At 39.2% G+C, this 72,089-nt stretch overlaps 4 protein-coding genes across 4 annotated transcripts in view; 2 read left to right on the top strand and 2 right to left on the bottom strand.

Annotated features, from left to right (window-relative positions):
* Window positions 12,730-25,525, top strand: LOC109234206. The gene is made up of 6 exons (XM_019400089.1): window positions 12,730-12,922; window positions 13,861-14,353; window positions 14,645-14,788; window positions 15,595-15,835; window positions 23,042-23,542; window positions 24,625-25,525. The coding sequence occupies exons 2-6, from the start codon at window positions 13,865-13,867 to the stop codon at window positions 25,050-25,052; spliced, it is 1,803 nt and encodes a 600-aa protein (XP_019255634.1). The 5' UTR covers window positions 12,730-12,922; window positions 13,861-13,864; the 3' UTR covers window positions 25,053-25,525.
* LOC109234204 lies at window positions 61,553-66,212 on the top strand. Its single transcript, XM_019400086.1, has 4 exons — window positions 61,553-61,760; window positions 62,289-63,383; window positions 64,320-64,697; window positions 65,594-66,212. Coding segments are annotated over exons 2-4 (1,419 nt in total). The 5' UTR covers window positions 61,553-61,760; window positions 62,289-62,344; the 3' UTR covers window positions 65,596-66,212.
* Window positions 66,491-71,027, bottom strand: LOC109234205 (protein Iojap, chloroplastic). The gene is made up of 5 exons (XM_019400087.1): window positions 70,663-71,027; window positions 69,484-69,610; window positions 68,035-68,173; window positions 67,819-67,907; window positions 66,491-66,917 (listed from the first exon to the last, which is right to left on the bottom strand). Exons 1-5 carry the CDS (start codon window positions 70,864-70,866, stop codon window positions 66,787-66,789), a joined length of 690 nt encoding a protein of 229 aa, XP_019255632.1. The 5' UTR covers window positions 70,867-71,027; the 3' UTR covers window positions 66,491-66,786.
* LOC109234203 (porphobilinogen deaminase, chloroplastic-like) overlaps window positions 71,472-72,089 on the bottom strand; it is a 3,289-nt gene continuing 2,671 nt past the window's right edge. Inside the window, exons 4-5 of the mRNA XM_019400085.1 lie at window positions 71,998-72,089; window positions 71,472-71,863 (exon numbers count right to left, since the gene is read on the bottom strand). The exon at window positions 71,998-72,089 is cut by the window's right edge and continues 86 nt beyond it. Of these exons, the coding sequence (XP_019255630.1) occupies window positions 71,751-71,863; window positions 71,998-72,089 (205 nt within the window). The 3' untranslated portion in view covers window positions 71,472-71,750. The remainder of the gene's footprint in view (window positions 71,864-71,997) is intronic.

Genomic DNA, 72,089 nt, shown 5'->3' with positions numbered 1-72,089 from the left:
TACGAGGAAGAAAAGATATATAAGTTGAAACGAAAGGAATAATACACTATTTCATCTCATCTATGGTACGATGGTGTCCCAAAAAAATTAGGGGAATCTTATGGGATTGTACCAAAAAAAAAAAAATTACTATTTACCAATAACTAGTCATTTTAGTGATGCTACTAACAATAGCCTAAAACAATTTACCAGTGATATACAACATTAAAAAAATATAAGCAGAAAATATTTTTTTTTCAATGGGTATTATTGCGATTCGTTGAATATACAAAATTTGACGAAGTCTGAAGCTGAATTAGACTAGTTTGGAGTCAAATTCATTACCAATGATAAACAATATTAAAAACTTAGGCAATTTTTTTTCAATGGGTATGGTTGGAATTCATTGAAAATATATAGATGAGGCGATATACAAAATTTGAGCAAGATTGGTGGTGATTTGGTATCAAAATTCGTAGTTAAAATTGAGTTTAAAAAAATCTTCTACGACACATGTATCAAACATGTATCTCACACATAGGTATACATGGATATACATGTGATACAAATTCATACGCATATGATATATATGTGATAAACAAATAACACATAGTGTGATACACATACGATCTTCTTCCATGTTCATCTTGTGTACTTCGAATTTAGGTCAAGCTTCAATTCAAACCACCTAAAATCTCTACCAAATCGTCAAAAAATTGAGATTCGCACTCCTTAAGATGTACCCAATCTATTCCAACAACATCCACTCGAAATAAATTCCAATTTCGAAAATCACAAATTTTTGAATTCAAGCTTAAGCAAGTTTCAATAGACGTCCGTGGCTTTTTCAGTTTAGTCTTTCGACCTATTTTAGTATTAAATATTAATTTTTAAATCTAGTTAAAGTGCTCGATTCTTTGAATTTCAAATTAAAGGAATTAGAATATTTCAATATTGTTGAAGTCTCAAAATGTTTGAATTATCTTTGTGTTTTAGCAAAATAGATGTGTTACAAAATGATATTTGAACTATTTTTGGTTGAAACTACTTATAGATTGACAGATTGAGTAGTTTTTCCAAAAAATAATTAAATAAAAAGCAAAAAAGATGGTTTTTTGGTTATCTATATTGTGGTGTTTGCTGCCTGACAAGCTTATAATTTTTCTTTCCTATACACTATATGAAATTTTATTATCAAAATTGTTCCAGTTTCAGAAATTACTCGTCCTAAATAAGGTTGCTTACAATTTATATATAATCTATTATTGATGCCTTAAATTAGGGGATTAAGTTACACTCGTTTCTTTATTTTCTCTCCTCTTCTCTTTCCATGTTCTATGCCGCCTCTCTCCATGTACTATCCATTATAAGTGCCTTAAATTAGAGGCTTTAGTTACACCAAATACCTTTTTTCTCTCTTCTCCTATTCTTTTTATTTAATTGCACGCATCTAGTACAAATTTTCTTAAAAGTATATGTCACGACCCCAATCCCGGTCGTGATGGCGCCCAACACACTGCTAGGCAAGCCCGACCAATTCAACAACCTTAACCCTTTTTATACAGCTCATGATTCAATTAACACAAATAATTACTAAGTCATAATACTGAAACTCTGAAATATAGTTAAAACATGCGGAAAACCCAAGTAGAAATACTACTACACAGCCCGAAGAATCCGGTGTCACAAGTCTGAGCCTCTAATACATGAGTATCAACCTACTACATATCGTTCTCTAGAAATGCGGAAATAAAGCAAATAAGATAGAAGGAAGATCAGAACTGCGAACGTCAAATGCAGCTACCTTGAAACTTCCAGATATGATGCTAGGCAGAGAAGTCCTCACACAGCCTCAGGTGTACCTGGATCTACACGCAAGGTGCAGGGAGTAATGTGAGTACTCCGACCCAGTGAGTAAAAAACATAAATAAAGGCTGAGAATAAGAAATCCTGAATAGGCACAAAGTAATTCTATAAATACAGCAACTTGAACCCAGTAGTATAAAATCAATAAAATTAGTGAAAACAATTATGGAAAATCCCACAACAGATAAATAATTAAATGACAATCAAATATGCAATGCAACACATAGACCGGTACTCTCCAGTACCCGCTGCGGCGTGCAACCCGCTCCATTTATTTATCGTCGACGGTGCTCACTGGGGCTGTGCAGACTCCGGGAGGGGCCCCTTACCGTCCAAGCGCAATAATAAGCCATATCGTGGCATCAACTAGGCCCTCGGCCTCATATCAATATCAATTTCATACCACTGCAGCGCGCAGCCCGGTCCGATACTCAGTCCAATATCACATAAGCCTCTCGGACACATTAATATAGAAATATTCAGCCCAAACTTCATTTAAAAATACTAATTAAGTTTCTAGTTTGAGAAAAGTGGCTGAGTTTGCAAAACAGTATTAAATTCTAGGACTGAGTTCAATGATATGTAGAAATGGTAAGAAACCAGTAACAACAATCCCTGAAGGATTTAATCAATTGGCACGAAGCCCAAATATAGCAATCAGCTCAATTAAAATAATAATAAGTGAATTTCAGTCAAATACGCAGTATATTCATCTACCGGGACGGACCAAGTCACAATCCTCAACGGTGCTCTACCCCACGCTCGCTACCCGGCGTGCACATTATGCTATAGGATCAATACCCAGTTGAAAATAATCGAAAAACATCAATAATCCCGATATTAACAAAACCCGAGCCCCGGGCCCACTTCTGGAAACTCAAAATTTTTTACAGAAAAGTGTTCTTCATCTTCTCCCGATTCCGTACATATAAAGAACACCAAAATCGGAGTCTGTTTGACCCCTCAAATTGACCCCTAAAAGTCTCATAATTTCAGGCCCAAAAATCCTATTTTTCATGAATTAAAGGCTGGGATTATGGTCTATAATCACCCATATACGAGTTTTAATAATCAAATCACTTACCTCTGTGATACCCACTGATTTTTTCTCTCTTAAAAATTGCCTCAGAAGCTTCTTCCCGTTCAAAAATTGGAAGAAAACACGATCTGCTCATTATAGGTATACTTTTCACGCGTTTTACTACTCCCAATGGATTTCTTGTGAAATTCTAATGAATTTATGCTTTTGAATCACTCAATTTGACCTTATAATGAAGGAGATATGTAGGTTTTAAGATTTGCAAATAGTGCAGGTTTTTAATACGCCGTCAGGGGCAATTTCGTCATTAACCTGAAAATTTGAGCAACCTTGGTAAAATGGCCATAAAATCCTCATACGATGTCCAAATTCGATGATTCTTTTTGCTACGGGTCCGTAATTACGATACGGAACTAATGCTTCATTCAAAACAGTAATCGGAGCTCATTTGTTCAATATGACATCATTTATGCTTGAAGAAACGACGTCGAAGCATAAGAAAAACGAGCACAACGCAGACCAAACCTATCAGAAACTCACCCGAGCTCCTTGGGACCGCATACAAACATACTAACACGTCACATATGATCATTCAAAGTTAGCTGCACTTTCAAAACACCAAAACTAACATCAAAACACCAAATTTACATCGGATTCAAGCCTAAGTTCTTCTAAAACTTCCGAAACACGCATTTGATAAAAAAAACCCAACCAAATCACCTCCGAATAACCTGAAATTTTGCACACACATCCCAAATCACCTAACGAAGCTACAGCAACTCTCGGAATTCAATTCCGACCCTCGGATCAAAATCTCACCTATCAACCGAAATTCGCCAAAATACTAACTTCGCCAATTCAAACCTAATTCTACACCGGACCTCCAAAATCACTTTCGATCACACTCCTAAGTCACAAATCATCCCCCAAAGCTAACCGAATTGTCGGAATCCACATCCGAGCGCTCTAACTCATAGCTCAACATCTGGTTGACTTTTCCAAAACAAGCCTTCCTTAAAGAGACTAAGTGTCTCATTTCCTTCCAAAAAATCAACGCAATTCAACTCGTTCACACAAGACACTGATAATGAAGCATAACAAAGCAGGAAATGGGGGAAACGGAGCGGTTTTCATGAGACGACGGGTCGGGTCGTCACATCCTCCCCAACTTAAACAAACGCTCGTCCTCGAGCGTACCCAGAGTTATCCTAGAAGCCAACCAATAGCTGAATGACCTTACCAAGTATATACCTGGGGTGATCCCACGTCACCCTATCTCGCATAGGTCCGATAACACAACATAGCTGAAATTTCACAATCCATCTAGTCCATAAACTATAGAACCACATTGCACTTTTCGAAATCATACACAAGATCAGAACCTCACATCTATACTCAGAATAAGCCCGAACCAGCTGTAAAAACCCATACCTGCAACCTCAGGTGCAATCATATGATATACTACATAACCCAAACACTCGAAACGATAACTTCTATTCACAGCAGTTGCCCACAACACCCGAATACCGGTAGAAAACCTCTTATCAACTAAGGTCTTATTCCAACACTTTCATATACTGCCAATGATAAATGAAACACGCAATAAACCGTAACCATTTCTCAGATCAACCATTCATGAAGCCACTTCCCTTTTGACTAATACCACAGCAGATTCCGAGCCGAACCTCGATATTATCCTTCCAACAGGCTGAAATCAAATCCGTTCGTATTCATTAGTGACCCCAACGATCACCTCGAATCCAACACACCACTCTGGTGATATGACACCTCAATACAGGCCTAAGCCACAACTTGCATAATACGCGCACCAATAAGAAACGGTCTGAACATACTCAAATCATGAAAAATGACTCAAACGAAAGAGTTGTACCTCAAGCTCATCAGTACCATCACAACACAAGGCTGAGACCCCGTCTCACATCATAGAAATAGAACACCTGAATCTACCCCGAAAGGTCATATCTCCACGTGGCCTCGCTACAATGCGCGATCCTATCCAAACACTGTTACACATGAAACACCTCAAGTCACTATGCTCAAAATCGACAGCCACGCACAATTTGATGTCTGGAACCAAAGCAATTCATTACACCCACGGTGAAACAAATAACATACGCCACGCAACCCGATAGGTCATAACCAATTCTCCATTTACCGAGCAACACCCAATTACTCTTCCCGCTCGACTTTCACTATGAATCCCCAATAGAACCGCACCACATGTGCCCATAACCAACAAATCATAACGTCTCACAACATCGAAAAGCAACTCATAGCTCTCCTCAGATCACTAACAAGCTCAATAACGATCGAATCAACCTATCCCTCAACAATACAATTCGGGGCCAACCAAGCCAACCCAAGCTGAACACGTATCCACATCGGCCTACCAACGAACTCATTACCAAGAAAGCCTGAAGCTGCTCCTTCCACTAGTATAACTCCTACTGGAGCCGTACGATATGGTGCCCGGCACCAAATCAATATCGAAATCCACAACCTCGCCCGACGACATGCTCGGCCACAAGAAACGCATTCGAAAAGTCCCTTAACACCGGAACAGAACCAATGGTAGAAACCTCTGCACTGACATCCATCACGAAGGCCCAATTAAGAAAAGCAATCCTTCCCAGTCGTCCGCTGGGTCTTTGAAATATAAACCACTCTGCAAGAACATAATCCAATGCACCTCGCCACTCAACCCGTGGCATTTCCGGCATAGCCCGTAGCGTAATAGTTCAGAATCACCTAACACTAAGACAACCAGTCTGAATTTCAACATCACATCCAAAATCTAACATACCAGCAAATAAAGATCCACTCGAGCCTCCAAATCCCGATTGCCGCTAAACGGTGCCGAATACACACGATCCACAACCACGACATAGCATGTACATGAGAACTCCCAGTCTCCAACTCCATATAGCACACGAATCATCATACCTGATCCCAATTTTGCCGTCCGAACGCATGCCACACCTTAAATACCCCCATCACTCCACGATAGATACTTTAAAATTTCCTGTGCCACCAAGCAAACCCGAATACCACCAGTTGATCCAACAAGAAAATGCCGCAATACTACCGAAGTATCATCAGTTTAATCACATTACCCTTTTTTTGAGACACATACTCTCGTCAAATCGCTTCCAATTAGCAGCACCATTTCCTTGATTATCTGAGGCTACCCGTTGCCTAAGAGTTTTATGAACTTCTTTTCAGAACTGAACTGAAACCTCGTACACGCAAATTTCGATCCTCCACAACATACCGCATATACCATACCATCCAAGGATAGTAGGAAAACTTTTATCTCCCTTCCGATCCACAGACATCTACGCACTCAACTAGTCAAGAACTTCCATTGATCCCATCTAGAAGAAAAATCATTACACATTCCATGTCTCTCATATTCGTGGAAAATGCACCTCTTCAACCACGGTAGAAATCGACAAGAACTCTCTCAATTCCGTTTGCATAAATTAAACTGCCAGGACGGAATCCTTCTAACTCGACCAAGCTAAGCAAGCCATCAAAACCCAAGAGCATTGTTGCAAAATACTTGTAAGGGCTCATTACCTCGAACACATACGAAGAATTAATCATATCCTTACCATACCGATTCGGTCTACTATCAAGCTATTCCATCTATCTAATTTCTCTTCTGATTCATCATCAACTTGATATTCCCCCTTGCTGTAGCACCACAGTTCCTCAACCCAGGCTTACTACACGAGACCCAAGCACAAGACCACACTGTCTAAGACCCATAAGCCACTGAATCCTCTCTCAAATATTCCCAGAAACACCACATTCTAAAATACTTTACTCTGAAGAACTTCCTGCGAATCTAAATCCGTTACCTTTACTTTCCAGATACTGATACATAGAATCCCATAATTAACATAAAAATACCACAAGTCTTGACCCTTTTTCCAATGAAAACACAGTCTCTAACCACATACACAACCTTAAGACACCTGATTGTTACATGTAGAATCTTGAACACATTAAAACCATTCTCGAGAGTCATTTACTTCTTATTCAAACTGCAATTCACCTGATCAAACGAACATAACCACCCGTGCCTCATTAGCACTCTGACACCGCAGGATATGACCTCATCCCAATACAAACAAACATCTTCCTGCTCCATGCACCGAGCATTCTTTACCAACAACAGCTTAAGACATCCTGTGATTCTCAGACATCCACGAAGCACCATATAACCTTTGTCAAAATTTTGCTTCACTCATGCCATCCTCGGATCAATTTCCGCAACCAGAACTGATTCGCTAGCATGCCTCAAACCGAAACCAACATAGCACCTAACCGTACAATTAGCTAATCAATAGCAAACTACCCAACTTGGCTCGAAGCCATAGATCAAAATACTCCCAACAACTCATAACGCACATACTCCATTGCTGCCTTAATACCATAGTGAGATTAAACTCAATCCTTCATAAGCTTGTGGAAACACAAATCATCTAGAATTTCTTTATTTTTTTTTTTTGCAAATATTGCATTCACTCACACAACAGTTAAGCCCACTCTCTAGGCGATCCAATTTAGATGTCAACATATTTTCTTCATTTGTAAATGAGATCTTCTAATAGATAACATAAGGATCACACAACTTTAGAACACTCCGCAGGAGATGACCCACCTGCTTTGCCTCCAACTACCATTTCTGTATACCCTCCACCGTCCTAAACTGTACGCAGTCGCTTAGTCTTCCTGAGTCTGAACTCATACCGCAACATAAACTCACAGAGATTACATCTCGCCCCTCGATCGGGGAATCACAAGCCATCAAGGCACATCTGATACTGAGCGCTCACGCGCGCGTACGAACACGTGGAAGGAATTTCAAGAGTTTCTTTTCAAGCTGAATCAAGGACGCACGATAAGAATTCAAGAATGTGAAGTTTTCCTAAAGGTTCTGCAGCCTCTCGAGGATAAGTACAGACGTCTCCGTACCGATCCACGAGACTCTACTAAACCGGCTCATGACTCGCGAGACCAAGTAACCTAGGCTCTGATACCAACTTGTCACGACCCCAACCCCGGTCGTGATGGCGCCCAACACACTGCTAGGCAAGCCCGACCAATTCAACAACCTTAACCCTTTTTATACAGCTCATGATTCAATTAACACAAATAATTACTAAGTCATAATACTGAAACTCTGAAATATAGTTAAAACATGAGGAAAACCCAAGTAGAAATACTACTACACAGCCCGAAGAATCCGGTGTCACAAGTCTGAGCCTCTAATACATGAGTATCAACCTACTACATATCGTTCTCTAGAAATGCGGAAATAAAGCAAATAAGATAGAAGGAAGATCAGGACTGCGAACGTCTAATGCAGCTACCTTGAAACTTCCAGATATGATGCTAGGCAGAGAAGTCCTCACACAGCCTCAGGTGTACCTGGATCTGCACGCAAGGTGCAGGGAGTAATGTGAGTACTCCGACCCAGTAAGTAATAAACATAAATAAAGGCTGAGAATAAGAAATCCTGATTAGCCACAAAGTAATTCTATAAATACAGCAACTTGAACCCAGTCGTATAAAATCAGTAAAATTAGTGAAAACAATTATGGAAAATCCCACAACAGATAAATAATTAAATGACAATCAAATATGCAATGCAACACATAGACCGATACTCTCTAGTACCCGCTGCAGCGTGCAGCCCGCTCCATTTATTTATCGTCGACAACGCTCACCGGGGGTGTGCAGACTCCGGGAGGGGCCCCTTACGGCCCAAGCGCAATAATAAGCCATATCGTGGCATCAACTAGGCCCTCGGCCTCATATCAATATCAATTTCATACCGCTGCGGCGCGCAACCCGATCCCATACTCAGTTCAAAATCACATAAGCCTCTCGGGCACATTAATATAGAAATATTCAGCCCAAACTTCATTTAAAAATATTAATTAAGTTTCTAGTTTGAGAAAAGTGGCTGAGTTTGCAAAACAGTATTAAATTCTAGGACTGAGTTCAATGATATGTAGAAATGGTAAGAAACCAGTAACAACAATCCCTGAAGGATTTAATCAATTGGCACGAAGCCCAAATATAGCAATCAGCTCAATTAAAATAATAATAAGTGAATTTAAGTCAAATACGCAGTATATTCATCTACCGGGATGGACCAAGTCACAATTCCCAACGGTGCTCTATCCCACGCTCGCTACCCGGCGTGCAAGTCACCTCAATATAGCACTACGATGTGCAAACACGGGGTTTCAAACCCTCAGAACAGCATTTACATCTATTACTCACCTCAAGCCGGCCAAAATCCTAGCTCGCTATGCCCTTGCCTCTCAAATCGACCTCTTCGCGCGTCGAATCTGACCAAAACCACAACGAATACGTCACATTATGCTATAGGATCAATACCCAATCGAAAATAATCGAAAAACATCAATAATCTCGAAATTGACAAAACCCGAGCCCCGATCCCACTTCTCGAAACTCAAAATTTTTTACAGAAAAGTGTTCTTCATCTTCTTCCGATTCCGTACATATAAAGAACACCAAAATCGGAGTCCGTTTGACCCCTCAAATCGACCTCTAAAGGTCTCATAATCTCAGGCCCCAAAATCCTATTTTTCTACTGTTTTTTATGAATTAAAGGCTAGGATTATGGTCTATAATCACCCATAAACGAGTTTTATTAATCAAATCACTTACCTCTGTGATACCCACTGATTTTCTTTCTTAAAAATCGCCTCAGAAGCTTTTTCCCGTTCAAAAATTGGAAGAAAACTCGACCTGCTCATTATAGATATACTGTTCACGCGTTTTACTGCTCCCAATGGATTTCTTGTGAAATTCTAATGAATTTAGGCTTTTGAATCACTCAATTTGACCTTATAATGAAGGAGATACGTAGGTTTTAAGATTTGCAAATAGTGCAGGTTTTTAATACGCCGTCAGGGGCAATTTCGTCATTAACCTGAAAATCTGGGCAACATTGGTAAAATGGCCATAAAATCCTCATACGATGTCCAAATTCGATGATTCTTTTTGCTACGGGTCCGCAATTACGATACGGATCTAATGCTTCATTCAAAACAGTAATCGGAGCTCATTTGTTCAATATGATATCATTTATGCTTGAAGAAACGACGTCGAAGCATAAGAAAAACAAGCACAACGCAGCCCAAACCTATCAGAAACTCACTCGAGCTCCTCGGGACCGCATACGAACATACTAACATGTCACATATGATCATTCAAACTTAGATGCACTCTCAAAACACCAAAACTAACATCAAAACACCAAATTTACATCGAATTCAAGCCTAAGTTCTTCTAAAACTTTTGAAACACGCATTTGATAAAAAAACCAACCAAATCATCTCCGAATAACCTGAAATTTTGCACACACATCCCAAATCACCTAACGAAGCTACAACAACTCTCAGAATTCAATTCCGACCCTCGGATCAAAATCTCACCTATCAACCGAAATTCGCCAAAATACTAACTTCGCCAATTCAAACCTAATTCTACACCGGACCTCCAAAATCACTTTCGATCACACTCCTAAGTCACAAATCATCCCCCGAAGCTAATCGAATTGTCGGAATCCACATCCGAACCCTCTAACTCATAGCTCAACATCTGGTTGACTTTTCCAAAACAAGCCTTCCTTAAAGAGACTAAGTGTCTCATTTCCTTCCCAAAAATCAACCCAATTCAACTCGTTCACACAAGACACTGATAATGAAGCATAACGAAGCAGGAAATGGGGAAAACGGAGCGGTACTCATGAGACGACGGGTCGGATCGTCACAGTATAATTGCTCTTTAGCTTCTGAAAGAGATTTTAAATTTTTGGTCAAAGACAAAAAATCTAAGTAAAATGTTTAACGCCTCCATCTCTGTCGATGTTGCACCAGCAGCAACAACAATATAAACTTGATGATGATAAATTTGTATGGTACATCAACATAAAAACTAAAAATAAATTTCGTACAACTTTGATACATCTACAACAATATATAAATTAAAATTAAATTTTAAATAACTAATTATATATAATATACAACTTATCTACAACTTTCATACATTATTTTCACCTAGTTAAATATAACTATAACATCATACAATTTAAATATAATTTTCATATAAATTTTATACAATAAGTCTTCTGTGTGTAATTTGTAAAAATATTGTATATATTTTGTGTGTAGTGTGTTCTTCTTCCTCTCTGAAATTTCAATCAAAATTTTCTCTTTTAATACAATTTTGATACATATCAACAACTTTATGTAAAAAGATAGTATTTATAACTTAAATACAAAAATTCATACATGATACAACTATTTTTAAAATTTCATACAATATTCAAATAAAATAATATATAACTACAACATAATACAACTTAAATACAATTTACATACAATTATATTACAATTTCATAAGTATATTGTATGTCATGTGTTCTTCTTCTTCTTCTTCTTCTTCTTCTTCTTCTTCTTCTTCTTCTTCTTCTTCTTCTTCTTCTTCTTCGAGTTTCAATATGAAATTCAGTCAAAATTAAGTCTAATCTTCACCAAACACACTTAAAATTGAGATATAAACTCCAAATAATATTCTCAATTATTTACAACAACACCCAATCCAAACAAATAATGGTTTTTGAAAACCCAAATCCGGATTCAAAACTTTAAAGCTTTTTAATGGCTGTCAATAGTGGAGAGTCAAACACCTACAAAATTTATTGATTGACAATTTTAATTTAAACACCAATTGTGCAACATGGAAAAAAATTGCTTAGTTAAAACTCTATAGTAAAATGATCAAAATCCATTGATGAATTTCATTAAAAATATATACAACATGAAAGGATTAAAAGTAGAAAACATCAAAGGAAGAAAAATTGGGAATGAACAGAAAATGAGAGAGAGACGGAGAGAGAAAGAGAGAGAACAGGGATGGGAAATAACTGATTCCTTATTCAATTCCTAATATAAAGGGATACTCATTTAAAACTAATTTGTATATAATTGATAAATTGTATATGACCATATAATTAAGTTAAACTTGATTAGGGAGGGTAATAAAAAATCCCTTATAAAGAATTGTGGGAGAAAATTCAATAATAGCCAGATTTACAAGTGGTCGTTCAAAAATACCCCAGTTTCTAAAGTAATCGAAATTTAGCCACTTTTCATGTAAAGATAAATTTGAGCGAAAACACTGTTCAAAACTCGAAAAATATGCCAGTATATTATGCTGGAGTTCCAGCATAAGCTCCAGCATAAGTATACATGAACTCCAGCATATTATACTGGAGTTCCAGGATAAGTATGCTGGAACTCCAGCATAATAATAATATGATGGAGTTCCAGCATAAGTACACTAGAACTCCAGCATAATATACTGGAGTTCCAGCAAAGTATACCGGTCCAGTATAATATGCTGGAAGTTCATACACAAGTGCTTGAATCTCTAGTATATTATGCTGGAACTTTCCGTGTGTTGGAGTTCCAGCATAATATGCTGGAAGTTCATACACAAGTGCACCGAACTCTAGTATATTATACTGGACTGATCTCTGTTGCAGCAAAATAGTGGTTATTTTTCATTGACTTGGTAAATGCTGGCTATTTTTGAACGACCATTTGAAAACTAGTTAGACCGTGCTATTTTTACAAAATTGTGGTCTTAAGAGGCCTGAATTTCAAATTGGGCCCATAAAAGTGTGCCAAAAAGGCGACCAAATTATTTAGTGGCCCGCATATGATCCACACTTCTCTTCCCCCCCACCCCCGCCCCCCACCCCCCCGTTTTTTGTTGGCGATGGACAACATAGTCGCTCACTTCGATACTGTCGTGAAGAGTAAAATTGCTTCACTTAAACACAATTTAATACTACTACTCTTTAACATTGGGGCCTCTCATGGCGTAGCGTGACTTTGACTATGTTTGCAGCTTTTTCTCTTCCTTTCCCAATTTCATTTCTGGTATAGCAGCTGCCTATGTGAGGTAAAAATAGCGATTGATCTTCTTTCTTTCATGCACAGCTATCTTCACATACCCATGTTTTTTTTTCCAGGACCCTACTTCTTTTGTTTCTGTTTGTTTTTTCTCAATTTGTACCGTGCATAATCTTTATTAACAACTCTTTGCTAGTGCCAGAACCTCCTTCTTTTTTTTTTTTTTTTGGGGTAAAAGTAAAACATGGTTGTTGGAGGCATAGGTTCATACAACGGACTCCTACTAGTTTGTGATTGAGGTATAGTTTGTTGATTGAGGTATAGGGAATTTTATCATCTTATTAACTAAATCTCTCGGGCTAATTACATAGTTGAGAGAAATGATGTTAAGAAGGCAAAATTGTTTGTAAACTGGGAGCACTTGGTTTGCGGCTAACTAAAAATAAAATAATAACCAATAGATCTTGTCATATTTATCTGGTGCCATAACATTTCGGCATGCCTTAATAGCCATCGAATTGCTGACCATTCACTTATCATGACTCGCATTGGACTTGAATAATAACTTTACTCACGGCCAGCAGTTCTAGATTTTTAATCATTTAGAGATTTTTTCTTGTCCACTTTGCTATGTCTGCATGGTTCCTTTTACTGATGTTAAAACATCATGTTGAGTAGATAATGTGCTTCTTGAGTGTCTGAGCTTTCACTTTTATGTTCGCACTAACTGGATATTGCTATGTCTTTGCAATGACATCGTAAGAGAGGCTTCAATTAGAGAAAAAATGAAAGTCCTGCTTAATTGTTGTATTGGCTGTTTTGTTTCTCTGAGCAGTCTGTTTGTTTATCAGTTTTGACAAAAATTACATAAAGTTATCAAAGCATACCACTATTATAGCTAATTCTCTTGAAACTCAAAAATTGAGGGTGCATTTTTGTTTTTCTTCCTGCTGAACTTTGAATAACAAGTTTGTCGACTATTAGCAGAAAGATGGATCGAGCAAGGTTGAATAAAAGAACCCGTTGCTCAGGTTCAACACCGTCAGAGGAGTCAGCTTTAGACCTTGAAAAATACTGTTACAGTTATTCTAATCTTCCTTCAGTAAGTCCACCAACACTTCAACCTTATGCATCTGCTGGACAACACTCTGAGAGCAATGCTGCATACTTCTCCTGGCCTAGTCGACTGAATGATGCTGCTGAAGAGAGAGCAAACTATTTCGCAAATCTTCAGAAAGGGGTTTTGCCAGAAACTCTTGGCCGATTGCCTGAGGGGCAGCGAGCAACAACATTGCTTGATCTCATGACTATAAGGGCATCTCATAGCAAACTCTTGCGTTGCTACAGTCTCGGTACAGCAATTGGTTTTCGTATTCGACGTGGTGTTTTGACTGATATACCAGCGATACTAGTGTTTGTGTCCCGGAAAGTTCACAAACAATGGCTTAGTCCAATTCAGTGTCTACCTACTGCTTTGGAGGTGATCAAAAGAATGACTAATTATCTTTTATCCTATTTCCGCCACTCCTCCTGCCAAAGATTTTCCTGAATTAGGACAAAGAAAGCTAATGAAATTAACTTCATTGATTGTGTTTATATTTTTCTACAGTATACATCCCCCACCCCCTCTCCAGACAGGGATTGTTCAATAAAATGTTTGAACTCAACCTATCATTAGAACCCAAAGAATCAACACTTGCCAAAATATGTTAATTCTTGCATCCTTTATTCCTTATTTTGCTGTATGCTTAAATATGTAACTCATTGTCAGGGTCCTGGAGGTGTGTGGTGTGAAGTAGATGTGGTCGAGTTCTCCTATTTTGGTGCACCAGAGCCGACACCGAAGGAACAATTGTATACTGAGATAGTAGATGACCTGCGGGGTAGCGATCCATGTATTGGCTCAGGGTCTCAGGTAGTTTGATGTTTATCATAACTTTATACTCTGAGGATGCTGTGATTGAGGTTTGATCAGTGCACATGATATTTAAAGTTTAAGCAAATCCCGCATATTGGGAAAATAATAGTATTGCTATTTTGTTGAGTCCTGTTAGTTGATCAATTTGCGCATCTTGCATAGAACAGTTGTTGGGGTGTGGCAGACCATTGGAGTAATCTATTTCTTTGCTTCTGAGCACATTTTGCGTTTTCCTGAAGTGCTTGTCGTTCAGTGTTGAACTAGGTTAACTCTTGCCACACTTTTCTGAAACTTTGCAGTAAGGGCAACTTATGTCAGCCATATATTCCTAAGAAGGTATTGAATATTTTCGAAGCCACACCTTTAATTTTACAACTAAAAACTTAAAAAAAGGGGAAAAGTGTGGAAGATAGGAAGATGATTTCCTGGAATGTTTCTAAGAGTCCATACACTTATATGTGTACAAAGACAGTTGTAGTTGTAGATACCTTTCTCCATTGTCAGATGAGACTCACATCCCTTCTCAGTAAATGGTTCGTCATCAAATCAGTTGAGCTTCTTTGGAATCTCCAGGCATTTTAAATTTCATCCTAGCAATGTTAATGCATTAAAAAGTCTGCAGGAAACAGTTTTATTTGTCAATAAATCAGGCATCTTTCAGATCTCCAGACATTATAAACTGCATCCTAGGAAAACAAAGGCATTAAAGAGTCTGCAGAAGAAATCAGTTGTAAACTATTTTTCTCCTTGTCACACGGATCGTACATGTTAATTTCTTAGCGCATTTTATTGGAAACATTCAGGTAGCAAGCCAAGAGACATATGGAACCTTGGGTGCTATAGTGAGGAGCCTATCAGGCAATCGACAAGTTGGTTTCTTGACAAATCGGCATGTTGCTGTTGACTTAGATTACCCAAATCAGAAAATGTTCCATCCTTTACCTCCAACACTTGGACCTGGGGTATATCTCGGTTCAGTCGAGAGAGCTACATCCTTTATCAGAGACGACCTTTGGTATGGCATATTTGCCGGCATAAATCCAGGTAAAGTGTTCTTTTCACCTTCTTTTCTGGTTTGCTGTTGGAAGAACGTTCTGATGCTACAAAATTGTTACTGAAATTTGCTAAATCTATATTTGATTATGATGGATCCCTTATGATTTGGTAAGTGCATCTTTTCATACCACACCTTTCTCCATTATCAATTATGTGTTGTATGTAAATGAAATGCAGTCTAATGATAAAAAATCACGAGGTTGTCTTTTTAACTTATTAAAATGTACAAGTATGTAAGAGTTTCAATTCTTGCCGTAATTTCTATTAAATCAATTTTGAATATTAGTTCTTGGCTTTGATAAAAATAGGGGAGGTTAGCTTTGGAGGGTTTGCGGAGAGGTAGAGGTAGACCAAAGAGGTATTGGGGGAGGTGATTGCCGAGGACATGGCCCTTGGTAGGAGGACGTGGAGGTCGAGGATTAGTGTAAAAGATAGTAGGTAGTGGAGCGTATTTTTTTCCCATACCAATAGTATTAATAGTGCTCTTGTATTGTCTTATGCTTAGTTTTCTTTTACTACCTGGCGTTTCTGTTTCTCATTCCTATTCCTATTCTTGGTTCTTTCGCTTTAGTTGATCTATTATCGTGTTGTTATTTACCGCTTGCTGCTATTCCGATTGTTTCTTTTTTATCTTTCCTTGAGCCGAGGGTTCATTGGAAACAACTTCTCTATCCTCACAAGGTGGGGGTAAGGTCTGCGAACATTCTACTCTCCCCAGACCCCACTTGTGGGATTACACTGGGTTTGTTGTTGTTGTTGCTTTGATAAAAAATGGAATCTCAAGATTCCAAAAGCGACTTTTGGTATTGTAGAAACCTAACCATATAACATTGTTTCCTTATTTTGGGTTAATTAAATAGACCTCCCTTCAAATTTAATTGAATATGAGAGATATCCCTCCTAAATTTGCAAATGGTAGGGACACCCTTGTTAGAAATGAAACCGAATGTTTCTCAAAATACTTTGCTTCTCTTGAACTTTTTTTTTGGATCAAGTAAATTGTAATTTAGTGATATAGCAACTCTTGAACCTTCTCTTTTGTGACTTCTCTCCTCATGGACATTTTCATTCTTTCTCACCATTTTTGCTATCTTTTGTTCTTAAAAAGAAGATTTACCAATGCTTTACTTTAACTTCCTTCTTTGTCATTGTGAGAAAGCACGGGAGAAAATATATTATTGATGTATATTCATATGTTACAATGAGCCCTATATATATATACACACATAACATGTCCTACTCCTAATATATATTGGATTAGGGTTATTTATTTACTCCTATTTACATGACTATTCTAACACTCCCCCTCAAGCTGGTGCATATAAATCATATGTACCGAGCTTGTTACATATGTAGTTAATACGAGGACCAGTGAGGGACTTGGTGAAAATATCTGCAAGCTGATCATTCGACTTCACAAACTTTGTAGCAATATCTCCCGAGAGTATCTTTTCTCTAACAAAGTGACAGTCAATCTCAATGTGTTTAGTTCTCTCATGGAACACTGGATTTGACGCAATATGAAGAGCAGCTTGATTATCACACACAAGTCCCATCTGACTAATCTCACCAAATTTCAACTCCTTGAGCAACTGTTTGATCCAAATTAGCTCACATGTCGCCATAGCCATCGCTCGATATTCTGCTTCTGCACTAGACCGAGCAACCACATTCTGTTTCTTGCTCTTCCAGGACACCAAATTTCCTCCTACCAAGACACAATATCCAGACGTAGAACGTCTATCAGAAGGTGATCCTGCCCAATCAGCATCTGAGTATCCAACGATCTGCTCATGGCCTCGACCCTCAAACAATAAACCTTTGCCTGGAGCTGATTTTATATACCGAAGAATGCGAACAACTGCATCCCAATGACTATCACACGGCGAATCCATAAACTGACTCACAACACTCACAGAAAAGGAAATGTCAGGTCTTGTCACTGTAAGGTAATTTAATTTACCAACCAACCGTCTATATCTTGCAGCATCGCTAAGAGGCTCCCCCTGTCCTGGCATAAGTTTAGAATTCGGATCCATCGGAGTGTCAACCGGTCTACAACCTGTCATTCCTGTCTCTTCAAGAATATCTAAGGCATACTTTCGTTGTGAGATCACAACACCTGAGCTAGACTGAGCGACCTCAATACCCAGAAAATACTTTAGTTTGCCCAGATCCTTAGTCTGAAAGTGTTGCAAGAGATGTTGCTTCAATTTAGTAATACCATCCTGGTCATTGCCGGTAATAACAATGTCGTCAACATAGACCACCAGATAAATACAGAGACTCGAGGCAGAATGCCGATAGAATACAGAGTGATCAGCTTCACTCTGAATCATGCCAAATTCTCGAATAACTGTGCTGAACTTACCAAACCAGGCTCGAGGAGACTGCTTTAGACCATAAAGTGACCGACGCAAGCGACATACAAGGCCACGAGACTCCCCCTGAGCAACAAACCCAGGTGGTTGCTCCATATAAACTTCATCCTCAAGGTCACCGTGTAAAAAAGCATTCTTAATGTCCAGCTGATAGAGGGGCCAATGACGAACAACAGCCATGGATAGAAAAAGGCGGACTGATGCTATCTTAGCCACAGGAGAGAAGGTATCACTGTAATCGAGCCCAAATATCTGAGTATATCCTTTGGCAACAAGACGAGCCTTAAGACGATCAACCTTACCATCCGGACCAACCTTGACTGCATACACCCAACGACAACCAACAGTAGATTTACCTGAAGGAAGAGGGACGAGCTCCCAAGTACCACTCGTATGTAAAGCAGACATCTCGTCAATCATAGCCTGTCGCCATCCTGGATGAGACAATGCTTCACCTGTAGACAGGGATGGAAACAGAGGACAAAGAAGATAGAAAAGCATAATAGGGTGATGACAAACGATGATAACTCAAACCGACATAATGGGGATTAGGATTAAGGGTGGCCCGTATACCTTTCCGAAATGCAATCGGTTGATTAAGAGGAGACAAGTCCGCAGTATTAGCAGGGTCAGGTGCAGGACATGAATCAGCTGGACCTGATGCTGGGCGCGGACGACGATGATATGTCAAAAGTGGTGTTCCTGTGGCAGGGAGTCTAGGAGGAGCCACACTAGACTCCTCAACGGTTGGAATGGATAAGACTTCTATAGTGGAAGATGAAGGAGGAGCTATAGGAGACTCGGGTAAGATTTCTGTGGCGGAAGGTGAAGGAGGAGCTATAGTAGATTCCTTAAAAGTCGGTATAGGTAAGACCTCAGATATATCAAGGGGGTCAGAAAGGTCAGAAGAGGTAAAGAAAGGTTTAGACTCAAAAAATGTGACGTCAGAGGACATAAAGTATCTACGAAGATCAAGTGAGTAACAACGATATCCCTTCTGAACACGAGATTAACCAAGGAAGACATACTTGAGAGCACGAGGAGCTAACTTATCTTTCCCAGGGGCTAGGTTATGAACGAAACAAGTGCTCCCAAAAACACGAGGGGGAACAGAGTATACGGGTGATTGGGGACACAATACTGCATACGGTATCTGATTCTGGATGGGAGAGGAAGGCATCCGATTAACTAAATAACAAGCTGTGAGAACTGCATCGCCCCAAAAACGCAGCGGAACATGAGATTCAATGAGAAGTGTGCGAGCAGTCTCAATGATGTGCCTATTCTTTCTCTCTGCAACCCCATTTTGCTGAGGGGTATAAGGACAAGAGGTCTGATGAATAATTCCTTGAGAAGTCATAAACTGCTGAAATTGAGAGGATAAATATTCTAAGGCATTATCACTGCGAAAAGTGCGAATGGAAACACCAAATTGATTTTTAATTTCAGCACAAAAATTCTGGAATATAGAAAACAACTCAGAACGATCTTTCATTAAGAAAATCCAAGTACATCTTGAATGATCATCAATAAAACTAACAAAATAACGAAATCCCAAGGTTGAACTGACTCTACTAGGACCCCATATATCAGAGTGAACTAAAGAAAAAATAGACTCTGCGTGACTCTCAATACTACGAGGATAGGAGGCTCGGGTATGTTTCCCGAGCTGACATGACTCACACTCTAATGTGGATAAACTAGACAAACCAGGCACCATCTTCTGAAGCTTGGATAAGCTTGGATATCCTAAACGTTTGTGAATTAGGTCCGGAGGATCTGTAACTAGACATGCCTTGGAGGATTTTAGGGAGTTAAGGTAGTAAAGCCCTTCTGATTCAAGTCCTGTTCCAATCGTCTGCCCTGTACTGCGGTCCTGCATAATAAAAGAATCATCAATAAAATATATACCACAATGGAGGGCACGAGTCAAACGACTAACAGATGCAAGATTAAAAGGACAGCCAGGGACATAGAGAACGGAATCTAGAGTGACAGAGGGTAGGGGATTCGCTTGTCCAACTCCTTTTGCTTTGGTTTGAGACCCATTGGCTAAAGTAACAGTGGGAAGAGACTGTGAATACGCAATATTTGACAAAAGTGATTTATTACCAGAGATATGATCAGAAGCGGCTGAGTCCACAACCCATTGTCCAGGAGGACTAGACTGGGAAACACAAGCAAAAGAATTACCAGCAACAGAAGTATTAGTCTGAGCGACAGAAGCTACTTGTGGAGATGTCTGCTTACTTGCTCGATACTGAAGGAACTCATTATACTCCCCTTCAGATAAAGAAAATCCCTGGTTACCTGTAGTCTCAGTCTGAGCAACATAAGCATTTTTGGTTGGGCGGCCATGTAAAGAATAGCATACATCACGAGTGTGTCCAAGTTTATGACAATAGGAGCACTTGGGTCTAGATCTTCCAAAACGACCTCCTCCTCGTCTATTCTCCATAGTATGAGATGCCCGATTGTCCACTGATTGGGATACGAGGACAGATGAGTCAAGTGTCTGTGATGAGCTCACTGGGTGACTAGGTGCTGCAGCAAGGCGAAGTAATCGAGAGAATAATTCATCAACTGTGGGGACGGTTGGACTAGCCAAAATCTGGTCACGTACTGAATCAAGGTCATTAGGGAGTCCAGCGAGTGTAAGAACTAGAAACATCTTCTGTCGTTGCTCTTGTTGTTTTTCAATACTAGCAGAAACTGGCATCAACGTCTCAAACTCTTCCATGACTGCCTGAACTTGTCCCAAGTAAGTAGACATATCTAATTCCTGTTTCTTCAAGCTTGTCATTCGCGATATTACATCATAGAAACGAGATATGTCATTAGTGTATAGATTACGAGCCTTTTCCCAAACTAAATAACATGTCTGGAATGGACGGAACAAGGGCATCAACTTGGAATCAATAGATCGCCACAGGATACTACATAACTGAGCATCGACCTTCTCCCACTGTGTTTTGGCCTTTTCATCACCTTCGCTAGCCTTTTTTGTTAAATGATCTTGAACTCCTTGACCTTTACACCACAACTCGACAGATGAAGCCCAATCTAAGTAGTTTGAACCTCCCATTAAAGGTTCTGAGGTAATCATAACACCGGAACTGCCAGAACCCGGGTTTCTAGACCCGAAAGCATCGACTCCCAAAGACATGGTTGGATTATCACCAAATAACAAAAAGAATCAACTGAAAATTCTCTGAAACAGATGAAGAAAACACTGTGTTTGCCGGAAAAGTACTGTAGCTGCCGAAAAAATCAGTGTAGTCGCCGGAAAAACTCAAAGTGGTCGGAATCAAACGAAAAAGGTATGGACAGACTCGGAATTACTAGGCGATCCGACTGTCCAACTGGAAGATTTTCAAAAAATGGCCGAAACAGTGCTCACGCGCCGGCGCGTGGGGGCGCGTGGGTCAGATTTGCCGGAATATCGCCGGCGCGTGAGGGCGCGTGAGGGGGTGTTTTCCGGTGGGGTTTACTGGGGTTTGGTCGCCGGAGCCTTGGGAACCCTGTGGTGGTGTTGGTTTTTGCACAACACTGATAATTAGTGACTTTGACGCAATTAGTCACTTAGGTCACCGGAAAATTGCACGGTGACTGAGTTGTTTCTTCCCGGATATCGTTGGAATGACGCACAACGATAAATTTCTCACGGTTGCTCTGATACCATGTGAGAAAGCACGGGAGAAAATATATTATTGATGTATATTCATATGTTACAATGAGCCCTATATATATATACACACATAACATGTCCTACTCCTAATATATATTGGATTAGGGTTATTTATTTACTCCTATTTACATGACTATTCTAACAGTCATAATTACTACAGCCATTTTCATTGTTATCTTTTCTATTTATTCTCTTCTAATTGACACCTCTCCTTTCCTTTCTCTCCCCAATTTCCGTCTTATCGTGTTTTCTCATTTTTGCACTGTCTGGCCACTACTTATACCACCATCGTTGAGTCCTTTACCCATTAAATGCAATACTAGTGAAGTGATGCCTGGCCTGTTGTATTCAAATTTGAGCAAAGTTAATGTCGTACTCTATACTATGCAAGTTGAGCAAAGTTAATATCGTACTCTATGCTATGCAAGTTGTTAGCGTCTGAGAGGTTGATGAGGTTTGAATTGTCTATAACTTGTTGGCGACTTTCTAATATGCATTTAGGAACATTGGTATCAGTCTATCTTTTAGCGACATTTGAACTAGTTACCTTGAGTGAGACTGCTGATATTGTGCTAGTTAAATAAGGTGCAGTATCTGTTGAATGATGATTCTATAGTGTAGACCATAACTTCTTCATTTGGGTTTATAACAAGAGCAGATCCTTAGGCATGAGTAAGTGTATGGTTGATAAGATTTAGGCTGTAACCTGAACCAGTAGCTTAAGCACCTTTTCGTCGGGCATTTTGTTTAATTTATCACCAGAACAAAAACTTAACTGCCTCAACCAGTATGTTTTTTCATTTTTGTATTGACAAAAAGTGTGTTGGACAATGTCTCTTTGTTCCATGAGATTATATTGCTATCCTGCCTCTCACGACATATCATGGGTTAGATCTCTTTTGCTTTAGTAGAACTATCTGCAAATGCAATCCATGCTAGAAGATGCTGTCAACCAGAAATCTGCATTCTTGTTTCTTTCGATGTTGTTAGATAGATGAAAAGTTGTTCTTTGCTCACTTCCATGCTACCTGCTCAGAAGGTTCTTAATTTGTTAGAATTTTCTTTCTCTTGTGGCATTATTATGATTATTATCGGTTCTAAATGTGGAATTGATTACTCGTGCAGAGACGTTTGTTAGGGCAGATGGTGCATTCATCCCGTTCACAGATGATTTTGATATGACCTCTGTGACTACTTCTGTAAAGGGCATAGGTGAAATTGGAGATGTCAAACTTATAGATTTGCAATCTCCAATTAGTAGCCTCATTGGGAAGCAGGTGATGAAAGTCGGAAGAAGCTCTGGATTGACTACAGGAACTGTCTTGGCATATGCCCTTGAATACAATGATGAGAAAGGGATTTGCTTCTTGACAGATTTTCTTGTTGTTGGAGAAAACCAGCAGACATTTGACCTTGAAGGAGACAGTGGAAGTTTAATCATTTTAAAGGGTGAGAATGGGGAGAAACCCCGACCAATTGGTATTATTTGGGGTGGAACTGCAAATAGGGGCCGGCTTAAACTAAAAGTGGGTCAATCTCCGGAGAATTGGACTAGTGGAGTTGACCTTGGGCGCCTGCTCAATTTCCTTGAACTTGATATCATCACAAAAGATGAAGCTCTAAGAGGTTTGTGGTCTTTAGCACTTGATTTTTGCGGATAAAGCAGCTTGATTCTCTCTTTTTTAGCTACATGCATATAAAACAAGTCTCGTATGTGTCCCCCACATGCATATAAAACAAGTCTAGAATGTGTCCCCCACCCCTCAAATATATTATTGTGCATTCCAATATGTTTATCAGGCTTAGTGCTTACTATTACTGTTGTGATGTCGAGAGTAATAAACCCCAAGTTTTTTCAAAGGGATGGATGTAGAAGGAAAAACATGTGTGTTTTAGAGTGGAAGAGGGACTAATAAGCTCAATGGATGTCTAGATCTTTGAGGGACAGAGGGGAGGTGTTAGATCAGACACTACTAATTTGGACTATTTTTTTTTTTTTTGAAATGGTAAAGAACAATACTAATTGGACTATTAGAAGCTATTTGGCTGATTATCTAACAATACTAATTGGACTATTAGATGCTCTTTGGCTGATTATCTTTCTCAAAGTGGATATTTTTCGTTGGTTGACATCAAGTTAGGTTAACTAGCTACCTCTTTTAGATTTAGTAGTCCTTAGGTTGACATTTGTTGAAGAATGGTGAACACAAGACGGAGTTCCAAGAAGAGATGCAAAATTGCAGGCTGGAATTAGTTAATAAGTATTCCGGTGGTAGCACGTGGGTTCATTATGCTCAGGTATCCGGTAGGTCCTTTTTGCTTCAGAAGACACCAGCTGACTTATTTGTCTATTTTGAAATGTCATGCTCGATGTCCTTTATTGACTGTTTTTTGGGTAAAGACAGTATTCCTTCCTTGATTTGTACAATGTGTGAAGGATAAAGCAAGTGTATTCATCCCGTCTACTAATTGTTAGTATTTGCACTCCATGATGGAATAGGACTAAACTGACTCCCATTCTTAACCCGATCCACTGAGATAAAATGATGTCTCTTTAAGGTGATGTAGTCTGCATTGCTTTAATCCGTCATATCTGTAAGATTTTCTCGGATCAACTTACCATTTAACTAAAGTCCCTTTTTTTGGGATTAAATATTGAATTCTTTTAGAGTATGTTTTAACCTTGTCTATATCTATCACTGGTGTAGTTGCAGTACAAGAACAGATAGCTGCCTCTGCCACAGTAGTTGGCTCTACAGCTGGGGATTCTTCACCTCCAGATATAATGCTTCCAAAGGACAAAATAGAGCCTCTTGGGCTTCATATTCAACAAATTCCCTTGGAAGATGGTGTTGGCGGCCCTGATATAAACTCTTCGCCTGTGGAAGCTGCATTTAACTTGGAAGAAGGTGGGGTCAACTTTGGTGCAAGTGTTGAACATCAATTCATTCCAAGCTTCAATGGACAACCCCCGGCTAATCAAGATGATCAACGTGACACGTCAGCATATGAAAATCTCTCAGCTTTGAGGAAAGGCTCTGATGAAGAAGACATTAGCTTTTCCTTGCAGTTGGGTGGTCATGAATCCAAGAGAAGACGTTCAGAACCTTCACCAAGTGCAGATGAACCAGAATGATTTTCTCTTTATCTGCTAGTACCACTTTCTTTGAGGTCTTCCAGGGAAAGGTGCATTTGGTGTTTGGTTCCTAAAACAAGAAAAATATCCAAATTGCTTTTGGAGGTGCTGAATTTTCGTCATGTGGCCATTGATGCAAATTGTGTACGAGGAGTTTTGTATTTTAACATGTCAGTAATGGAAAATCCAATTGTAAAATACATGTAAGTTAATATCGGCTGCTTTCTTGAGCTATTCCGATTCATGGAACTCCATGCATCCGTCTCAAAATCATCTGATTTAAGTAAGCTGGATAGGCAGCCCCCACGAGGATGAGCGATGAACATCAACATTAAAAACTAGCCTTTGATGTATATTTATGTTAGATATCCTAAGAAACGAACTATTGGAAAGAGAGAAAAGAAAGAAAGAATGCTTGTATATGTATTGCGTGTGCGCGTGTATGGACAATAGACTGTCAAAACTCAAATGGATTGGCTATATTTGGGTAGGTTAAAGCAATAAAATCATGGTTTCTAACCAACCGCTCAACTCAAAAAATCATTTTTCTTTTGATTGTTTGTTCTCTTATAATTTATTTAATTACAAATCAAACTAATAAAATCTTTTTCTTTTGCTTATCATGATTATATCAAACTAAATAAATCCAACAGAAATCATTTTTCTATGTTTCAAAAAAATAAATTACTGGTCAAATTGGGTTACATATGTAGCACAAATTGGCCAAAGCTTTTAGAAGGATCAACTCGAGCTATGCCCGTCAATGAACTTATGCCAACCTAATTCCTACTTTGGGCCGGTCATATTTTTATGACATTCCCCCTTTTGGGATTTTTACATCGTAGAGCACTTTTGTGAGACTATTTACATAAAGGAAAGCATTTTCAAATTTAGCAGATTTATTTACAAATAGAATAGATTTTAAAAAAATTAAACGTTCATGACTTTCCCACAAATCAAGGGATCAGTTTTAGTCCATTTTAATTTGTTAATCTTCTATCACACTATTATACTAAAACTATACTTTTTCAGTACTCCTAATTTCTGCCATATTATTAGCCTTCCAATTATTCTCTTCTCCGAACCTAAAAAATCTAACTTGATTTGCTTTGTGGAGTCAACACAAATGGAATCATTTCTTTTTTCTTTCTATATATGGATCTCTTTCTAAAGTAAAAATGCATTAGAATATCAATTACTTCACGAAAGCACTACCAGGTTCTCCAATTGTCACGACCCGAAATTTTCACCCCAGGGATCGTGATGGCGCCTAACAGCTCGAATAACATATGAATCACCCATGATACTATAATTATACAACTATTAATTCATGTATAATATTAAAACTAATATACATTAAAAAAAATCACATCTGAAAAATCTAAAACATTAAGATACCATTATTACAACAACAACAACAATATACCCAGTATTATCCCACACCGTGGGATATACCATTATTATACTAGTATAATACGGCGTATCATTATTATATTAAAATTATACCATATGTATAATTTGCAAATACATAACAACATATTTGAATCATCACAAAAAATTATTAGTATACTAGCATTAGACAATATATATAAGACCTCCCATTGATATTATGTAGTTAATAATTAAAAATGCATACCAGTGATATATTCATACTTGAAATATTTATTGTTACTTAAATAATACCATCATTATGCAGTTAAATATTCAAAATACATATGGCATACATTTAAATTCTTGAAGTACATTGATAGGTTCATTTGGAAAAAATACTTCAAATAAAACAAACCATTATTATACCTATCAGATTGATACTATATATTTTCTTAATCCTATTTTCATCTATCATAAAGTGGGCCCTAAATCTCTATCTTCCACTGCTTATAAATTAGTGATGTACTGGTTATATTATGATTACTACACTAAAAAGTAAAATATTAGTTTATAAAAGAAAATATATCAAACTAATAATAATCGAAATACATGCAATTAAGGACTGAAATAAGCATGAATCTCGGCAGAAAGAAGGTTCCGCCGTTGGAAGCTGCTACAACATATTAATATGTAATTGCTAGAAATGATAATCAATAATTACTGCTATGGTTTTGTAATTTTTTCTTAAATATTGGCTAGTTATATTTGAAACTTTTTTATCAAAATTGTCTAAGTTTTGTATATTACCTATTCTAAACAATTTTTTCTTCCAATTTAAATACAATTCATTATTAGTGCCTTAAATTAGGGGATTCTTTGCTTGGAAGCGAAGTTCAAATTGTTCTTCCATCGAAATAAGACTACTTTCAGTTGTATGTTACTGATTTTAAGCCATAATTAGCGCAACTCTTCTCTCTACAATAACATACATACTAAAGACATATCTACAATAACATACATACTAAAATTCGATACAATATACAAATTAAAAATAAATTTCATACAAATTCAATATAAAATTTGATATATCGACAACAACATACATACTAAAGATAAATTTCATACAACTAATTATACAGTATACCACTTATTTACAATTTATCTACAACTTTCATGCATCATTCTTATCCAGTTAAATACATCTACAACATCATACAACTTAAATATAATTTTATACAAATTTTATATAATATGTCTTTTGCATATAATTTGTATGTGTGTGTTCTTCGGCTTCTTCTTCGAAATTCAATTTGAAAATCCAGCCAAATCAAATCTAATCTTCATCAAATACCCCCAAAAATTGAGATATAAACTCCATAGAATATTTTCAATCGTTTTCAATAACACCCAATCCAAACAAAAAATATTTTTTGAAAATCCAAGTTCGAATTGAAAGCTTCGAGGCTATCACAATCCAAAATCCATTAAAGGTAGTTGTCATGCAAGCCAACAATAAATGATAACTTAATTACTCATTTTAGTATTTTTAAAATCATAATTTCCTTCAATTAAATAGTAACAGATAGAAATTACAGAGTAAATAATAATATTTTCACAACTACAATACTGAACAACGATAAGCACCCCCAAAACCCGGTGCCACAAGTGCATGAGCATCAACTAGGAAATATAGTAAAATACAACATCTGTTTGGAATACAATTAGACAGGGGAGTGTAAATAACTCTGATGGAGACTTTGTGTGCTACAGACTCGTAACATGGGATGCAGCTCGCATAAGTCCTGCAATAACCGCACCTCTACGCCCACAAGACCACTAGACATGTATGTACTTGCACAAAATGTGCAGCAAGTGTAGTATGAGTACGTAAATCAACACGTACCCAATAAGTATCTAGTCTAACCTCAGAGAAGTAGTGATGATGGGTCGACTCCGACACTTGCTATGGGCTAACAATAAAATGCCGATATTATAATTAAGCATGGATTGTGTAAAAACATCTGAAAACTCAATAACGAGAAGTAAGTAAACAATTCTTTCACTGATAATAAATCCCAAATTAATTTCCATCATTTAACAAATTAAGCTCTCAAACCAATGAAACATTGTTGATTATAATTGGATTCCAAGAAATTTTTTGCACGAGTTATGCCGAGGTCCTACGACCCGATCCAATATATAAATATATAAACTATGCACTGCCAAGGGTTGAACGGTGCGAACCATAGATGCATCTATCTGCTATCGAGGTGTTCGGCCCGCTCCACAAGAAGAAAAAATACATTAAAACCACCAATTCAAGATTTTTTAAGGGTTAATATTCAAAGAAATATCAATTCTCATTAACGGTCAAGTGACCAGTCCAAAACTCAAGTAAATAAAGTTTAACCTTTTACAATTCATTTATCAAGTTCCAATATGATTTAAACAATTAGATTAACAAGTAGGGTGCAAACATCGCAAATATAACATGATTTGGGTCCTATACTACCCGGACATAAGCACAATTAGTAGCTACGTACGGACTCTCGTCACCTCGTGCGTATGTAGCCCCAACAAATAGAAGCACATATTAAACAATTCACCTATGGGGTTAATTCCCTCTTACAAGGTTAGAAAAGAGACTTACCTCGCTCCAAAGTTCCATAACCGGCTCCGACGCTACTCTAACACCTCAAACCAATGCTTGACGGTCCAAAACTACGCAACCAATGTGCAAACCAATCAAAATGTGTTCTAATACCCATTATTAATCAATTTAAACAATTTCCAACTCTGCTCTAAAGTCGACAAAATCAACCCTCGGTCCTACGTGCCCGGATTCCAATTTTTTTGAAGACAAACATTACCCATAACCTCACGAACTCAAATATATAATTTATTCCCAATTTCATGCTCAAATTCGTGGTCAAAAATCCAAAAATACCAAATTTTTAGGTTTTCTACCAAAACCCCAAAATTTCCACTAATTTTCCATGAATTTCCATGTTAAAAATCTATATATAGTCCAAGTATTTAACTTGCAATAGGTGGGAATCACTTACCTTGACATAGATGATGAAAATCTCTCCTTGAACCCTCTCCAAAATCGTCCAAACCAAGAGAGAAATGAGTGTAATGGGCTAAATCCCGCTTTAAAATAATTCTGCCCAGGCCTGACCTTCTTCGCGTTCGCGACTCCCTTATCGCGTTCGCAATGCTCACCTAACTCCTCCCCCTTCGCGTTCGCGTTCCACGCTCTGCGTTCGCAAAGGACAAATGATCTCAGGCCCAGCTCCCCATTTCCTTTTGTGCATTCGCGACTGGCCCTTCGCGTTCACGTTGGTTCCTCAGGCACCCCTCCGCATTCACGACGTCTGTGTCGCGTTCGTGACCTCCGTGTCGCGATGAGTAATCTTCTCCAGCCCTCCAAATCCTTCTTCGCAAATGCGGTCGCCTCCACGCGTTCGCGATGAAGGACACTAGAACTAACATCAGTAGCAACAAACATGGGAAAAATGACCCGAAACCAACCCGAAACACACCCGAGGCCCCCAGGACCCCGTCCAATCACACCAACCAGTTTCATAACATAAAACGGACATGCTCGAGGCCTCAAATCACATCAAACAATATCGAAATCATGAATCGCACCCCAATTCGAGCTTAATGAACTTTAGAACTTCAAACTTCCATCTTAGATGCCGAAACCTATCAAATCACGTTCGGTTGATCTCAAATTTTCCACACAAGTCACATTCGACATTACGGACCTATTCCAACTTCCGGAATTGGAATCTGACCCCGATATCAAAAGTCCACTCCTGGTCAAACTTTCCAAAAACCTTCAATTCCAACTTTCGCCAAATGACCCCGAAATGACCTACGGACCTCCAATTCCACATTCGGATGTGCTCCTAAGACCAGAATCACCATACGGAGCTATTTTCAGGCTCGGAATTCCAACTGGACATCGATAACATTAAAATAGACTTCAACCCAAATTTATGAAATTCTTCTAATATGCCAACTTTCCACAATAGGCGCCGAAACGCTCCCGAGTCATCCAAAACCCGATCTGGAGATATGCTCAAGTCCAAAATTATCATACAAACCTGTTGGAACCTTCAAATCCCGATTCCGAGATCGTTTACTCAAAAGTCAAACCTTAGTCAATTCCTCCAACTTAAAGCTTCCAAAATTAAAATTTTCTTTCCAAATCAACTCCAAACTTCCCGAAATTCAATTCCAACCACACGTACAAGTCATAATACCTGAAGTGAAGCTACTCATGGCCTCAAACCCCGAATGACGTGCTAGGTCTCAAAAACGACCATTCGGGTCGTTATAGAAGCTTCTTAATGGCTGTCAATGATGGAGAGTCAAATATCTTCAAAATTTATTGATTGACAATTTCAATTCGAACAGTCCAGCCAAATAATTAATATACATCTACTACTATCCCGCCATCGAAACACCAACAAGAAAAGAGGAAGCCCAAAAAACTTCCAAATTCCAGCCTTGGCAAAATTCAAATCGCTAAAAAATTAATCCCTTTCTTCGCAATCGTTAGAGAAATTATGTGCTTTAGAAGAAAAAACCTTGTAGAACGGTGTAGAAAGAAAGTTGATTTCAAAGAGAGAAAGAGGAAAATCCTTTAGAAAGATAGGGGTTTGTTTGGGTAAGTAAGGAATTATGAGAATTTTTTGGGATTTACTAAATTAAAAGTCTACAATCAAGGGATACTCATTTACAACTAATTTTTATATAATTGGTAAAGTGTATATGATCAAATAATTAAGTTAAAATTTGATTAGGGACAGCAAATAAATTTCATATATACTATAGGTAGGTAAAATTCTCTATTTTTATTAGCTAAATTTGACATATCTAACATACAACTTAAATTAAGTAACTTAAAGAAAGAAAATGCTTGTATTATGATTTGTCGTTTCAATGTGTCCATCTCCTCTGCTATGCGCACTGACAGTAAGTTACCAGTACAGCCGTCGTACAAATTCGATAAATTTAATATGTCTACAATAACATATTACTTAAATACAAATTTCATGCAACTATTTATATAATATACACTTTATTTATAACTTATTTATAACTTTCATACAACATTCATACAGAAAATAATACAACTACAATAGAATACAATTGAAATATAATTTTCGTATAAATTTCATGCAACTATAATACAACTTTAATACAATTTTGATATCTATATGCAACTTTAATATTTGTAACTTGAATAAAAGTTTTATTTAACGATTCATGCATTATACAACTTATTTAAAACTTTAATATAATACTCATACAAAAAAATATATACTATAGTGGAATACAACTCAAAATATAATTGTTATACAAATTTCATACAATCTAACAACTTAATATAATTTTGATGATACAATCTTCAAATGTATATTGTATGCCATTTGTACGTATTTTATATGTTATTTGTTCTTTTTTCGCTTTGAGTTTTAATATGAAAGTTCAGTCAAAATCAACTCTAATTTTCACCAGAAACACCCCCGAAAATAGAGATATAACTACAAATTATATTTCTCAATCGTTTGCAATTATACTCAATCCAAACAAATAATAATTTTAGAAAACCCGAATTTAAATTCAAAGTTTCAAAAATTTATAATTACTATCAATGGCTTGCGGACAACGGTTGATTTGGTGGTGACAGGAAATGACGTGAAATACATTTTTGAATTCCCCGAAGAAGATGAGAAAGAGAAGAGAAGCAGAGAAGATTGGAGGAGGAAAAAATAGGGCAGAAGAGAGAGATACAAGGCAATTGGCGAAAGGTGAGGGATCTAGTTACCACATTAAAAGGCTACAACCAAGGGATATTCATTTAATACTAATTTGCATATAATTGATAAATTGTATATCAAATCGTAATTAAGTTAAAAACTCTCTTGTGGGAGCAAATAAATTTCTAATATAGTATAACTAGGCAAAATCTCTTCTGTATATTTTGACTAGCGGTTGTAATTATTTTGGACCGATTAGCCAAATGTGTTAAAACACCAAAAAATTACATGGTATGTCCCCTAACGGGACTGGCCTTGGCGGAACTGTGTAAGGGTAAAATCGAGGGCAATGTCTGCCTCGATTCTCCGATGAGAGAACAAAGGGGAAGCACAGATTTACAAGGTTATAATCGAGGCAAGAAACACCGGGCATGGTAAAGCAATAGACGATATATCCAAAACCGGGCATGGTAAAGCAACACACCCCGGACCGAGTATGATTTCTAGACCTCGGGAGACGCGGTGGATGATTATGCATGATGGATAGGGCGCCGTAATACTCGCCCTCAACCGAAATTGCGGTACGAATCTCGTTCGGTATCGATTATGGATCAACATCTACCGGGAAAAAAAGATTTATACCTTTTTAGACTTATACTAGGACTGAAATTCTCCTAGTATATAAAGGAAAAGTTTTTCTTTAGTGTGACACATTGTAACACGCGATTCAAAGAAATAAAAGTTTATTTTTGTCATCTAACTACTGTTAAAGGCATTATTCACTTGTTCTTTCTTCATTCGTGACCGTGCTCGATCCGAGGGTCCAATCGAGGATGAGTTCCACTGTTCAATCTAAGATCAGACTTTGCCATCGTATTGCAATAAGTTTGATCGTTTATTTTATCTTTAATTTATCTATCTATTATTATTAATTATTCGTATTGAATTAAACCACATATCCTTGAAACCGCATATAAAATTAATTGTTACTCATTTTTGAGGTAAACAGTTTGGCGCCCACCGTGGGGCTAAGGATAATAGTGGTGATTTGGTACGAATCTCCATAACACACCCTATTTTACGTTTGTTCTTTGTAATTTTAATTCTAGGTCAGTCTAAAATTGTCAAACTCTCAGTGTGCTCACTTGAATGTTGACGCTGAGTCAGGCCATCACGGCGAAAATAATAATATGGTGCCCAGTAATGATGTGCTTCCTGCCGATCATAACAGTGTCCCAGTCGCCGACCCGATTGATGCCAACTCGCAAGAGGCCATCAACATCAATTTGCCAACTGATCCCGAAAACAGTGTTCGTAGGGGACCCCGACCAACAGCTCGAGAAGCGCCCGAAGGTGAAGGTGATTGGGTGAGCCTATGGCTGATTTCCGAAATGCTGCAGGCTCAACAAGCGGTAATAGCACAACTACAGAATCAAAGCCACGCCCCCAACAGGGTCGAGCCTGAACAATCTCGAAAAAACACTCGAAGAGACGAATAAATTATTGAGAGACCGGGTGAATTCGAGCCCGGGGTAACTTCTGAGTTAATGAAGATGATCGAGGCGTTGACAAAATGGGTATAGTCAGGCGAGAGAAAGATTGAGGCAAACGACAAGAAGGTGGAAACATACAACTCCAGGGTCGATCAGATCCCGGGAGAACCCCAAATATTGAAGGGACCGGACTCCAAAATTTTTATCCAGAAGCCCTTTCCCCTGAGCGAGGCACCAAAACCGATCCCAAAGAGGTTCGTATGCCCGACATTCCCAAAAAGAATGGGACCACAGATCTAAATAAGAACGTGACCTCCTATACGTGCGCGATCAAAGGGAACGATTTAGAAGATGATGATATTGAGTCGGTGTTGCTAAAAAAGTTTGGAGAAACTTTGTCCAAGGGAACAATGATATGGTATCACAACTTGCCTCCCAATTCCATTGACTTGTTCGCTATGCTTGCAGATACTTTCGTAAAGGCCCATCTCCGGGCCATCAAGGTCGAGACTAGAAATTCAGATCTTTTCAAGGTCAAGAAAATGGATAACGAGATGCTCATGGAGTTCGTGTCAAGATTCCAGATGGAGCGTATGGACATACCACCAATTGCAGATGATTGGGCCATTCAGGCATTCACTCAGGGGCTCAACCCCTGAAGTTCCGTAGCCTCTCAACAGCTAAAACAAAATTTGGTGGAGTATCGACAATAACCTGGGATGATGTCCACAATAGGTACTAATCAAAGATTAGGGTCAAGGACGACCAACTCCGGCCCCTTCTGGGGCTGTTTACCCCATCAGGACCGATGATAGATCTAAAAGAGACATTGATCAAGATCCAAGATCGGCCTGAGATCGACATCAACCATATAACGTGGATCGAAGGGAAATGGATCCGGGCATCATCCCACATAAAATGGGAAGAGAAGTGATCGAGGTCCTAGCGGCTGGGGCTTTATGAGCAAGAATGGGTTCGACAGGCCACTTGGGAGTAGGGAAGCACCAAGATTATCGGAGTACAATTTCAACGTGGACGCTGCCAGCATCGTGTCGGCCATAGGTCACATCAAAAAGACCAAGTGGTCCGTCCATTGCAGTTCGACCCTACCCAGAAAGATCCTAATTTGATGTGTAAGTATCACGGCACTCACAGTCACAGGACCGAAGATTGTCGATAGTTAAGAGAAGAAGTTGCTCGGTTATTCAACAATGGACACCTCCGAGAATTCCTGAGTGAGAGAGCCAAAAACCACTTTAGGAACAGGGACGCCAACAAACAGGTCGAACAAGAGGAGCCTCAACACGTGATCAACATGATCATCGGGGGAGTCAATGTCCCGCAAGGGCCAATAATAAAATGCACTAAAGTGTCTATCACGAGGGAAAAGTGCACCAGGGATTATGTTGCCGACGAAGTGATCCCGGTGCTCGGGGTTTCAACATCGAGGATGCAGAACGAACCAAAAAAGAAGAGATTAAATAGCAATCACTAATACCGGCCCCAGCCGAACCGGAGAAACAGGAAGAACAAGGAGCGGACGATGAAGACGATTATAACGTCCTGAGATTATTCATAGCTCCCGATGACACTAATGCCACCAAACCAACTGTTGAAGAGTTGGAACAAGTTATATTAATCTAGCATCTAACGGATCAAAAGGTATACCTGGGCACGGGGTTAATTTCCGAGCTCAGGAAAAAGTTTATTGATTTTTTCAAAGTTAATGCCTATTGTTTTGCTTGGTCCCATCTTGACATGACAGGGATTCCACTGGAGGTAACAACTCACAAGCTAATTTTGGACCCGAATTTCCATCCGGTTAAGTAAAAGAGAAGGCCACAGTCTGAGATCAAACATGTGTTCAACAAGGATGAGGTATCTAAACTCCTAAAAATATGATCCATTCGGGAAGTCAGATTGGTTAGCTAACGTAGTGGTAGTACCTAAAAAAGGAAATAAATTAAGGATGTGCATGGATTATAAAGATTCAAATAAAGCATGCCCAAAGGATTCTTTCCCTTTGCCTAACATCGATCGAATGAAGATGCTACGGCCAGGCACTAGATATTCAGTTTTATCGACGCCTACTCCGGGTACAACCAAATTCGGATGAACCTAGACGATTAAGAAAAGACTTCTTTCATAACGAAATTCAGCACATACTGCTACAACATAATGCCGTTCTGAGCGCCTAGTAAATCGAATATTCGAAGAACATATAGGAAAATCAATGGAAGTTTATATTGATGATATGTTGGTCTCCATGCGAGCAGAGGACCATTTGAAGGAAACCTTTGACATACTAAGGACATACAACATGAAGCTAACCCCGGAAAAGTGTGCATTTGGGGTCGCTTCGGTTTAGGAAAATACCTCGGGTTCATGGTATCTAATTAGGGGATAGAGATCAACCCCAAAAATAAAGTCCATCGAGGACATCACCGTAGTCGACAACGTCAAGGTAGTTTAGAGACTGACCGGGCGTATAGCCGCATTGGGCCAGTTCATCTCGAGGTCGTCGGACAAGAGCCATCGGTTCTTCTCCCTATTGAAAGAGAAGAATAATTTTTCTTGGACTCCGGAATGCCGGCAAACTTTGGAAGAACTCAAGCGATACATGTCGAGCCCCCTTTGCTGCACACTCAGAAGGTAACGAACATTTGTACCTCTACTTGGCGGTTTTCGAGGTGACGGTAAGTGGTGTCTTTGTTCGGGAGGAAGAAGGTACAGAATTTCCTATTTATTACGTTAGTAGAACCCTAGGCGATGCCGAAACAGGGTATCCTTACCTAGAAAAGTTAGCGCTCGCCTTGCTAAGTGCTTCCAGGAAACTAAAGTCGTACTTTTAATGCCACCCCATATGCGTCGTAACCTCTTGCCAGCTAAGGAATATCATGCATAAGCTTGAGCTCTCGAGTCGGGTGGCCAAATGCCCGTGGAGATCATCGGGTACAATATCGAGTACCGACTCTAGAGTGCCATAAAATCTCAGATCTTGGCAGACTTCGTGGCCGACTTTACGCCTGCCTTGATAGTCGAGGTTGAAATGGAATTGCTGCTCAGCTCGAGGACTAATTCAGGGATCTGGACCCTATTCATGGACGGTGCGTCCAATGCGAAAGGGTTCGGGCTTGGTATCATGTTAAAACTACCCTCGGGAAGCATAATTAAATAGTCTATTAGAACTGTTAAATTGAGTAACAATGAAGCAGAGTACAAAGCTATGATTACAGGTCTAGAACTAACCAAAAGCCTCGGGGCGGAAGTGATCGAAGCCAAATATGACTCCCTCCTCATCGTGAATCAAGTCTACGGAACGTTCGAAGTGAAAGAGGAACAAATGTAGAGATACTAGGACACGTTGCAGGTAACCCTGCACCAATTCAAGGGATGGACTTTGCAGTATCTACCTCGAGATCAAAGTAGTGAGACCGATGCACTGTCCAACTTGGGGTCGTTTGTCGCTCTGATGAATTTAGCTCGGGAGCAGTGGTGAAACTGATGAATTTGGTGGTAGAAGAAGGTCACGCCAAAGTAAACTCGACAAGTTTGATTCGGGATTGGAGAAACAAATACATTGACTACCTGAAGACAAGAAAATTTCCATCGGATCCTAAGGAATCGAGAGCACTGCGCACAAGGCTGCCAGATTTAGCTTAGTCGATGGAGCATTGTTCAGGAGATCCTTTTTCAGCCCACTAGCTAGATGCTTAGGTTCGGGAGAGACCGAATACGCCATGAGAGAAGTTCACGAGGGCACTTGCGCGAACCATTCGGGGTTAGAATCCTTAGTTTAGAAGCTAATTAGAGTCGGCTACTACTGGAATGAAATGGAGAAGAATGCGAAAGACTTTGTGCGAAAATGCGACGAGTGCCAAAGACACACCCCGATAATTCATCAACCAGGAGAGATGGTACACCTGGTCCTATCACCATGGTCGTTTATGAAGTGGGGAATAGACATCGTCGGTCCTCTGCCATGGGTGCCCGGTAAAGTCCAATACATACTATCATGATCGATTATTTTTCCAAATGGGTCGAGGCCCAACCGTTCGAGAAGGTCGGGGAGAAAGAAGTCACCGACTTTATCTGGGATCACATAATTTTTTGATTTGGGATACCGGCCGAGATAGTCCGCGATAACGGAAACAATTCGTCGGCAGTAAGGTAAGTAAGTTTTTCGAAGACCACAAGATCAAGAAGATATTATCAATGCCTTACCACCCTAGTGGGAATGAGAAAGTGGAATCGACGAACAAAACTATACTCCAAAACCTAAAAAAGAGGTTGACCGGTTCGAATGGAAAGTGGAAGGAAATACCAATTGAACTAGGGAACCGAGCCTCAGGTTCCACTATGCTACCGAAAATTCAAATGGCTAGGCCATGGCCACAAGCCTGGAATTATTGGATGAAAGGCGGGAAGCTGCCCTGGTCCAGTCGGCCGCCCAAAAGCAACAAATAGGGAGGTACTACAACCGAAGAGCCAACCTTTGGCATTTTTACGTCGAGGACTTAGTATTGAGAAAGGGAACACTACATACTAGGAAACCAAACGAAGGGAAACTAGGCCCAAATTAGAAAAGACCATATCGAGTCATCGGAATAACCAGCAAATGCTCGTATAAACTCGAGTCGGGGAACGGTGTACAACTACCGAACAACTACAACGTGGCACACTTAAAGCAGTACTACTGCTAAGGTACAAAATTAATTCCTTTTTAATTTAGTTATATTACGGACTAACGTATGCAGGTACCCGGCCAAGGACGAATACAACTATTAGGTCTGAAAGTGCGTGTTGTACTCCTTTTCTCTTGAACCGATTTTGTCCCGAAGCGAGTTTTTCGACAAGGTTTTTAGCAAGGCAATAGTAGAACATGCTACCTTAGTTTTGAAGACTGGCATTAAATCAGAATTGATGATCGTTTACACCAAATCAACAGTATCCGATCCCATACAAGTTCGGCCTCGAATACTGGGGGCCATTACCCCCAGGTTAAGGGATAATTTTGTATGTTAAAAGCCAAAGCTTGGTGGTTAGGATTCATTATAAGGGTCAAACGGTCATACGAACCGTGCCCATGTAGCCCACTCTAGCCATGGAACAAGGCTTATGTGCCTCCGATCATGTATCATACATATAAAACAATGAAATAAATCTCTGCTTCCCTTATACTTTGTTACTATGCATTTCACTTCTTCAATGCTTCATAATGGATCTTATATCCTAAAGCCCATGGGCTACCCCTACTCGGGGACTGTGGTCCGATGAAAAATTCGGACAGCCCAGGCTATCGAATCCCGGAGGTACCAAGCCTATTAGGCAGTGCCCGAATACAAAAGGCTATGGCCACCCTTAAAACGACTCGGATACATTTGAAGTTCGTACGCAGAAAGTAAGTCCCTTATGTATAGTCAAAATATATTAAAAGGTTACCCTCGGCAAAAACATTGTCTAAGACACTTAAGCATCTCAAAGGTCTTCGATTATACCAAAATCTCGAAGCCTTGAGTAACCTGGAGTTGCCATTAAAATCGGTCCCCATTCGGACCTCCGAAGAACAGATACTCTAGATTACATTTGATTATATGCTAGGCATTTAAAGCGATACGCAAAAAATTGCAAATAGGTATTGCCTAAAGGGGAAATTTTATATATTTCAAAAAATATTTACAAAGGCATGATAAAACGGCCTCAAAATAAACAAAGAAGAAAATATACAAGGGAAAACTAAAAAAGAACTGAGGAATTTACACATGGTCTTCACCGGGGCTCGACTCGTCACCAGAACCGTTGGAACCCTCAGAGACTTCGGGACCCTCAAGCTCATAGAGTTCGTTTGCCTCGCGTCGAGCCTCTTGGCTTCTTCGATCTCGGCGGACAGGTCAAAACCTCGGGCATGGATCTCCTGGAGGGTCTCTCTCTAGGATAGCCGCCTTACATATTCGGTCTTTGTCTTTAAGCGGGCCTCGGCTATCTCCACATCAGCCTTATACTGGGCCAACATTTCCTCAACGTTGGATGAATCAATAGAAGTTGCCTCCAATTTGGACCTCAACGTGGTATATTCTTTGCCGAGGGCATCCCGTTATGTGACGGCTGAGTTCAGATGTGCCCAGAGTTCATCATTTAGTAGATACCACTTGTGGGCCTTGTCCTTTGACACCCGAAGTTGGTCATTTCGATGCCAACTCCTCTTTTATAGCCTTTTTTTCTGAAGCCAGCAGGTTCATCCTGCCCTTCCACGCCTCGGTCGTAGCCTTGACCTCATCCATCTCAGCCCGAAGCTAGTCGATCAAGTCTATCTTCTCTTGGACCTATGAAGTTGCGTTGTTAGCCATCACAAGTAGCTTTTCGTTTTTAGCATCAAAGATCCTTACCTTCTTAACCAGCTCGGCATGCTTCCGCTTCACGGACAAGGCCTCCTCCTGAGCCTTTTTTAGCTTGGCTCGGAGAATTGGGAGGTCTTTACGGGCCTTGTCTTGTTATTCACTGAGAGCCCTGTACATGTACTTCTTCAGGATTTACTCTTTGAACTCGAACTCAAGCTGGCTAATTTCCAAGCGATACCGAAAGAAGCTTTCATGATGAAGCACTGAAGCCTGAAAAACACTAAAGTCATTAGAACATGACTAAACTAAGCAAAATTTGCAAAGGGTATGAAGAGTAAATGTCTTACCCGGTTCAGTGCTTGTTGCGCCTAGTTGAAGAGTCTCGATGTGCCTACTTCATTCATTTTTGCCTGGTCCTCCTCGGTCACCAGGCAATGAAGGTAGCTGGACACACCCGCCGGAGCCGACAGCGCTCGGGCGTCCGTTGGGATAGTAAGAACGACCGTTCTCTTACGTTCGATATCCACACTCGTGGCAGGGAACTGCCTCACTAGCTTCGGGCTCGAGATCGGCCCGCCCGCTCCTGATGGCACATCCTTTTTTAGGACCTCCAGGTGACCAAGACTAGAGTAGTCCTCCAACGCTCCCATGTCCATGTCGTCAAAGAACATGTTGAGGGCATCGTCTGGGCCCGATGCCGTCTCGTTTGATCTCTTTTTTTTTGGCTTGAGCCTCTTCAAACATGAACTCTGTGTGGTACGGTCTCCCCATGACGTCAATGACACCAAGTGCCTCCTTCGGGGAGAGAGCGGCTTCTCGGGAGGCCGTGATCTCTGATTCTCCTTCTGGATCCCGATCTAGAGGAGGATCGACCCCTTGGCCACTTTTTTTGGTTGCCACCTGCTCCCCCTCATTGATGGACGACTCATGAGCAAGAGGTCGATCCTCCCCTAGCTCGGGATCCAGAAGGAATGAAATCAAAGTCATCATCCTTGGGGTAATCCCTGAGCAAGTAGAGGGAATCAGAGTCCGGAACCCTGGACTTGGTGCTCTTTTTGTTGCTCCTCCAGACCCATACAGCCACCTCTTCTTCTTCACCTCGGCATCCGGGGAGCCCGAGGACTTCCTTTTCTTCTTCTTTTTCTCCTCCTTTGCATCAGCATCGGGCTGTCCAGAAGCGAAGGGTTTGGCGAACGAGGACGAATCCTCATCCTCATCCAACAACCTGAGCTTGATGTTCTTGGGAAAACCTGTGAGAAGGAAGAAGACTTAGCGAAATACAAGTCAAGTGTGTGAATAATCATTCAGGGTGGAGCCTCACCATGGGAACAGGCCTCCCTCTTGCCCTTCAAGAGCTTGCGCCATGCGCGCTTCAAGCAAGGCATCTGTTTGTATATCCCCTCAATCCACTCCTTGAAGCAGGGGACTGTATTAGGAACTTGGGCAACCACTGCACAACGATAAACATAGGCAGTTAGGAAAAAAATAAAAGCGAGTGCCAAATACTCGAGAAGGAAAAGACTTACAAGATACATTCCACTTGTTGGGGAACAGAAGAAATTGGGAGGGAATGAGGTCTTCCGTTTTCAATGATCGAGAATAGTGCTTTACTTGCTCAGCGAACGAGCTTGATCAATCCCCCTCGGAAGATTCAGGGATTGTAGAGACGAAGCAGATGGTCAAGGGTGAAACCGAGGTGCTTCGGTATTGTTCATGAAGTGACGGAGGAGGATCATGATCCTCCAAAAAGATGGGTGAATCTACCCAAGGCAGACCTCGTACCTTTTTGTAGAAGTCAATGACTACAGGGTCCACCTGGGCGAGCGTGAAGGGGTAAGTGTAAACACTTAGATACCCCTCCATGTGGGTGGTGATGTCTTCATTAAGCCCGGGGACGATCATCTCATTGTCCTCCCAGTTATAGTGTACCCTAACTGTGTGGAGTGTCTCCTTAGTAATAGAGCATATGTACCTCCATGCTCCCTCGCCACGGTCCTGTTGACTGGAGGCCTTCTTGACGTGAAGTCATTCTCAATAGAGCAACCCCTGGGGATGAAACTCTTCAAGGGAGGCCCCTGGGACACCTCGGGAATGGCCACCTCAGCATCTGTAGCCAGGTTGGAAGATGAAGGGGCGATTTGCTAAGGCACGAATTTGGTAGTTTTTGCCATCAGATTCTGGAAAGTATAAAGGTTTGAAGAAAATATATGAAGATTTGAATGTGGGATGAAGACATGAAGGTCTGGTTTGAAGATTCAAAGAGAAAGTATGAAGATTTGAGTATGAAGATATGAAGATCTAAGGAGTAATGTATGAAGATTTGAAGAGGTTAAAGGTGAGTGGAGAATTCGAGGATAAATAAAAGAGTTCTCGAATCGGAAAGTGGAGAAATGATAAAGGGGTCGGAGTTTTTATAGAGGAAGGACAATCAATGCGCGACGTTTAGCATTCGAGGACAGTCAACCTGCGACTAACACGTGTCCGAAGTTAGAATGACGCGAATGATGGGATGTTTCATTGACCCGTCAACTCGGTTGTAACGTACTAAGGAAGGAACCGAGGTTCACTTTTCACTTCCCGTTGCTTCGATAAATCTACCCTCCGAAAAATGAGGGGACTATTTGTGTATGGGTAAAATCAGGGACAATGTCTGCCCTGATTCTCCGGTGAGAGAACAAAGGGGAAGCACGGATCCACAAGGTTATAATCGAGGCCAGAAACACTGGGCATGGTAAAGCAATGGACGATATACCTGACATCAGGCATGGTAAAGCAATGCACTCGGGACCGAGTATGATTTCTAGCCCTCGGGAGACGCGGTTGACAGTTATGCATGACGGATAGAGCGCCGTAATACTTGCCCTCAACCGTATATTATGGCGCTCGTTTAGTGTCGATTATGGATCAACAACTACCGAGAAAAGAAGATTTTTACCTTTTTTAGACTTATACTAGGATTGAAATTCTTCTACTATATAAAGGAAAAGTTTTTCTTTAGTCTGACACATTGTAACATGCGATTCAAAGCAATAAAAGTTCATTTTTGTCTTCTAGCTACTGTTAAAGGCATTATTCACTTGTTATTTTCTTCATTTGTGACCGTGCTCGATTCCAGGGTCCAATCGAGGACGAGTACCACTGTTCAATCTAAGATCAGACTTGGCCATCGTGTTGCAATTAGTTTGATCGTTAATTTTATCTTTAATTCATCTATCTATTATTATTAATTATTCTTATTGAACTAAACCACGTATCTATTAAACCGCATATAAATTTAATTGTTACTCATTTTTGGGATAAACAGGAATGTCCCTATTTTTATGGTGTTAGCAAAATATCCCCATTTGTTACTTGAACACCATAGTTCTTCAATATTTAAAACTTGAAATTTCTATTGGGTGGCGGAAAGTAGAAGGTTAATGATCCATTATTGTTAAACTTGTTCTGATGTTGATAATTTATGTTTAACTTTTTAGTTCAAACGCCAATTCTGTGATGTCCTATAAAAGGTTCAAAACTCCATTTTTGGACCTTAGAAAGTGTTGAAGAAAACGAAATGGGTCTTTTTAATTTGGTGTTATTTGACTAAATTGGTGGTTGAAGATTATTTGTGTTTTGTATTTGAAAGCTTTGTTTCAAATTTGAGATCATTTGGAGCAGATTTGGGGTGGTTTGATTGAGAAGTACTGTTACACCCATGTTTTCGTACGTAAGAGTACGTCTTAAGTCAACTGATGTAAGCTCAGAAATGAGATCATCTTTGAAAGTACACCTCTTTGACTTTTCAAAGAAGGGCTAATGCTATAAGCTCGTAGCTTTACAAGAGTCAGAGGGTCTTCCCTAAGCACTGCAACGAAAGACTAGCTGAGAAAATAAGGAAGAAGGCTTCAAGCTAAGCATAGTGACCTAAAGAGGAAATGATCTTTTAACAACAGTCTCATTACAACATTGTATACACTCCATAAAAAAGTGGAACCTATTGTGGCTAATGAATGGAAAAAAGAAGAAGTAATATTCGAGATCATATGAGTTTCACAAAATTCCAATAGGTGTGGGCACTAAGATAAGCCAAGTACTTATGCAACAAGTGGCAAAACGACCAGGAAAAGTAATTGCTTGCTTTTTAAAGAAAGCTGAGAAGACGCGAAAGAAATTATTTGATTAATGACCCAGAGTTAGATACATTATGAACGCACTTCAGATTTCAGAGTATTATCCATGCAGCATATATGTTGACATTCTCATAGCTATAGGAGACTTCGGAATAGATTAAAAGAAAGAATTGAGTCTTCGTTACATACAAGGGCTTAAATTGTTAGAAGGTTATATCATGGTTGTTCCATAGCGTCTATGAAAGGCTAAAGTAATAACTAATACTTTGAGCCGCAGATCGGAAGATAGCTTAAGCCTACATAAAGGCTGAGAGAGAAGAGGAATCTAAGGAGTTAATCAGCTAAATAAATCAGGAGTCTGATTACTAGACCAAGAAAATTATAGAAATCGTGATTGAGAGCATTGCATAATCACCCTTAATATCAGAGGTACAAGAGAGATAGTACAACAACCATACTCTATAACGGCTCTACGATAAAGCCAATTAGAGGAGCACCGACCTCATAAGGAGTCAGTATGAAGCTCCCACCGGATTGTGTATGAACCAGAGGTGTAAGTATTATAGTAGAGCTTCAAGTAGTGGATGTGAATCCTACCTATGTGGAAAGGAGGTTATGAAAGAGACAAAGATACGATGCGAGATTTAATGGTAAGTAAGGTAAAAGTGAAGAAGGTACGAGATACTCAAGTGCAGAAGATTGTGTATAGTCCATACTTCAGGTAGAGTGCTAGAAGCACTATGATTCAATATTCAAAAATTATACTGGTGTCGTCAATAGCATATCTTCCACCCTATGGTTTCCAGGTATCGAGAGGTCTAATTAAGAGATTAAAGAAGTGTTAGAGACGACGTGATGTCTCTTTTGAGGTTCCAGAATAATATAAGGAAATCTATGGTGCTAGCAAGTTAAAGGAAGGTTGCGAATAATATAAATAGATATGTGTAGGTCGTAAGCTAAAGTATGGTAGAGCAAAAAGGATTTAGACATGAGTAAGGATAAGAAAATGTGAATGAGAAGGTGATGAGAATAGGTAAGGCCTTAGGATTAGGCCCATCAAAACAAGAGAGTTGATGGTTCCTGTAAGTTATAGAAAGCCCTGTATAACCTGAATAAACTCGGAAGAGTTTAAGTCTAGGAGCATTTGAAAAGAGGGAATGCTGCCCTGGTAGTAGAATAAGGGTGTAATTGTGATAAATAATAAGTGGATGACACTTAGACCTTCGATTGAGTAATGATTTAGAGAAAAAAGGGACTTCATGAAATGCATAGGATTAGAATACCCCCATAAGATGAACTACGTTGGGATGCTATGAAATACGGTTATTGAAGTATAGTATCGTCCCTAGGTGGATCACACAAATAACTTCAGATGTTCCCGTATGAGTCGTGAGCCCTAGTGACAATGTATTACGTAAGAGGTTTCAAGTTATCAGTGGTAGATCATAGATCAACATTAAGGTGAATCAAAAATAGGCAGAAAAAAGTTCCAAAGTATGAGATGAGATTAGGCCGTCATTCTTAAGATGAACAATAATGAGGAAAAACTAAATGACTTAGATTTATATAGGATAAGCAGCGAGAGAGTAACCTGGAGTTGGGTAGCAAACCTCGGTAATAATAAACCGAAGTAAGTGTTATGGTATAGTATAACCTACCTAGATGTAGTAATGTCATAAGGATATATATATATACAAGGCTACGAAACAAGATATAGCAATAGTCGTAAGTTCAACAAAGTACCGAGCGAAGAACTTCAGTACATCTATATATACCGGGAGGAACAACTTGTCATAGTTCTGTATATGTTCAAAGTGAGGCCTAGAGATTGGCTAAAAGATGGAGGAAAAAGGATAGAAGGGTCCCATAGGAACACATAGAAGGACAAAGTCGTACAGGCTGCATGACATAAGGTCGCAACAATTATGAGATTGGAAGAATTCTTACAACAAGTCGTGGTGTGAGAAAGAGGCCTAAAAGGGGGAATGCCCTAGCCTTCGGATTTATTCACAGAACAGTTGTCTAGATGGCAAGGACAATATTAAAATATTCGTAATAGCTATGGGTTATGAGACTGATAATCGGATTAGCCAACATTCGAGGACGAATGTTTAGAAGGGGAGAATGATGTTACACCCCATGTTTTCGTACGTAAGAGTACGTCTTAAGTCAATTGATGTAAGCTTAGAAATGAGATCATCTTTGAAAGTACATAAAGTAAGTTACTCATTTTACTATGGAGGTTACAAATATTTAAGATCATGAATACCAAGTACCAAGAGGGTTGGAAGGCTTAGAAGCTAAACGAATTGAAGAAAATAAGTTTCGTCGAAAGTCGACAAATTGGAAATGTTATAACATGTACTTATTAGGTAAGAATAGGGTGCTTAAAATTATAAGGAGATTGTGTTATTAGTTATTTTAGTCGTATGATAGACGTGTGTTATGCTTTGAAGTCAAGCGAGTTGTGAAACAAAAGTTGGAAAATGTCATCACAAGTTACATTCATAAATGTGTTGAAATTTAGGTCAAATGTAGATGAGATTTTATCCCAATATACTTGGAATTAGGAAATTATCTACCTAACAAATTGAAGATATACGAGTCTAGTTTCTAACACATTAAATCATTTGTCGATACGACATAGGAGTAGAGAGATATTTGTAGTTTTGCGAGACTGCGCAGACTGTATAGGTGACAAGTAGATGTGTCACTAAAGATTTTTGAGCAATACATTTCGTGAGTTATTTGAGGTATTTTTAGGACATATTATATACCAAATTGAAGGTCTTGGAATGTAGTTTCTAACTCTATTAACCGTTCGTTCATACAACATCCTGATAAAAAGATATAAGTATCAGAAGAAGGACAAATGCTAGGGTGCCAAGCTAGCACCTCTTTGACTTTTCAAAAGTTGATATATATATATATATATAGTTTTAAATCGTCTTTCTCTTCATTTTTCATAGAACACGACAAAAGAACCCCAAAGAGCTTACCCTTAAAGCTCTCTAGTAGGGTTCCAAAGAAGATTAACATCCCGGGTACGAAATCAAGAAGCGATAACATTAGAACGATCTCTACGACGTAAGTATCACTATATCGCCCCTCTTTTTCTTTGTAGTTTGAGTTTTGGAAGGTACTTCATAGTTAAGAAACTTCCTACTTTTTGTATTTAAGCTTTTAAATTTCAATGAAGGTTGAAAAATTCATTTCCTAATAGTTAGAACTCACGGGGCGGTGATCGGAAGCCGTGAGTTTGATTTATTTCACTTTTAGTGGACTATTTTCTAGTCCACTCATGTTGGCCTTTGGTGCTGATGTTTTATGGAGTTTTGGAGGAGAAAAGGTGTGGAAAAATACCACATAATAATGGAATGGTGGGCTGGTTGTTCGTCGTTACATTTTTTAGGTTGTTTGTCACTACTTTGGTTTTCGTTTTATGTATGAAGTGATTAGGGTGTGTGGTCTGTTTTGTGGTATATTGAGATGGATATAAGGTTGGAAAATGATGCATACATGTTATTGTTGCGTTCTTATTGTTGTTGTCATATGGTATTGGAGGAGGGCCTTGTTACAGGGAGATGTTACCCAAGTTTACGTAAACGAGCTATTAGTTTAAGTTGTGGACTTAGCCTGTACTCAACACTGATTTTGAATACTCCTTATATTGCGGTAGATTGAGTTGAGTTGTTTCAAGAATTTCTTGGAAGGTATTAAGGACTCAACGGAGTTAAGGTTTGTTAAATCTAAGCCCTTCTGTTACATCTCGCGTTTTCGTACGCTAAAAGTTTCGTCTTCAGTTAATTGACGTAGACTCGGGGATGAGATCATCTTGATGTTAACGTATTTACGCTATTAATAACAAGCGATAAATAAGTGTTATGAAGGATAAAGGGGTACACGAATTAAAGAAAACGAGTTTCGTTAAAAACGGCGAATTTGGGATAAAATACGGGTCGAGCGATAATACCCGATAATTATGAACTAGTACCATATGACCACGGTAGTATAATGTATAAAGTATATTAAAAATAAGTAGAAATTTAAGTAATTTGTGACAATTTTTAAATTATGCGGGTAATTGGTTAATTACCAGTTAACTAATAAATAGATAAAAATTAACAAAATTACATTCCAAAAACGTGGCACAAATGCCACAAGGCTAAGAATGACTCTTAGTCATTTATGCCATGTGGCTACCTAAGGATTAAATTGAAGGTTAATCAAAATAAGAATTGTTAAGAGTCTTATCTCATTTTCCATTTTGGACAAAAGGCTCAGAACGTTGATTAGCAATTATTCACATATCATTCATTCTTAGTTCAAGAATTTCAAGAACAAAAAAAAAAAAAAAACGTTAAGGATTATAAACCAAGAAGACATGTTCCATTCTTTCTAATACTTCAGAGAACAAAGCTTCATTTTTTTCGTTCAAAATATTTCACAGAAGCAGAAGCTTCATTTTTTTTCGTTCAAAATATTTTACAGAAGTAGAAGCTTCATTTCGTTCAAATAATTCAAGAAACAAAGCATAATTCCATCAAAATCTTGCGGTTACAAAAGAGTACGGTGCAATCTTCGCCAAGAATATTATACGGAGTTTTCCCTACTCCAGGTATGTTAAGGCTACCCCTTCCTTCTTTTTGGCATGGTCCAATTATACAGAAGAAATGAGCAAATACACAGTTTTCATAAACGACTCTATTCATAGAAATGCTAGGGGTCTCTGCGTTCTTGATTCCCCATGTGACATATTATTATATCTTCTGTTCATGGGTCTCAAAATGACGCAGTTGATAAAGTTTATCCGAAAAGAATATTGAGATCTTTAACGTATTTCCATGCATCTTATTCATTTATGCATATACATTGACCCATGAGCAGACGGCGTTATATACGCGTATTTATATGTATATATTTATGTGTATGGGATATGGGAAAAAGGTTACGGCGTTATATACACATCACCACCTGATCAGCTGGTATATGTTGATGATGTTGCCCACAGTGGCCGAGATGATATGATGGGATGCCCTCAGTGGATTGATGATATTATGTACACCCATGCCTATGCATGACACGACATTTGTACACATGTGCATGACATTATAAATTTCAGAATTTACAAAGTTATTCAGATTTACAGATGGATTTCTTTATTCCATGTTTCATCTATGTCATTTACGTACTGATTTTCATGCCTTACATACTCAGTACNTATATATATATATATATATATATATATATATATATATAGAGAGAGAGAGAGAGAGAGAGAGAGAGAGAGAGAGAGAGAGAGAGACTCAGTCCCGTCTTTGTACAGTTATATTTCTATTAGAGGTATTTAGACAGTATGTCTAGTTGGATAGTATGTGGCCTTGCCGGCTTCTAGTTCTGAGTTATATAGTTTTCTATAGCAGCCTTGTCGGCTCGCATGTATGCCTTTTTGGGCAGATTTCCTTCATGTACATTATTCTCATAATTCAGCAGATGTTATTCAGGTTTACATCTAAGACGCATGCTTAAGGGTGTTTGACAGGTAGGACTCGGGCACCCGTCACGGCCCATCGGTTTGGGTCGTGACAAAAAGTGGTATCAGAGCAGTTCCGTCCTAGGGTTGTCTACAGATTATGTCTAGTAGAGTCTTTTTTATGGGTGTGTTGTGCACCACACTTATAGATAGGAGGCTACAGGACATATAGGATGTTATCCTCTCTTCTTATCTTAGATCGCGCGATATATGCATTCATGTTCCTAACGATGTGTTACGTTTTCAGCGATGCCTCCGAAGACTACAGCTTCTAGCACGGGTCAGAATGCTATGAAGGTGTTAGAAAGAGATTTAAGTTATACTATGGAGTCAGACCCATCAGAGGTCATGGTTTCTATTGAAGAGGATCCATCCGAGGGTCCATATGAGTCATCCGTTCGAGCTATTTCGACCACTCCGGCAGCAGATGGGGTGAGAGGAGTTTCGACTTCGCCAAGGCCCTTAGTTTCATTATCACAGCTAGTTGATTAGTGTATGAGGGGAGTAGTGCATGGATTGGCACAGCCGGGTTTCCCTCAGGCTCAAAACTATGTCAAGGCATTTGTGGACACCAGCTCTTTTGAGGTTCCAGATAGTCCACATTCTTGGGAGTCCGTCAATCAAGGTTTGCCAGTGTATGTTATGAGATATGCAGAGGAAGAGGATAGTAGTCGGTCCAAGAGGAGGAAGGTAACCGATAAGGATATGAAGGTTCCGCTTCGAAGTGTTATCTGATCGAGGTTCTTATATAGGACGAGGCATGGACCCTCTACTGTAGACTTCCTCCAAGTGTCAGTTTTTGGTTGGTAAGTTCCACCTCTTCTTAGAATATTACCAAGTCAGAGTTCTAAATGTGTTAGGTTGTTTTATGAGGACGTAGGGAGACCCGTCCCGACTTGTATATATTATGGTTATGCCTACTTAGAGTTTTTGCAGACATTATCCTATATATGCTATAAATTCCTCCGAAAAATTATAAAATACTGTGCGGCCATACAATATACTCTAAATTCTCGTTGTCGAGGGTTTGGGTATGACATGTCTACGGCCTAGTCGACCCCTATGCATATAAACCTTTTTGTAAATTAGTTATGCAAGTTATGTTTAAATATTGTTACCTATATATATGGATGTGGCCCGAAATGGCCCGTGATAGATTTGATAATAAACAAGGATAAGATACGTGGTGTCTGTTGGGTAGAACTTGATATTATAATAGGTATGGATTGATTGGCCTTTTGTTATGCTAACATCAAGTGTAGATCAAAGATGGTTTGATTTCAGTTTCCAGGAGAGCCTGCTTTAGAATGGAAAGGTAATACGGCATTGCCATGAGGTAAATTTATCTCCTATCTCAAGGCAAGGAAGATAATCAGAAAGGACTATATTTATCACTAAGTTCGAGTTTGGGATGTGGAAGTAGAGTTACCAACCATTCAGTCCTTTCCTGTAGTTAATGAGCTTCCCGATGAGCTTCCGGGTCTTCCGATAGAGCGAGAAATTGAGTTTGTCATTGACCTACTACCAGATACTCACCAATATCTATCCTCCCTATAGAATGGCCCCCGCATAGCTGAAAGAGTTAAAGGAACAACTAAGGGGCTTGCTTGAAAAAGGTTTTATCAGACCTAGTACGTCACCGTGGGGATCACTTGTGTTGTTTGTGAGAAAGAAGGATGGTTCCTTATGAATGTGTATTGATTATAGNTCGGAAAGTGGAGAAATGATAAAGGGGTCGGAGTTTTTATAGAGGAAGGACAATCAATGCGCGACGTTTAGCATTCGAGGACAGTCAACCTGCGACTAACACGTGTCCGAAGTTAGAATGACGCGAATGATGGGATGTTTCATTGACCCGTCAACTCGGTTGTAACGTACTAAGGAAGGAACCGAGGTTCACTTTTCACTTCCCGTTGCTTCGATAAATCTACCCTCCGAAAAATGAGGGGACTATTTGTGTATGGGTAAAATCAGGGACAATGTCTGCCCTGATTCTCCGGTGAGAGAACAAAGGGGAAGCACGGATCCACAAGGTTATAATCGAGGCCAGAAACACTGGGCATGGTAAAGCAATGGACGATATACCTGACATCAGGCATGGTAAAGCAATGCACTCGGGACCGAGTATGATTTCTAGCCCTCGGGAGACGCGGTTGACAGTTATGCATGACGGATAGAGCGCCGTAATACTTGCCCTCAACCGTATATTATGGCGCTCGTTTAGTGTCGATTATGGATCAACAACTACCGAGAAAAGAAGATTTTTACCTTTTTTAGACTTATACTAGGATTGAAATTCTTCTACTATATAAAGGAAAAGTTTTTCTTTAGTCTGACACATTGTAACATGCGATTCAAAGCAATAAAAGTTCATTTTTGTCTTCTAGCTACTGTTAAAGGCATTATTCACTTGTTATTTTCTTCATTTGTGACCGTGCTCGATTCCAGGGTCCAATCGAGGACGAGTACCACTGTTCAATCTAAGATCAGACTTGGCCATCGTGTTGCAATTAGTTTGATCGTTAATTTTATCTTTAATTCATCTATCTATTATTATTAATTATTCTTATTGAACTAAACCACGTATCTATTAAACCGCATATAAATTTAATTGTTACTCATTTTTGGGATAAACAGGAATGTCCCTATTTTTATGGTGTTAGCAAAATATCCCCATTTGTTACTTGAACACCATAGTTCTTCAATATTTAAAACTTGAAATTTCTATTGGGTGGCGGAAAGTAGAAGGTTAATGATCCATTATTGTTAAACTTGTTCTGATGTTGATAATTTATGTTTAACTTTTTAGTTCAAACGCCAATTCTGTGATGTCCTATAAAAGGTTCAAAACTCCATTTTTGGACCTTAGAAAGTGTTGAAGAAAACGAAATGGGTCTTTTAATTTGGTGTTATTTGACTAAATTGGTGGTTGAAGATTATTTGTGTTTTGTATTTGAAAGTCTTTGTTTCAAATTTGAGATCATTTGGAGTCAGATTTGGGGTGGTTTGATNTGCTAACATCAAGTGTAGATCAAAGATGGTTTGATTTCAGTTTCCAGGAGAGCCTGCTTTAGAATGGAAAGGTAATACGGCATTGCCATGAGGTAAATTTATCTCCTATCTCAAGGCAAGGAAGATAATCAGAAAGGACTATATTTATCACTAAGTTCGAGTTTGGGATGTGGAAGTAGAGTTACCAACCATTCAGTCCTTTCCTGTAGTTAATGAGCTTCCCGATGAGCTTCCGGGTCTTCCGATAGAGCGAGAAATTGAGTTTGTCATTGACCTACTACCAGATACTCACCAATATCTATCCTCCCTATAGAATGGCCCCCGCATAGCTGAAAGAGTTAAAGGAACAACTAAGGGGCTTGCTTGAAAAAGGTTTTATCAGACCTAGTACGTCACCGTGGGGATCACTTGTGTTGTTTGTGAGAAAGAAGGATGGTTCCTTATGAATGTGTATTGATTATAGGCAGTTGAATAAGGTGACGATCAAGAATAAGTACCCGCTCCCGAGGATTGATGATTTATTTGATCAGTTACAAGGTGACAAGTATTTTTCAAAGATAGACTTGAGGTCCGGGTACCATCAGGTAAGGGTTAAGGAGGAAGATATTCAGAAGACAACATTCAGGACCAGATACGGGCACTTTGAGTTTCATGTTATGTCGTTCGGTTTGACCAATGCCCTAACAGTATTCATGGATTCGATGAACCGTGTGTTCATACCCTTTTTAAGATCTGTTCGTAATTGTATTTATCGACGATATATATTGGTATATTCTCGTTCAAAGGCTGAGCATGCAGATCACTTGCGTATTGTGCTTAGAGTTCTACAAAAAGGGAAGTTGTATGCAAAATTCTCTAAATATGAATTCTTGTTGAACTCTGTAGCTTTCCTTGGGCATATCATTTCGGGTGAAGGCATCCGAGCGGATAAACAAAAGATTGAGGCATTGAAGACTTTTCCTAGATCCACAAAACCGACGAAGGTTCGTAGCTTCTCCGTTTGGCAGGTTATTACAGGAAACTTGTAACGGAATTTTCTTCTCTTCTAAGCACCTTCGACCAAAGTGGTATGTGGTGTCTCGCTTAATGTTCCGAAATAACATAAGGAAATCTATGATACAAGTAAGTTGAAGAAAGGTTGCGAATAAGTATAAATAGATATGTGTAGGTCGCAAGCTAAAGTATGGTAGAGCGACAAGGTTTTAGGAAGACAGGAGGAAGGATAAGAAAAGATGAGTGAAAAGGTAACGAGAATGGATAAGTCCTTGGGAATAAGTTCATAAGAAAGCTGATGGTTTCTCTAAGTTATAGAAGGCTCAGTATAGCCCGAATGAACTCAAATGAGTCTAAGACTAGTAACGTTTAGAATAGATGAAATGTTGCCCTAATAGTCGGATAAGGGCGCAATTGTGATGGATAAAGGATGAAGTTTGGGCCTCCGAAGAGGGGAATTTCCTGAATTGTAAAAGATTAGGATACCCATGTAAGTTAATTTAGAAGGGAACTAAGTTTCAATGAACCAATCCTTGCGAACGGAGTTTTTGGGCATTAAAGGACAAATTAACTTCAGCACCGGTTCTACCGCTCCCAGAAGGGACCGATGGTTATGTTATCTATTGTGAGGCCTCAGGCGTTGGATTGGGTCGTGTGATGATACAACATGGTAAGGTTGTAGCTTATGCTTCTAGACAACTAAGAAAGCATGAGAAGAACTACCCGACCTACGATTTAGAGTTAGCCTTGGTAATTCATGCACTAAAGATGTGGAGGCACTACTTGTATGGCATTCATGTTGATATCTATGCGGATCATAAGAGCCTCCAGTATATCTTCAAGAAAAAAAGAATTGAATTTACGTCAAAGAAGATGGTTGGAGCTACTTAAAGATTATGATGTTGATATTTCATGCCATCCGGGGAAAGCGAACGTAGTAGCCGACACCCTCAGCCGTAGATCTATGGGTAGCCTATCATATTTACAACCAGAAAAGGGGGGGGGGGGAGGAGAATAGCCCATGAGGTTTACCAACTAGCTAGTCTTGGAGTTCGGTTACTAGACTCAGGTCATATTGCAATTTCTATTCAGGATACGGCAACATCCTCGTGAGTAACTGAAGGAAAGGAACGCCAGTACGAGGATCCTGTGTTAGTTCATTATAGGGATACCACCCCTCAAAAGGAGAAGACACCGTTTGAAATTATAGAAGATGGGGTCCTCAGGTATCAAGGACGATTATGTGTCCCTAATGTTGCAGGGCTGCATCGGCAGGTTATGGGAGAAACTCACTATTCTCGTTATTCTATCCATCCAGGAGCAAAAAAGATGTATCATGATATCAAGGAGATATATTGGTGGGACGGAATGAAAAAGGATATAGCGGAGTTTGTTGCTCAGTGCCCTAACTGTCAGCAGGTTAAGATTGAGCATCAAAAGTCCGGTGGATTATTGCAGGCTATGAAGATTCCAACTTGGAAATGAGAAGTAAGCAATATGGATTTCATTGTAGGCTTACCTCGTACCCAGTGTAAGTTCGATTTGATATGGGTGATTTTGATAGGCTTACAAAGTTGGCCCATTTTCTGCCCGTTAGGACTACATATTCTGCAGAGGATTGTGCAAGGCTTTATATTAAGGAGATACTATGACTGCATGGTGTCCCTGTATCTATTATCTCGGATAGAGGAGCTCAATTTACCGCTAACTTCTGGAGGTCCTTCCAAAGGGGATTGAGGACTTAGGTAAGTCTTAGTACAACATTTCATCCCCAGACAGATGAACAGGATGATCATACTATTCAGACACTTAAGGATATGTTACGAGCTGGTGTGATAGACTTCAAAGGTAGCTGGGACGATCATCTGCCACCTATTGAGTTCGCATATAATAATAGCTACCATTCTAGTATTCAGATGGCTCCATATGAAGCTCTTTATGGACGGAAGTGTAGGTCTCCTATAGGGTGGTTCGATGTTGTGACGACCCGGCCAGTCATCTCATGAGTTACCGCTCCATTTCCCCCATTTCTTCTTCTTTATGCTTTGTAATCCGTGTTTTGTGGTATCGGGTTGGTCGGATCGAGTTCTGAAAGAATTTGGTAAGGGTTGAGACACTTAGTCTCTTTTAAGGAAGCTTAAGTTGGAAAAGTCAACCGGATGTTGACTTATGTGTTAGAGGGCTCGGATGTGAGTCCCGATGGTTCGGTTAGCTTCGGGAGGTGATTTATGACTTAGGAGCGTGATCGGAATGGGTTTTGGAGGTCCGGAGTAGATTTAGGCTTGAATTGGCGAAGTTGATATTTTGACGATTTCCGGTTGGCAGGTGAGATTTTGATATATTGGTCGGAATGGAATTCTGAGAGTTGTAGTCGCTTCGTTATGTCATTTGGGATGTGTGTGCAAAATTTCAGGTTATTCGGACGTGGTTTGGTTGGGTTTTTGATCAAAAGCGGAAATTGGAAGATCTTAGAAAACTTAGGCTTGAATCCGATGTGTTTTGGGTGATTTGATGTTGTTTGAGGTGTTTTGATGAGTGGAACAAGTTTGAGTAAGGTTTTAGGGAATGTTGGTGCCTTCAGTTGAGGTCCCGGGGCCTCGGGTGAGTTTCGGAGGGTTGAACGGATCATTTTGAGTTAAGAGAAATTGTAGAAAAATGGTTTCAGCTATTGCAGGTGTTTTGGTCTTCGCGTTCGCGAGAGGACCCTCGCGTTCGCGAAGGTCCAGGAAGGGAGGCGTCATGTTTGGCCTTCGCGTTCGCGAAGGGTAGTTCCGCGTTCGCAAAGGGCTGGATTGGTAGGCATCGCGTTCGCGTGAGTCAGGGTCGCGTTCGCGTAGGTTGGTGAAGCTGAGGCATCGCGTTCGCGATAGGGGATCGCGTTCGCGAAGAAGAATTTTTGGTCAACGGAATTTTTGTGCTTCACGAACGCGAGGCTTTGACCGCGTTCGCGAAGAAGGAAATTAAGGCTTGGGCAGAATGTTTTAAACTCGTCTTGTCCGCGAATGTGGGGTTATTTTCCTCCATAGTTGGTCATTTTGGGATATTTTTGAAGGAGAATGAAGAGGGATTCAAGGGGAAACGATTGGAGGTAAGATTCTTGGACTTAAAACTCGATTATTATGTGAATTCCACCTAGAAAATCATGAAATCTAAGCCTAAAATTGAAAAGCTAGGGCTTGAATTGGAGACCAAACATTTGGGATTTGAAGGGTCATTTGTGGATGGATTTTGATGTTCTTGGTATGTATGAACTCGTGGGGAGATAAGGAATCTATTGATGTAAAAATTTTTGAATTTCGAGACGTGGTCCCGGGGGTCGGGTTTGACCAATTTCGGAATTTTGGTATTATTTTGATTGTTTTTGCTTGGGCTTTATTCCCTTAGCATATTTTGACGTCCTCGTTCTGATTTTGGATAGATTCGACGCGAGTGGAGGCCGATTCGAGGGGAAAAGGCGTCGCGGAGTAGTATTTTCACCGGTTTGAGGTAGGTAACCATTGTAAATCTGGAATTGAGGGTACAAAGACTTGTTTTGATAAACGTGGTGACGCACATGCTAGGTGACGAGCGTGTGGGCGTGCACCGGTGGGGATTGTGACTTGGTCTGTCCCGTAGTGACTATTAAGCCGCGTGTTTGGTTTGGAAATATTATATTATCCCGTATTTTGAATATTTATACTGTGTTATGGGATGTATGCCATGTTTGGGGCCTTGTGCCGACCTGTAGAAACCCTTAGGGGCATTTTGACTGTTTTTCCTCACTTTACTTGCTAAAAGCATATCCTCAGTCATATTTTACCTGTTAAACAAAACTGGTTTATTCTTGTCACTTTTAAAAGAGACAACTATTTGGACTGAGTTCCCTAATTTCTACTGTTGTGCCCGAGAGGTTGTGAGGTTCTGCACGCCGCAACGGTTATTATGATTTCTATTATTATGAGATATTTGAGACTGAGTGACGAGGGTTGAGTCACGGGTGATTGAGAGACTGCCCGAGAGGCCATATTTTGAGTGATTCCTTGCCCGAGGGGCCCAGTTATGATGTTTTCACATCGATGAAAGATGTCATGAGGTTCGGTAAGAAAGGAAAACTTAGCCCACGGTATATTGGGCCTTATATGATCATTCAGAGAGTGGGCCAAGTAGCTTATGAGTTAGAATTGCCCTCGGAGTTGGAGTCTGTCCATCCAGTTTTTCACGTATCTATGTTACGGAAGTGCATTGGCGATCCTACCCGAGTGGTGCCCACGGATGATGTACAGATAACAGAAGACTTGTCATACAAGGAAATTCCGGTTGCCATCCTAGACCGACAAATCCGCAAGCTACGGAATAAGGAGGTAGCATCCGTGAAAGTACTTTGGAGGAACAACAATGTGGAAGAAATGACTTAGGAGGCCGAGGAAGACATGAATTCTAGATATCCCTACTTATTTCCTCCTCCAGATAAGGGTCCGACTGAGACGTCATAACCATAAGGTACATGTATAAATTCTTGTGTTGGTTAATGTCGTTGGTCATGTGAGGCCATTGTCGTTATTCATAATTATGGTCCTGTGGGGCGTTGGGTTATTAAGCTTCTACGGGGAGAGTTGGTAGTAGTGTTGTTACAAAGGCGACCCTGCCAAAGTTATATAGATCACGGGGAGTTGAACATTCGAGGATGAATGTTTCTAAGGGGGGAAGGATGTTACATCTCGCGTTTTCGTACGTTAAAAGTTTCGTCTTCAATTAATTGACGTAGACTCGGGGATGAGATCATCTTGACGTTAACGTATTTACGCTATTTATAACAAGCGATAAATAAGTGTTATGAAGGATAAAGGGGTACACAAATTAAAGAAAGCAAATTTCGTTGAAAATGGCCAATTTGGGATAAAATACGGCTCGAGCGATAATACCCGATAATTATGAATTAGTACCATGCAAGGTACCATATGACCACGGTAGTATAATATATAAAGTATATTAAAAATAAGTAGAATTTTAAGTAATTTGTGACAATTTTTAAATTATGCGGGTAATTGGTTAATTACCAGTTAACTAATAAATGGATAAAAATTAACAAAATTACATTCCAAAAACGTGGCACAAATGCCACAAGGCTAAGAATGACTCTTAGTCATTTATGCCATGTGGCTACCTAAGGATTAAATTGAAGGTTAATCAAAATAAGAATTGTTAAGAGTCTTATCTCATTTTCCATTTTGGACAAAAGGCTCAGAACGTTGATTAGCAATTATTCACATATCATTCATTCTTAGTTCAAGAATTTCAAGAACAAAAAAAAAAAAAAAAACGTTAAGGATTATAAACCAAGAAGACATGTTCCATTCTTTCTAATACTTCAGAGAACAAAGCTTCATTTTTTTCGTTCAAAATATTTTACAGCAGAAGCATCATTTCGTTCAAATAATTCAAGGAACAAAGCGTAATTCCATCAAAATCTTGCGGTTACAAAAGAGTACGGTGCAATCTTCGTCAAGAATATTATACGGAGTTTTCCCTACTCCAGGTATGTTAAGGCTACCCCTTCCTTCTTTTTGGCAAGATCCAATTATACAGAAGAAATGAGCAAATACACAGTTTTCATAAACGACTCTATTCATAGAAATACTAGGGATCTCTGTGTTCTTGATTCCCCATGTGACATATTATTATATCTTCTGTTCATGGGTCTCAAAATGATACACAATTGATAAAGTTTATCCGAAAAGAATGTTGAGATCTTTAACATATTTTCATGCATTTTATTCATTTATGCATATACATTGACCCATGACCAGACGGCGTTATATACGCATATTAATATGTATATATTTATGTGTATGGGATATGGGAAAAAGGTTACGGCGTTATATACGCACCACCACCTGATCAGCTGGTATATGTTGATAATGTTGCCCACAGTGGCCGAGATGATATGATGGGATGCCCTCAGTGGCTTGATGATATTATGTACACCCATACCTATGCATGACACGACATTTGTACACATGTGCATGACATTATAAATGTTTCAGAATTTACAAAGTTATTCAGATTTACAGATGAGATTTCTTTATTCCATGTTTCATCTATGTCATTTACGTACTGATTTTCATGCCTTACATACTCAGTACATTTTTTCGTACTGACGCCCTATTTTACGGGGCCCGCGTTTCATGCCCGTAGGTGCAGGTAGGCAAGCTGACGGTCCCCCTTCTTAGGATCCTTGATCAGCGAGTGTTGGCGTGCTCCACTTGATCCGGAGTTGTTTTTGATTTTGGTACGATATGTTTGTGTATATATATATATATATATATATATATATATATATATATATATATATATGGGTATGACGTGGCTCAGTCCCGTCTTTGTACAGTTATATTTCTATTAGAGGTCTGTAGACAATATGTCTAGCTGGATAGTATGTGGCCTTGCCGGCTTCCAGTTCTGAGTTATATAGTTGTCTATAGCAGCGTTGTTGGCTCGCCCTACGTATGTTTCACGTATATGCATGTATGCCTTTTTGGGCAGATTTCCTTCATGTACATTGTTCTCGTAATTCAGCAGATGTTATTCAGGTTTACATCTAAGACGCATGCTTAAGGGTGTTTGATAGGTAGGACTCGAGCACCCGTCGCAGCCCACGGTTTGGGTCGTGACACCTTCCTTCATTTTGGCATGATCTCGTAACTATATGTGTTTGATAACGAGACATAAAGAGAAGTTCATATTCCTGATTTATGTACGTTGTCCTAGTCTCATAAGTTACAGCATCCTCCCTTATCGGGACTTCATATTCATTATAGTATTGTCTTCTTTCAACCAAGAGAGAAGAGAGTGTATATATATATATATATATACAATATTATAATATTTTCACCACCATCGAGCTATAATCAATGAACAGGCCCCTATTGGGCAACCTCTGATCAGATGGTAAGTTATATACTGAGCATACTGTGGCCGAGCGCCTATGAGCGAGCCTAGAATGGCCGAGATACAGAGCCTAGTATGGCCGAACGCCTATGAGCGAGCCTACTATGGCAGAGCAGTTACACATACTGAGCCTTATAGGGACAGACAACTATTTTACTTACTATATTGAGAGAGATGAGTCAGTGTTAGCAGGTAAGCATATCTTCAATTATATTGGACTCCCAGGTACTTTCCGTTATTATATTATCAGTTCAGTTTCAGCTTTCAGTTATTTTGTTGCCTTACATACTCGGTAAATTATTTCGTATTGACGTCCCTTTTGCTGGGGACGCAGCATTTCATGCCTTCAGGTCCTGATAGACAGCTGGATAGACCTTACCAGTAGACAAAGTCAAACATCAGCTTGGTTGGTGAGCTCCACTTCCTCGGAGTTACCAGGTCTATACCTTGGAGTCCATTTTATATATACAGGTTTGATGGATAGGTCGAGACCCTGTTCCGACCATGATGCAGTTCAGTTATCCCTAGAGGCTTGTAGACGAGTCCTGTACATTTTTTATATCAGTATTATGGCTTTACGAGCCCTATGTAGATGTTTAGTTTGGTATTGCTGGTTGTAAACGTTATTTTAAGATGATTCAAAATATGACCTCATCGGCCTAAGTTGAGGGTTACCCCTCCAGAGTTCACAGTTACAGTGTGGTACGCTCGGGCCGAGTATGGCATCGGGTGCCGGCCACGCCTCTTCAAGTTTGGGGCGTGACAAGAACTAACCCAAATAGCCACCCACCTTATTACATATAATTGATATATTATTTATGTATATTGACTAAAATAGTATTGAATCTGATTGACTATTTGTATAACAATCCCTTTTATTTTTATAAATATTTTCAATTTTAGGGACATTCAGCTAAGAACAGGGGCCATTATTATCAATCAGCCTTAAAAGACCTATCATAAAAGTCCATGTAAACGAGAATGGGCTGCAAATATGGACCTAATAATTTCATAGTTACCGGCGATCCACTGAACGCACACTGTTCTCTCTCCGCTGCGAACTTGCTCTGCTTTTCTTCGCCTCTTACTCCGGTCAACTGCTCTTCTTCTCCCTCTGTTGTGAATTCGTTTGCAGTGCAGCGTCTGCCTCTGGTGCGTAAATAAAGCCTCAATTTTTCAACTTTGAAGCTCAATTTGTTTGCCTTATTATAATTGTCGCATAATCTGTTATTCTTTCTCTTTGATATTTCTTTTCTCAATTAATTTAAGTAGTCACAGACCCATATGGACATGCTAATTGCTTTTATAGGCCGTACCAACTAGTTGAAATTAACTATTAGTGAGGTATTATGGAGTAAATTAATCAGGCTGAATCTCTTTTAGACATGATAGAATCATTACATGGAATTTCCCTTTACTGGTTAAAAGAAAATTGGTTGTTAGGAGCGTTTATGCCAGTGATATTATACAGAACCTTTAGTGTTGAGAATCTAAATTATTGAGTATTGGAAAAAACGGGTCCAAGGTATTAAGGATTCATATAGCCGACCGCTGGTGAGAGTTTGCTTGTTGTTTATATATATATATATATATATATATATATATATATATATATATATATATATATATATATTCATATTTTATTTTCTGAATTGACTGTGTCTTCTGTTTGCTACTCAGTGGGTGTGGTCTCAATTTGAACAAACATCACTAAATCAGTGTCTCTAGAGGGTTCCATGGCAGGCAATGGCCTGCCAACTCTGGGTCGTGTGAAGCTCATTGATTTGATACCATTGGAAGGTCTTCCTTCTGATTCGTATAAATTATCAGTCTCAACTTTGTCACAGTCATTGGCTCAATATTCAGCCGCTATTATCCAGCTATCCACAAGTGATGGAGCTCTTTTGAGGTCTAGTCTAGAGTCTGCCCGACTTTACTTCCAACACAAACCCTCTTATCCTGCCGCTGATGTTATTCATTCTGATGACTCTCGAGAATGGTGTAAGACTTCTGGCTACCATGCAGATCCTCAACAATGGCAAGAAACTTATGATTTCAGGCCAGGGCTCACTCCTACAGAACCCAGCAGTGATATTGAATTTCCTCCTGCTGGTTTATTGGATGTATTCTCTCTGCTTGGAAGAGCAGCAAGAGATATATTGGATGCCATCAGCTTCTATTTAAATCTGCGCAGCTCTCCATTCACTGAAATACTTGATAGTGTTCCCCTCAGAAACCGAGAAATATCATCCTCTGTGTTATCCGTCTGTTGTCATGCCAGACCATCTTTTCAGGGTGCACAGCACCATAGCCTGGCAACCCAAGAGGATGGTCAGTTAGTGATGTTCTCAGATCATGAACATCAGGTTGACAGAAGCCTTGTTACGATTGTTAAGTCAGATAAGCCTGGTCTACATGTGAGAGATTTTCATGGTCACTGGGTTCTTGTGGATGGTGATCTTGGTCCCCAAGAGGCAATAGTTTATCCTGGCCTTGCTCTATATCAGGCAACTGCGGGCTATATCAGCCCTGCACTTCATCGTACAGATACTGGTAATCAACAGGGGAGCATATATGGACGATGTTCTCTTGCTTTTAAACTTATGCCCAAGTCCATGACCAACCTCAATTGTTCAGAGATGCGGGCTGCTGGTCATGGGGTTGAAGCTCAATTCCAGCTTCCTGTACCAGTTGACGATTTTATGCAGAGATCAACTGATCAGTTGCTTAACAGGAGCAATTTCCCAACATTCAACTTTCCTACAGCCCAAGATGGTATGCCACCCTTTTTTCCTGTTTTCATTATCAATATTGAAATGATAATCTAGACTTACTGCATGCTTGCCTTTTTTTTCCTTTCTTTACATTTAGATATATTAGTAGACATGTTAAGGATAAGGTGAGCTAAAGTTGGTTTTCATGGATGGTTTCTCCCTGATGTCTTCAGTTGGAGTGCCAGTTGACTGCTTGATTGGTAAAGAAGCTTATCCTAAGCATGAAACTTCCATGCTTTTCGAGAAGTGTCAGTCTAGTAATAGTTTCTAGTTGCTAGAGTTGGTTAGCGTGATTATGAGTCAATGCAACTAATAAATCCGAACAAAAGCATTTATTGTTACTTTTGAAGATTTATGTAGAACCAAATCACATTGCTGATGGAAGCTGGTGTATAATAGTGTATCGCGTATCATTGTGGTCAGTAATATGAAAATTTCCGTGACAAGCTTAGCCATAAAAACTTTTGAAAACTTTGAAGTAAAAGAAGGACATAGTTTAAATTATTGCTGGTATTATCTTAAGTATCTGGAAATGACTGGTCAAAGACGGTCAAAGCAGATAAAGCCAACTTCCATCGGTTAGATTATGAATTAAAAGGTGCCAGATTCTGTCTGTTTGTTTGTCTGTATCACTTGCCAGAGAAAGGGGAGAAAAAGGGGAAAACGGAAAAAGAATCAGTGTGAAGGAGGTGTCTAGAAGCTGAATCTACATACATTTTAATGTAAGGGGACTAAAGAAGGAAAGCTTTTTTATTGTTACAACATCTTGGTTCGTTGTAATTTTGATGGTTTTAGTGTCTTCTCTTAGTTGTCCTTAAGCGATGTATTACTGCTTGCTGCATTTATTTAACATTAAATTGAGGTCTCTTTTCTGCTAGTATTCCTTAGTAAGAAGCTTTTAACAACAGGTCCTTGGATCGATGAAATGCTGATACAGGATCTATGAAGCCCATGATGAGGAGGAAAAAGAGCAACTCAAGATCTAAACCTCTACCACCTTCAAAGAGGTTGAGATTGGAGGCACAAAGAGTTCTCAAAGAGAGAGTTCAAGATATAGCTGATAAAAAGGGCATCAAGCTGAGGTTCTGCACCTTAAAGGACTGTGAAAGTCACATCCAGTCACTTGATAGCCCCTGTACAAACATTAGGATGGAGATTGGATGGCCAGCGGGAGTTCCATTTGTTCACCCACATGATCTCCCAAATAAGGCTAAGATTGGATTTCTTGAAACATATGAACCTGGTTGGTCGGCAACTCATGATATGGAGATAAGTCTAATCGATCCCGGACAGCCAAGTCAGCACACTGCTAACTGTACTGTCACTCCCCTATTTAGCTTTACTTTTTTGCATCAGTATCTTTATTTAAGCAGTAAATGTTTCTTGTTTCTTTAGTTGCTTATGCATGAGAGATTGCATATAAGATCACATCCTTTCCATCTTCTGCAATAGCCATGGTACTAGTAATACCATTTGAAGAAGTGATAGGTACTTCATCTATTTTTGCTTTCCACTTCACCAAGATTTTAGCAACAGTTCAAAACAAAAAGAAAAAAAAGAGGATAAAAGAACTTTTTCAATGAGCATAAAATGCCTTCTGAAACAAAATTTAGTCAATTCAAAGATACTTTCCCCCCCAGAAATTTGGAGAACATGAGGTAATGTAGATATATATTTCCCGATTAGAGCAAAAGCAGGGAAAAGAGGGGGGGGGGGGGGGGGGGTAAAGGCTTCTAGTATAAGCATAAATGGCGTTTTGAAACTATGTTTAAGTTAATCTAAACATATATTCAATTGTACCTCATGTTCTCCCCCCAAAAAAGCAAAGAAACGAAAACAGAGTAAAATAAAATTAAAAGGTACTTCCTTTTCATAAGTTTGGAGAATGCTCGTTGGTTGTGTTTTTTCCTTTTTTGGGGGGTTGGGGGGGGGGGGGGGTAGGGGGGGGGGGAGGTGCAGGAAAAGTAGATTAAAACGGGAATTACAATTTTCTAGTTGGAGTGGAATAAATTTGAGTTTCTTCGAACACGAACCAATTCTTGATGTAGATTTTCAAAATTATTCGTTCTTTCTCTTTTTGTACATTCTACATCATTCTTTTTCTAGCCAGACCGTTTCTGTTTATCTACTAGTGCACTCTAGAAATTCACACCCTCCCCGTTCTTTTCTTTTTGACTCTTGTATCTACTGAAGTAAAAAATTGTGTTGCAGGAATTCACATTCTTATCACATGCTGCCTGTGATGAGTACTTGGATTCTTTGGACCCGTATTTGGCTGCTTTAATTATGGTTGTCTCGCGCAGATCTTGCTAATTTCTATACAAATTTTCAATTAAGATGTGAAGTGACAATAAGCTGTGTCGTTGGTTATCCTTATCACTGAAAAAAAAGGGCAGCCTGGTGTACGAAGCATCCGACGTTCACGCAGGGTCCACAGAAGGGTCGCACCCCAAGGGGTATGATGTAGGCGGTCTACCTTGATGCAAGAATCAGCGGGTGATTCCACAGCTCAAATTGGTGACCTATAGGTCATACGGAGACAACTTTACTGTTGCTTCAATTCTCCCCTTCCTTATCACTATCCCTGTAAATATTAGTTTGTAAAATATTGATGGAATTTTAGTTAAATTCCCACTTCATCGATAATTTTGCCAGCTCTTGTACTCAGTAGTTTAGAGAGCATTCTATGTTGACCAAAGAGTTTGAATTTATGTAGTAATTGGATCTTAGCAGCCAGGTTTACTTTCGTTTTCAACTCCTATGTTGATGTTAGATTCAAACTCAGTGACCGAATGTACCAGCAAAGAACCAGACCATTATGTTGATGTTACGAGCAGCATTGCCTTCTTCTTTAATCGCCTTCCTCGCAAGGTCTCTATCCTCTTCCATGGCTTGTTGAATGCAACTTCACTCCAAGGCCCAAGCGATTTCTCTCCTATAAAATTATTGACAGGTTTCATCTACCGAAGCAAACTGTAAAATGGTGAACCTACTGGAGAGTTGGAACTGCATAGCACAGGCTCTCCTTTCCTCAAGTGCAATACAAGTGTGTCTAAATGCTAATATATATGTTGAAAAATAAAGGAGGAAAAGAGAGACACCAGGTTCTGTTGTAGGATGAGACAATGAGCCCGAACTTTGACACCCAATTTAGTTCAGAAAAAAAAAAGAATGCAAGTAAACTCTTTCTTCACTAGATATTTCTAGAGCAAACGCAAGTATAAAACTGTGTTCTACAAGAGCAATTACATTGTTCCTGATAAAAAATATTACAACGGGTGGACCAGCAGAATGACCCCCCAACATGTTAATCACTTCGTGTCAGTTTTCAGGGGAACACTGCAACTGCCTCTTAATTTGCTAACAATTTCTGTCGATCACCATGAGGCCAGAATCTTGGGACTTTAATAACCTTTAGATCCCCGCAATTGTTGGTTCTCAAATGGTAGTTCGATGGGCGCTGCATTGCCATAGAATTCTTCCAGGTTGTAGTACTCACGCTGCTGAGGAAGAAATATATGAACAACAACATCACCTGTAATTAAGAGAGACATGAAGTGACATATCAGCAACAATAATAGTTATAATACTTTTCATGATACTACATGGTTAACGCAAGTGTCAAATAGTAGCACCACTATTACATCATAAATATAAGCAGTTTTCATTGTCTGTTGTTGCTATAATTTCTTTTTACAGCCTCCTCCTCTCTTGAAAAAGGATCAAAATACTGTAGAGGATAACACTAACGCCAAGCGGAAATGATAAAGCCTGATCTCTATATAGACTTCAAACACAATTTTAATTTAGTGAATATACATTGAGCTAGCAGGGATATCAACAGGCACATAATATATAGCACCGCCTTCTCAAAACAAAACACTCAAACTCCAGTTTTTAGAGTTTTGGAGATAATATGTTCTATGGTCCTGACTATAACAGGTTTGGCCCTCGAGATAGCTAGCCAAGTTGAAACCAGAAGTTCACCTTATACGCGAAACTGAGTTTTGATAAGCACTACCCCTATGCAGCATGACAAGATTCAAACTCCTTCTCTCTTATATGAGACAGAGATCTCCGTGTTTTGCACCTTTAAATACCTTCTCCCATTCCCCCCTAGTAATACTGAATGGTTTGCAAGCTCATTTAACCTTGTGACAGTTCAAGCACTATATTTGAGTAAATTATGTCGGACAATTTGAAGCAATAGTCATAGTATATAGTTGCAGGAGTGGGTTAGTCAACAAATGAGGTACTGCCTGCTAGTCCTAATGTGCAGAACAATATTGTCTCATAACTGTACTTGTTTAGGTATGAAATGAAAAATAGTGGTGGGTGAAGAATGAGACAATAGCTGAATCAAATTCAGTACTGAAATTCTTCAGCTATGATACAGAATAATGGCAGGATCATTGAAGTGCCATAAAACTACTTACCAAAGTCTAGTAGCGTCCACGAGTTGGGTTTGAAATCTCCAGATGCAACTCTTCCATATTGTACCTCAGCCATATCTCTTATTCTGGTCCTTTATGACAAATTTGGATAAAATTCAGAAATGCAAAAAGCCATCCTCTTTTTTTATTTACTCATTTGTGGTTATTTTATGCTGTGGTTAATGTCAAATAAAAAACATTCAAGATATGATATCATACCCAATGGCATCAATCTGTGGGCGAGAGAATGCAGTAGCAATAATGAAAAACCGAGTCCAATATACTAGAGGCTTGACAAAGAGAACCTTTATATCTCCAGCCTTCACGTCACTTGCAACTTTAGCCACAGCCACTGCAACTGCACAGAGGGAATAGCACCGTTATCAAAATCGGTGTAGAGTTAATCATCACATACATTCACAGATTCTAAGTCCACTGGTGTTCTTTAGTCATTGATATATGTTCTTGTTAAGCAGGAGAGGAATAAGTCACTAATTAAGCGAAAAGAAAAGGAAAAAAGCAGCAGGAAATGCCAGAGCGGATATGTTGTTGTTGCATACACGAATCTCCATAAAACAATAAAGGAATACAAAGCAAGACAGCTATAAGGATCCTAAAGAAATGTAGATCGTAAGAATACGGGGCCAAAAGCAGCAGTATGTGTAACACCTAGCAGTAGAAAGAATAAGGATGTGCTGTAGTTTCTCGTGCAAAGCTCACTTCAATGATCATTATGAATTTCAGTTAGGGCATGGCGAAGAGGGGGAAAGCTTGGTTTATCACACACCTAAAAATAACATCCATCTCTTTTCCTTTCTTTATTCTCACCTTTCTCTCCTTTTTTCTTCTCAAAGCACCATATTGTTACCAATTTAGAGTAGCAAAATTTGGTGTGTTTTTCTTTATGATTATGTCTTGTATAGTTTTATGTTATGATGATGAGATTCAATAGTTTAGGCACCACCAATCTACATTGAAATTAAGCAACATTAGCATTAAACATCACTAAAATAAGTCAAACTTATACTAAGCAAAAAGCTGTGAACCAAATTGCAACTAAATATACTATCTTAAGGATTAGTCTATAATAAAACTTAGGATTATACTAGAGAGATCTAATGAAAATAATACTATCTGAAAAACCTTCTGGCAATACTACTTTTAGATAGAAGAGGCAACGGAAGTCCATGAACATTTTAATACATGAGCTCCTACACATAAAGATATGGAAGATGTTCGTGACAATTTTCAGTAAGTTTGGAGGAACAACAAATGCGACACGTATGTGATTGATCAGGCAAGTAAAATGAATGATTTGTAAACTAGAGGGGGCTCTCAAGTCTATTATTCACTATAGGGAGCTACATACAATGCAAGTTCAGCAATCATAGGGGGAGATAGAGTTTTTGCCAAAGAAGATAATAAATTAGTAAAAACAAGAAAAGGAATATGAGTTATGAAATTAAAGTTTGTCAGCACATTTTTCAATATTCTCAAAACAAGACGCAGCAACAAGATAAAATCAATCGATGTTCCTCATATAAAGCTATAGCCTAAGAGATTCAGGCTGCTTCAGCAACATGAAAAGTAAAACTATTGAGGTTCAAGCTGCTTTGGCAACACGGAAAGTTATCATTTTTAGTACTCCAACAATTTAAAGCAACTTACAGGATAGGCTTTCAGCATCATCATCAATCTCCTCAGTTGCAGGTTTTTGGTCATTTCTTCTGTAGACCACTTTCCCATGTTTCTTTAGGAGATCATCAAACATGTCATCTGTATCTTCACTTACATCCTGTACCAAAAGTATTCATGTTAAGTGCAGCGTCAAGCGGAAACATTAGCAAACATTCATATTGAAACACAGAGAAACCAGAAGAAAACACATGTAGCAAGCCTCAAGAACAGACTTATGAACTGAAAAGGGCAGCACAAGGAACAAAACATCCAATATTGACGCAGGGTCTGGGGAAGGGGTGTATGCAGGCAGCCTACCCTGACACAAGCGTTAGTGGCTGATTCCACGGTTCGAACCCGTAACATAACTTTATTGTTACTCCGAGGCTCTCCATCAAATCTATTGATGGAGATGCGGGGGGTCAAACCCTGTGCCTCTCGCATTCATATCTATTGGTAGTGGTTCAGTTTCCATAAAAACTTTTGTCTTCTTCCAAAAAGTTACAGATTAATTGTATCTTTTTACCCAGTTAACTCACTTTTATAAGGACTTTCTGTCATAACTAACACAACTATGCAACAGGACCAATAAGGGCAAGGACTACAGATTTTCTAAAGTCATGTCACTGGAAGGGGCAGTGAAGTCTGGTTTTAGGGACTAGACAACAATCTGAATTTCTCAAACAGTGAAATACGGTAAATCCTTTACTGTTCTTTTGGAAAGGCAGGGTCCAAACTAAAGAACCTTGGAAGTTGCAAACTCAAGTTTATCTTTTGACTCAGCTGGCAAATCCAACAATTGAGAACAAGGATTAAAAAAAAATGGAGATTGCTAATTAACAGGTCCTGTGTAAATTCAGATATTTTTGTGTTAATTTACAATAATATGTACCAAAACCCCAAAAAAGGATAATTGCTCTACAAAATGCAACAACTACACTTCAGTAAAAACAACAAGATTTGTAACAACAACAACACTAACTAAGCGTCAGTACCCAATAAATTGGGTCGGCTATATGAATCCTTCATTTAAATTATCTTATGCCAACATATACAAAGACAACAAAAAAAGAAGAAAACCTCTGGTTGTGTTAGAAAAGTGCAAATAGTGGAGTAGTTTCACATAGAACAAGAAAGGGGAAATCTTGAAGCTTTAGGCTTAGGGAATACCGAGCCAATAGCCATCCTAGAAAAATCTGTAGAGCTGCTTCTGCCCAAGTTGTAATCTTTAGAAGAAAATGGGACAGAATTCAGCGTTAAAGAATGAAGCTTTCTGGGGTTGGCAGCAAATTTAGCTTCCGTACGACCGCCGGAGACCAAAATTCCGGTGGAAGGAGTGCAGGGAAGAGGGTGAATGCAGGAGTGTAGTTCCATTTTCGATATATGGGGTTCGTTATTGCAACATTAATTAAAAGATGAGAAATGGGAAGAGTGTTGCTTGTACCAAATAATAATCTATCTATCTCATCCTCTATATCTCTTCTCTGTTTACTATCTTTGTCCCATTTTCGTCCTATTCTGGATAAGATTTTTGGGCATAATATCTTTATTTTAGTTAAGGGAGGACTGTTTTATAGTTTATGTAATACACTTCTCTTTTTATTATATTTCAAAAATTATATAGTAAAGTAATTTTTTTTTTTTTTTTGAAACTATATAGCTTAGCATTCTAATTTTGTTCTTAAGGATATTACTAATATCGAGCTACTTGTGGTAGCTATGTTTTCTTTGCATCTCTTGGCACCATTGTTGGATCACAGAAAACTGTTCGTTGTAATCATATACTAGTATGCATCAGTTAACCAAGAAAAAATTGTTCATATGATCAGTTCTCAATGAGTGATTTGGATTCCCTGTGGCATGATGAAGAAGCCAATTTAGATAAAATCAGTGTTTCAGAGCTTATAAAATTATACTACACTAATAATTTCTATTTTCTTTCAAGCTGGATCTTCTTTACTTTGTTTAAAACAGTTGCATAAAGTGATTAACAATCCATATTACTCAGGATCTGTCAGTAGAAATTTTCATACAACTCTGCAACCTTGAAGGATAACAACTTCAAATTGACGTGGAAATGCTACCACTAATATACAAAGAATTCAAATGCTACCCTAATATACAAAGTATTCAAATTCTATTGCCGTTATTACAGTTACAAGGATAAGTGAACTCATAATCCTATCCTAGGTGTGAAATATCAATTTCCAATCTCTCTCCCTGTTATTAGACATCTCTGAGGCAACGATAAGCTTTACTCAGTTTCCAAAAAATCCTGGACCTGCTTCTGCAAGTAGTTCCTTGCCTGCATCTTCGCCCATTCGTATCATGTCTTCAAACGTATATGGGCCTTTTCTAGAGGTTTCAATAACTGAAATTGAGGGAGATTAAAAAGATTATACAACAAATAACTAGAAAGGAATAGGTAATCAGGAAAGAGACATTCCCAGCATTCACACCCACTGTCACTTTTCTTAGGATTCGGTCAGTAAAAATTTTGTTTACCTCGAGTTCCATCTGGAGAGGCAACCAATCCTTTGAAAATACAATCTCCATCTTCACCTCGACAGGCATACCCAGCAATTGGGGTTCGACAA

This window comes from Nicotiana attenuata, chromosome 11 (genome assembly GCF_001879085.1).
Source record: "Nicotiana attenuata strain UT chromosome 11, NIATTr2, whole genome shotgun sequence".
NCBI lineage: Eukaryota > Viridiplantae > Streptophyta > Magnoliopsida > Solanales > Solanaceae > Nicotiana > Nicotiana attenuata.
This window is presented reverse-complemented; position numbering and strand designations above follow the sequence as displayed.

Excerpts from the sequence above, each read along its gene's own strand:
- LOC109234204 (XM_019400086.1), top strand. The coding sequence starts at position 62,345 with ATGGCAGGCAATGGCCTGCCAACTCTGGGTCGTGTGAAGCTCATTGAT. Across the intron at positions 63,384-64,319 it reads CTTTCCTACAGCCCAAGATG|GATCTATGAAGCCCATGATG; the intron begins GTATGCCACCCT and ends ATGCTGATACAG.
- LOC109234206 (XM_019400089.1), top strand. The coding sequence starts at position 13,865 with ATGGATCGAGCAAGGTTGAATAAAAGAACCCGTTGCTCAGGTTCAACA. Across the intron at positions 14,789-15,594 it reads GTATTGGCTCAGGGTCTCAG|GTAGCAAGCCAAGAGACATA; the intron begins GTAGTTTGATGT and ends GGAAACATTCAG. Across the intron at positions 15,836-23,041 it reads ATTTGCCGGCATAAATCCAG|AGACGTTTGTTAGGGCAGAT; the intron begins GTAAAGTGTTCT and ends TTACTCGTGCAG.
- LOC109234205 (XM_019400087.1), bottom strand. The coding sequence starts at position 70,866 with ATGGAACTACACTCCTGCATTCACCCTCTTCCCTGCACTCCTTCCACC. Across the intron at positions 69,611-70,662 it reads CTAGGATGGCTATTGGCTCG|GATGTAAGTGAAGATACAGA; the intron begins GTATTCCCTAAG and ends CTTTTGGTACAG. Across the intron at positions 67,908-68,034 it reads CCACAGATTGATGCCATTGG|GACCAGAATAAGAGATATGG; the intron begins GTATGATATCAT and ends TTTGTCATAAAG.